Consider the following 60,948-nt stretch of genomic DNA (forward strand, 5'->3'; position numbering starts at 1 on the left):
TACAGTTCAGGAGAAAACCATATTTTTTACACAACACATGGGATAGATCAAACTTTATATCTAAAGACGTTCTGCTTTTCTTAAGCATTGATATTAGGTAAGACAAGATAGGTTCGTATTAAGCATGGAAGTATTTGTTGACGTTCATCAGCTGATGAAGACAATTCTTCGCGCATCATGGAATGTCTCATGTCTCACTGCATGTCTCACTGCATGTCCCACTGCATGTCTCACTGCATGCATGCTTCTCTGCATGTCTCACTGCATGTCTCACTGTATGTCTCACTGCATGTCTCACTGCATGTCTCACTGCATGCATGCTTCTCTGCATGTCTCACTGCATGTCTCACTGCATGTCTCACTGCATGTCCCACTGCATGTCTCACTGCATGCATGCTTCTATGCATGTCTCACTGAATGTCTTACTGCATGTCTCACTGCATGTCTCACTGCATGTCCCACTGCATGTCTCACTGCATGCATGCTTCTCTGCATGTCTCACTGCATGCCTCACTGCATGTCTCACTGCATGTCTCACTGCATGTTCTCGGTCTGCACACGTATCTTACAGACATGTTTGCAAGTAGAATCACACAGATTAGTTTTCACATATATTGAAAGTCAACTTAACTCTCAAGATCATACACAAGGAAACATGTTGCATTTGCATTAGCTCAAGGCGTGTTCAGTGTTCTACATCTCCCGGGTAGGTGAATGAAATGGTCCAAAGGTCCCTGCGTCACATGTTTGTAAGAGAAAGCACAACGTTTTTAACGAAAATTTAACACGCAACTGAAGGTCAAATTAATTCAATCTGCAGTGCATATGAATTTCCTATTAAGCTAGCTCGGAGTGAGGCTTATTGAGGCTAATGGATGCATGTGGTTTTCTATTGTACAGTTGTCTGGCATTTGACAAATGTTTACCACCGGGACGTGATGTCTTTTTACTGCTTGGGATATGTGATTTCCCAAAACTGACGTGTTTATAGCTTTGGAACAAGAAGCATTGTATTTTCTATTTCAAATGTGTTCTGTATTGTACATGTGTTTGTCCTACATTAAGGGGTCGTGTAACAAAACCAGGGGTGCAAATGGTGATGTCAGATAGCTGTCACCGGATTTGGTCAAATGGTTCCTGACACATATATCTGGTGTGAATGTTTTGGGGCCTTCACGAAATGGCAGGGGTGAAGCTACTTCTATGTGTGGATGTGTTACAAAACTCTTTTCTAGTTCAGCATATGCCTACCACAGGCAATGAACCTCGCCGATTTGCTTGAAGCAAGATCCAGGTACAAAAAGATGCCTGCTTAGAGAGGATGTGACAGGGCGTTAACCACTAGGCTAAACTCCAAGGACTTCATGTCTTCACGTTTTAATATCTTTGTATCTTTAATAAATGAGAGGTGTTCCTAGCCCTGAAATCGTATGCGTTTTAACAATTTGATGAACTCACGACTGAATTACATAGGAACCTTACGGACGACGGGTTTACGTTTGCAACCTAAAGTCAATCGGAAGCTTCGTATGTTAACCAAGGATGCGGGGTCTTCGACCCCTGCGAACAGCGAAACCTGGTCATGACCTTAGCAACTTAAACACTTGACCTGCATAAGGAGTATGATGTCATTTAACAGTTTTAATGAACGACAATTACAGTGAGCAGATATATCTAGGAACTGCAGATATTGTTGATACAGACACATAATAGGAAGTATATATTTCTAAAACATTTAGATCATATATGTATAGAATTGTACCTTATAATGCAATTTCATTTAAGCATGTCAAGCACTTTATGGCACCAGAGCTATCGATGATTCAGTTGTACCTCTAGGATAAGCTCCCCTTAAATAAGAATACTTTGACTCATGAACTACATAGATGTACTTGCCTTTCCGAGAACTTATGTACAGAAAACCTTTATTATAAAGAATGTTCCTCGCCAAAATATGTTTATCAGTTACTTTTCTTTTTGTTCTGTTTCTGACCAAGTTCAATTCCATGATATTGTCTTGGTCGCCATAATAAATCATGTCTCCATTTTCACTCAGAGTCATACCATACACTGTATGTGATGATGCTATCCGCTGCTGACCCTGCCCATCGTATGTGAACGAGTAGATAGCTCTCTTGTTGGAGACATACAATAGATCTCGCCTTGTATCAACACAAATAACCCGTGACTTACTTTGACAGGTGATGTTCTTGAAATATTTCCCATCAGGTGTCATGCTAGTTACACAGGCAAATGGCCACCATGTAGCCAGGAACACCAGATGTTGAGTATCATCCACTGCAATTGCCCTAGCAGATATCTTCCTCCTTACGGTGACACCGACATTAGTATGTAATGAGAAGGATAGGATGTTCTTCGGCATGTAGCTAGACATCAAAACGTGTTGGATTGATGCTACATATGCTATGGCATTGACATACCGTGGTTTTATATGACGATACGTCGTAATGGAGCTGTTTAGAAGGTTCAATGCACGTAATAGTACCTGCGCAAAGGCCTCGGCTGCAATCAAGAGACCTGTCTTTTCCTCTGTTCTCACTGGAAGAAGATAATTTTATATTTTATATAGTGACTGACGGGTACAAGAAACATGTATTTGTGGTGATCAGGTAATGAATCGAATACAAGTGTGTAATCTGTTTTTGGTTTGGTTTGGTTTGTTGTTTAACGCCAAAATCAGCAATATTCCAGATATATGACGGCGGTCTGTAAATAATCGAGTCTGGACCAGACAATCCAGTGATTGATATCATGAGCATCGATCCACGCAATTGGGATTGATGACATGCATCAACCAAGTCAGCGAGCCAGACCACCCGATCCTGTTAGTCGGCTTTTACGACAATCATAGACACCTTTTACAGAAAGCATGGGTTCCTGAAGACCTATTCTATCCCGGAATCTTCACGGGTCGTGTGTAATCTAAAAGCGCCTCAGATGTTCGTGGGCAAAATGATTGACTGTTGTCTAATCATTCTGTTTCGTATACATTGAGTGTCATAATAGCAACTAATTTACAGTTGTTTGCTTTACAACGCACGTTGGGGGAAAGTAGTTGATAGCAAGGGACATGCTTAGTTTATTGAATCCTTACAGATACACTACTCAGCATCATTACCATCGTGGATCAACACTGTAACTGCCATGTCGGCTCGGTCACGACACGAGATGAGTTTATCGGGAGAGCATGATTTATAGTTAGAGTGGCAAGGTACATAATATGGTCGACTGAGAGAGGATGATGTTAATAGCTGTGTTGCTATAAATAACTATGCAAATGTAACCTTTGTCCAATAGATATTGCAAGGTGGAAAAAGGATGACTTTAAAGTTTTTGTCCATTATTAAACATGTGAAATCTTGCGTCGAAATAATTAGATTAAGCATAATTATTTATCATCTTGTGGTTAACATGTCTTCAAATAAGTACAAGAGCAAAAAATTGAACACTTACGTTTTATACATCGAAAGTCATTTGATCTGGTAAAAACAATCCTTGATTCTTTCTCTTCACATATATCCTTTCTTTGTGAAATCGAACCATGTCTTTCCTAGGACAGACTCATTGATGTTAGAAATGTAGTCATACAAATTACTTCGAATATACATAAAGGAATCGCACACAATGATTGTATTACAAACAAGAGAAAGCTCATCTCTCTGAAAAATAGATCCTTATCCATTCTAGGACAGAAACATCCATTAGTATTTCTCTGTTTCATTAACCTTAATCTTTAACGAGTCATTCCCGAGAGTCTAAGTAAAACCCGGTACCTTGCTGATGTCTAGAAGGACTGCCCACTCTCCGTTTGTCTGTAGTGGATATTTGGACCATGTAGCTATGCAGGCCAGCCTTTTTGTCAGAAATACGCAAAAAGTGCAATCATTGCATTTGCCACAATGATCTTTGCACATTTCCGGTCCGACTGGCTGCCTCTCTTGGTCATATGTTGCAGTGACCACCACGATAAAAACAGTGCAAACTATTTGAAGTGTACAACCAGATGTTCTGTAAGGAAGCATCTTTCTGAACCTGGATGTTGCTGCAAGCACAAAGTAAAATATGGCTATGGTCAGTGACTGTGGTAGTTGTATGGTGAAACACGTTTGAAATATTACAAAGACTGCGCCAATATTCCACTGTGAATGTCACAGGGTGGTAATGCGTACCATGCTTATTGGCCATGTTTGAGTCCAAAGGGGTGCAAAATTATGACACTACTGTATTCCGTATGTTTAGAGTCAATCTTTACTTCCGTACTGAGAAGGCCACAATCAGTAAATTACAATTAGTACATTCCGAGCAGTAGATACTATAACATAAGATATTTCCCGTGTCTCATTGCATAATGTGTGAGTGGGTGAATTTGGTTGAACGCCGCTTTTAACATTATTCCAGTTATATCACAGTGTGTCAGCTAAATGTGGGAGGAAAGCCCAAAGTGATGCAGGTCTCAGAGGTTTACCACTTCGATGAAACCCACGAGCATGGGTATGTTGCTGACAAACCTAGAAACATAATCAGGGCGAACTGGGATTCGAACCCACAATCATAGGTTTCTGGTGTGTCTAAGGGACGCAATTCTGCACAGCGAATCCCTAGACGACTGGGCCACCCGTGCCCCCGATTGCATAATGAATGTACATAGATAAATTTTGTAGTTCGGCAAGGGTGGTAACTGGACTTTTAAAGTCAGTTAACTCTTTTGCATCGGGAAGATGGTCGTTTACGTCTGTTACCCACATTCGTTTTCCATTTTTATGAAAGATTACCATCATATGATAAAAAATTTTCGGGAACCTATTAGATGGTATATGCAATAATCTTAAGCAATATTTAATACTCTTTAAATTTGAATATATATATTATATATTAGAATATTACATTATATTATATATACTTCATCTTCTTTATATCAGTATATATGATATAATGTAATATATATATATATATATATATATATATATATATATATATATATATATATACAAAAATGAGGTAAATGGTCACTCGGTGTACATGTAATATATAATAAAATAATAAAGTCTACTTTTGTCGATCATCTTCTTTATATCAGTATATATAATATAATGTAATATACTAATATATAAAATATATATTCATTGGAAATTTAACACAGTCACCATAGACCATAACACTTGATGTATTAACATTGACACCAGGGAATTTCTTGAAGTCATAAAAATGTACTTTTTTTCCATTTTATCAAGCTTACTAGGTCCCCAGATCTCTGCTCCATATACCAATATCGGACTTATCTTTAAATCAGATATATTGAAGAATAACTTGAACATAATAATTGCAAGAGTATAGATTTCTTTAAACAAACAAATTCATACCTTTTGAGCTTGCATTAATGCTTGCTTTGCATGCATTGACAAAGTAAGATGATTTGTAAAATATGCACTTCTAGGCCTTCCAAGGCAAGCAAGTTTCACACCATTTTTAAAAACAACGATCTTCGTTATATCTTTGTTTACAGTTAATTTCCATTCATCACAGTATTTTTCTTATTTGTTAATTTGTGTCTGTAAGCCACCAGTACTACTTGAGAATATATTATCATATCATCCCCGCATAATAGTAAAAGATATTGTGTCATGTCAGGGTGTAGTTGAAGTCCATTTGTACACTTATCTTGAATTTGTGTTGCTAATGAATTAATATAAGTAGCATTAAACATCAAACCAAGCAACCAATCATTAATAAAAAATGAGAACAAAAAAGGACTTAGTATGGAGCCTTGTCTCACTTCAAGTTGACTATCAAACGTTTCCGTCGATTCTCGGTTTATATCTGACACACGCTGTAACATTTTCATCAATATTACATAGAAGTGTGCTCATTATACAACTAAGAAGATGTGAATACAGAAGTGACCATAACTTATGTCGTTTGCAAAGTCAACTTTCCCCCTTTTGATACTTTTGTTCGATTGCAGGTAGCATAAACATATTATCAATAGTTCTCTAAATCCAGATTGGGCTTCACTTACTTTATCCATAGTATTACCCCCAGAACATCTATCTCTTAATGATAAATGTAAATATCTTACTGAAAATGCTTAAAAGGCTAATGCCTCTGAATTATTTACGATTCAGTTTTGTCAGCAGGGAATCGATGGACGTTAAAAGAATCAGGAAGGAAATACCGCATGGAGTTATTTTGATTTTCAATGCAGTCAATTATGTCGCCCTCGACAAAATTGGGTCTGTTCAAGCATTAACATCTCAAAAATACAACAACAAACTTAAACATTCAGGAGATTAGATAGTATGTATATAAGTATATCTGGAAATATTGTTTGTTAAAGCAGGTTGACCTTTCTGGATGGACATACACACATGAATATAGTAAATCAGAATCAAGACTAAACAGACTTTTGTCAAATGATATAAAAACAGCGTTTTCTGTTATTTTGTACCATTTTACATATTTGAAGAATTGTCATTTTATCAATATTAATATCCCAAAAGAATGTCTTCCACTGTTTGATATTTTATCACCATCCTCAGTAATAACTTTATATTCAGGGAAAACAAATTGTAAATCCAAATTGTTGGTCCATGTTTCAGTTATTCAAACAACGTCAAAAGACTTTATGTAGTTTAAGGAGTCAGTTTCTGTTAACTTTTGTGAAACCGGAAATGTTCCAATATATAGTGAGTGAGTATGGTTTTTCGCCGCTTTTAGCAATATTCCAGCAATATCACGGCGGGGAACACCAGAAATGGGCTTCACACATTGTACCCATGTAGGGATCCAATATATAAAATTCACAAACATGTCCTCAGATTTATCACAAGTGTCTGTTTCTATGGCATCATAAAGTTTCATATAATCTCGGGTGATGTCTCTATCGTGACCGGGGCCTCATTTTCACAGATTGCCATTTGTTCTCCCAGTTAAACATTTTAGTAGTAATCGGCCTTGTCTTATTGGGACTCTTAGTAGAGATACGATGTGCCCTTTCAATGTCTCTTGCAACTTGTGGTTGTAGACTTTTATGTAGTCCAGCACTGTTCAGGATTTCGAGTACCTTGTCTTTGCTTTCAGCGTAGTTTTCGTCTTGTTTCTCCTGAATACTGTATCAAACAATGTTGTTTCGCCTACTTCTCCTTTCCTGCTCTCCAAATTCAACCCCGAGGTCCCGATAGTAACCTGCTGCTTCCTCTGCCTTTTCACCTTGTGCACCAATGTCAATTCTAAACGCCCTTCGTGGATTGCATGTCCTCTTTAATAGATCTGATATCTTTGGAATGTTAATCCTCCATATTCTTAATCTGGTCGATAATCCCTGTTTTTAATTCGTTTGATTCGTCACTTGTTGACCCAGGGTCTAGTTCTACATCTCCTGATCTTTTGTATCAGTGATGGTACGAGTGTATTGCCAGGCAGAGTATCTACATTGCATATGTATTGTTTTCGGTATGACAACGATGTTAGTGTCGCCAGTGTCAAAAGAATATGGAAACACTAACTCTGTAAACCATGCAAACATTGTGCAGTAGTAGGGATAAGGCGATATGTCTTGTATCCATGTTGTTGTAGCAGATCCTAAACCTACCACACTTAATCATACAGTCCCACACAACAGAAGACTGTAGGGGACATTTTTTTGACATTCACTTTCATTTATTTTTTCTAAAAGAGTTTTTTGTTTGTTTATGTTCAAACCTATCCCTAGTTAAATCATTAGTTTATATTGTGTAATAGTCTTATTCAGTGGCCAAGTCACAAAGGGAGACCATGGATACAGTAGAAGATCATCCCTTCTGACTCTTTATTTGAGGACTAAAAGGTCTCCACAGCCACTCATCACAAGATCCATGTGTTCAACTATTCGTTAACAAAAATATAAAGGTCACACAACCCTTGTCATTACATTGCCTTGACATTGACTTTTATTTATTGCTTCAATGTCTGAGATAAATGGATCATGGGGCATCAGGTGCATAGCTGTTTTACTAGTCTCAATCTTGCCCTCAATGCTGAAATCAAATCATCATACAGGGCCTATTGTCTGATAGCTACCAGAAGTAGATAAGAATGTGTCCTCAGCACCCAATTGCTGGTCGTAAAAGGGGACCGAATTGGGCAACCTGTTTGCCGGTGGAGGACGGGGGTCTGGTGGTTTAGGGCACTGGAGCAAGGAACAGAGTTCCTTTTGCCCAACACACCACTTGACCTAGACGGGTTCTTCTACTTTTGAAGAACTGTCCTGGCCATAAATTGATTTAAGAAATAAACATTTCAAATTGCTTACAAATGTTCAAGAATTTTGCCTTGTGTCTTAATGTCCAGAAGGCGATGGCTCATGGGCCAATCTGGTGGGATATGTCATTTTAAGATGCTTCTGCTTGAGTATACCCTCCCAGTATCCTTGGTGCATCATCCATGAAGACACTCCATGATTAGAGGGGAGCTAGGAGGTGAATCACATTCAATATAACCATAGCACCCCCACCAATGTTCATACGAATCTGATGATTCGTTCTCTTCTGAGGATGAAGATTCTACTAAAACTCACCTCAATCCTGATTACTGGTCTCGATTTGTTGTTATGTCTGCTCCCGACGGTGGTCCTCTTAAAGCTAATCCGTTTGCCATAGCAAAGGGCATTGAAGGTTGGGCTGGCGACGTAAAGGAAGTTAAAAAAATCTGGTCCTCTATTAATTGAATGCAGAAAACCAATGCAATCTCACTTTTTTTTATCAATCACCAGCTCATAATCCTGTTGAGGCTTTTCCTCACAGGACATTGAATAGCAGTAAGGATTCGTCCGTGATATAGGACGTTGAATTTCAGACTGAAACTGTTATTGTAACAGAGTTGCACTCCCATTGAGTTACTGCTGTCAAACGTTTCACAGATAAACATAATAAGGAAGTCACTTATACAAACACATACCTCTTCACAATTTCACCCAGAATCACTTAAAGCTGGCTATTACAGCTTAAGGGTGGATACATTTATTCCAAATTCCTTGAGGTGTTACACCTGCAGTTGCGTCCATTGGGCACGTCACACAGACTACACGTGGGCCACGGCATCTGCTCCTACCTTACGATTGGCAGCAGTCCAGGTGAGGTCCCCACAAGAGACCTCAAGCTCACAAACTATCTCTACATCTCAAAACCTCAATCAATGACAGGCATCTGGTGATACAGATTCGTCTCCATCTGAGAAACAATCACCCAAATTAGCTCAGGCATCAAAATCAGAAACAAATGTGAAACAAATGTGAAACAAACTGCATAATTCAAAATCAAAGCCAGGCCAGAATCATCCAAGTAAATATCAAAGTGGCAGACCCTCAAAAGGGGAGGATGACACCTTAATAAAAATAAATCAGATATAGCAAATTGACTAGGTGAAACTTTAACTAAACATTCTTCCTTGCCCCAAAATTTCAGAAATTTAAAGAACTACCGAGGAAATCAAAAATTAATTTTAATTCTGATAACGGCAAGGACTACGTTAACTAAACATTCTTCCTCGTCAAATTATACCCCAAAATTTCAGAAATTTAAAGAACAGAGCAAAAAGAAAATTAAGTTTAATTCTGATAACGGCAAGGACTATGTTAACTTAACATTCTTCCTCGTCAAATTATACCCCAAAATTTCAGAAATTTAAAGAACAGAGCAAAAAGAAAATTAAGTTTAATTCTGATAACGGCAAGGACTATGTTAACTAAACATTCTTCCTCGTCAAATTATACCCCAAAATTTCAGAAATTTAAAGAACAGAGCAAAAAGAAAATTAAGTTTAATTCTGATAACGGCAAGGACTATGTTAACTAAACATTCTTCCTCGTCAAATTATACCCCAAAATTTCAGAAATTTAAAGAACAGAGCAAAAAGAAAATTAAGTTTAATTCTGATAACGGTGAGGATTATAATGAAATCTTCTCTATTCATGAGCAGTTAACGGCTCTAGGACAAGCTCATGATACTCCTACAGGTGCTGATAATTTTTACTATCAGTAACTCAAACATGTACCGGAGTCATGCTTAGAAACATTATTTAATATATTAGACCATATCTGGACAAAAGGAAATTTCCCTTCATCGTGGCGAAATGCTGTTGTAATATTGATACCAAAATGGTATGGCCGTGGTCATACTGATCCTTCTAACTAGATGTCGACATCACTTACTAGCTGTGCATGCAAGACCATTGAAAGATATACAATGTGGTAAAATAGAAGTACCGTTTACCATTTGGTTAGACTGAAGATACATGTGTAAAGTGCTATCATAATAAACAACATGCGGTATCAATATTTTTCGATTTAGAAAAAGTGTACGATACCACCTGGAAACATGGAGAAATATCTTCATAAAACGGGATTGAGAGGGCGTTTGCCTCATTTTTTATATCAAATTTTAATAGGTAGACATTTCCAGGTTCGTGTGGGATGCACCTTGTTTGATTTTTACGATCAAGATCAAGGTGTCCCACAAGGTAGCATATTATCGGTAACGTTGTTTAGCATACAAAATAATAGTTTAGCTAAGGTTTTGAATGTCTTTGTTGACGGGTCTCTGTTTGTTGATGGTTTTAATGTATCATGTCGAGGTAAAAGTTTGTACACGATTGAGAGACAGTTGCAACTTTGTCTTCACAAAATCAATGTTTGGGCACAGCAGAACAGCTTTAAGTTTTCTAATTTAACGTCATATCGTGAGGAGACAAAATTTTACATTAATAACAAATATTTAAACTGATTAAATGTCTAAAGGCACTAGATGTATTAAAGGTTGTTTCTAACTCCGAGTGGGGAGGAGACCAATTAACCTCTCTTCACTTTTAGAGATCACTCATCCGTTCTAAACTCGATTACGGGTCCATTATCTATGGTGGAGCTTGTAAAAGTATCCTTAAATTACTCGATCCAAAACATCACCACAGTATAAGACTTTGTCTTTGATCTTTAAGGACTTCTCTGATTGACAGTCTGTACCGTGAGGCTGAAGAGCCATCTCTTAAACAATGCCGTAAGCTGTAAACTTTCTTTACAGTATATCATAAAGTTACATTCTAATGAGTCCAATCCTGCATGCAGCTGTGTGTTTCATCCACTTTATGAGGATCTGTATGGTTAAAGTCATCCCTTATTCCGCCTCTTGGAATAAGATTTAAACCTTTTATTTATGCTGCTGATATTAAACTTGAAAATATATCTCCTGCTTATATATCCGTCTGCTTTTTTTCTCCTCCTTGGCAATTGGTAAAGCCACAAGTGGATCTTACCTTATGTAAACTAAATAAGAAATCTAACACTAATCAACTACAATATCAACAAGAATATAATCAGTTAAGAAGCGAATATGACACTTTCAAATCTATTTTTACTGATGGATCCAAGGATGGTCATGCTGTTGCCAGCGCCACTATCATTGGATCCATAACTTTATCACCAAGATTACCAGATAACTCATTCATTTTCACAGCTGAATCCAGGCCATTTTAACTGCTCAAGAATATATAAATAAACAGTCTGAACATAAGGAATTTATTATTTTTTTCAGACTCGCTATCCCGTCTCCAGCCAATTAAAAACCTTCGTGTCAGCATCCAGTTTTATTTGACATGATTGAATTACATAATAATCTAGCTATTGGCCAACATGACATCGTCTTCTGTTGGTTGCTCATCGTTGGCATCGTTGGCTGATGCTGCTGCTTCGGCAGCACTCAACAAATCTGTAACACCACTTCTTATACCCTACAGTGACTATAAACCTGTATTTAGATGTTACATTAGCGACTTCATGCAAAAGAAGTGGAACACCCAAGTGGATATATATAAATGACATGCAATAAACCAAATAATGGTCACACCCACTTGGGTTGTCAGTCCAGATTTGAAGAGGTCATATTAAGACGATGGATGTCATATTGTCCATTCTCGACATACTCATGAATATTTATTAAAAGGTGAGGACCCCTATTTGCATCCCTTGTAATGAGAGAATCACAGTCAAGCATGTCCTGCTTGAATGCATTGATTTTTTCATCACAAGGGATCAACACTTCAAAGTTTTACCCATCAAGGATCTTTGTAATCAGGAAAGTACTCATATAATTCTTGGAAGAAGAAAGAAGAAATAGAATTGTTAAATAAATTTTGAAACATATGTTTTGTAATTAATAAATGATAATTAGACTTGGTAGAAGAAATATTGTTAGTGACTGTACCCTTGATGGGGGATTAAGTAATGTAAAAGGATTGTCTCCCAGAGAGGATATGTAAGACCACGTCATTCGAAGTAGTTTTTCTCCACCAAAATTTTAATCATAGAATATATGTTCATTTAACATTTGCTAAATTTGTCAATAATTAGAAAAAATTAAATGTGTCACTACACATCTGATCATTCAGTTTTTACCACCCGGTGATGTGTATGGCACAGACAATGTCAAGTCCGAGTTGGGTCATCCCAACCGTTTCTGCCAGTTATTAAATATTTAAAGACGAAATACCTGAAGGTCCTAGATTTGCTGAAAGTCGTCTCTAATTTAAAGTGGGGAGGGGATCAGACAACGTCCCTTCACTTATGTAGATCATTCATCCTCTCTAAATTAGATTATAGCTCCATTGTGTATGCTTGAGCTTGCAAGAGCAATTAAAACAAGTATTTGTCACAAAGTGACGAAATGTCCCCCGCCTGTATATACACCATAGTACCAAATATGAAGACAATCCAGCGATGAGTTCTTAAGATATCGCGGCAATACCGTTTTCCAACTCCAAAATCAGATTTGCCTGCTGTGACCTTGAAAATGGGGTCAAGGTCACCAAAACCGACTGGTGTCTGCGGAGTCTGTATATACACCATAGTTCCAAATATGAAGACAATCCAGTGTTTAGTTCTTGGATATCGCGGCAAAAAAAACGGTGGGACGTACGGACGGACGTACGGGACGTACGTACGGACGGTCGTGAAAACAATGTCCCCCGCTCCGCGCTTTCGCGCGGCTGGGGACAAAAACCAGATTCAGTCAACCATCAAAGACTTAGACCATGCCTTGGTGCTTTTAGAATTTCCCCTGTTGACAGCCTCTATGTCGAAGATGATAAACCTTCTTTGAAACAACACCGTATTAAATTATCTCTTCAATATATCACTGAATTACACCCCAATCTTTCTAATCCTGTCTATGACTCCGTTTGTCATCTCCTCTATTAAAACTGTTTCAGAGGAAACCAAAGCTGGTTCCCCCACTTGGAATTCTGATCAAATCACATATTGCTGCTAATCTTGATCCAGATATTATCTCTCCAAATCAGCTCTTGTCTGCTCCTCCCTGGCAATTGATGAGGCCAGACGTTTCCCTAACCCGTTTTATCTGACACAAATCAACTTGTACATCAACAGGAACATCCACTGAAAAATGTCCATTCTAATGATCCAAATATTTTAAATATTTTAGAACTTTACAATGATCTTTCAACTGGCCAAGACGACGTCATCTTTTGTTGGTTGCCCAGTCATGTGGGTATAAATGTCAACACAATAGCTAATGCTGCAGCAACAGCTGTACTCAGCAGATATGTGACACCACTTCTTATCCCATACAGTAATTACAAATCTGTGATTAAATGTTATGTCCAAGGTCTCATGCAAAAGAAGTGGGGCCCTCAAGTAGGTATTAATAAGTTACATGAAATCAAACCGAATATCGGTTTCACCTACTTGGGTTGTCAGTCTAGATTTGCTTTACTGTGTCGATTTTTCTCTCACAAAGGATAAACATTATCATTAATCTTCTTTAAAGAATCCATTGATAATGTCCGTACTCCTTTAATAGTCCTGCTGTGGAATCATACAGGTAGCATAGATACTGTAAGTCCCCATGATCCCCAGTAAGGAACTTTCGTAATTGGTGGTCTATAGCCTTGTGTTAATTGATGCGACTCAATCTATGTATAACTATATGATTTTTTTTTAAAAGATCTAGTTTGTTTTATTAAAAACTGTTTATATACCTAACTTTTTTACTGTCATTTGTCAACAGATATTTTAAATCCAATACCAACTTTCCTTCGCTATGCGGCTGAAATATTGCCGACCCAATGTAAAATTTAACTCACTCACACACTCATTCCTGATTTGAAGAGGTCATAGTAAGACGATGTCTCAATATACACACGAATATTGAATTAACTTTTTGATAAATTTAGATTTTTCCAACACAAGGGATCAATATTTCAAAGTTTCATTGCTAAAAGGTCTGATCTTTTCAAAAATATCAGTTCTCATTTACGAAAGCATTTTAGGGCCATTTGTTTTTTTTGTTTTTTTCAATACTATCTTGAAATTTCAAGATACTAAGTTGAAATTTCAAGAAACTATGTTGAAATTTGAAGATACTATCTTGAAATTTCAAGATACTTTTAAGATACTATCATGAAATGTCAAGATAATAAGTTGAAATTTCAAGATAATAATTTGACATTTCAATACACTATCTTGAAATTTCTATTTATTATTTTGAAATTTCAACTTAATATCTTGAAATTTCAACTTTTGTATCTTGAAAATTCAACTTCTGTGTCTTGAAATTTCAAGATAGTTTCTTAAAATTTCAACTAAGTATAAAAAAAAAAAAATTGACCTAAATGGCTTCCTTACTCATTAATTGTCGTTTTTATTAAATGAAGAGATAGAAGTTATTGATAAATTTTAATGTAAATACGTTTTTCTTTTAAAATTGTAGTGTATAACTTCTAGTAGTATCCAGTGCACTTTTGCCCGTTTTTTAGTTGCAGCCCTCTCATTGGCTGATTTCTGACTGCAGGGTCCATCTCCCCGACCCCCCAAAACCCAGAGTAATCACGTCATATATTTCTGCCCTCTCATTGGCTGATTTCTGCCCACAAAACATATATCCCCACCTCGGAGTAACGATGACGTATATTTTACCCAGCCATTCCCGTGTAGAATAACCCGCACCTCGCCAGCTCGAGAGGAGTCTGCTTAATTTGAATAGGAAATTTGTAGTAGGTATCTGAACGATTTTTTAAATACCTGTAGGAAGGATGATCGGGAATATCCATTATATCTAGATCTGATACCACTGTCCACAAACTCCGACAGCTATCCGCATCCAAACATTTACATCCGTAGTCGACACTAGCGTCGCAATCCGTCCCTAAATCTTGAGAATCCATTTTCATGTCCGATATCTCCAACAGCTCGAGCCGCAAATGATAGAACTCCGGCGATCAAAATCACGTGACCAGCCGGATAACCAATGAACGTCCAACGCCGGACAATCACGTGGCAGTTCCTGGTCAATGACCCGCACCCTAAACCGATATCTTTGATTATATATAACACCGGTATGCGGAATTAAACAGAATACACTAAACCGGCGGTTCTGTTCAGCTGTTCGACATAAGTTCGACTGCCGTTGTCATGTCAGGGCACTTAGAACTGTCGTGGGATACATTCACGTTTAAACACCCTTTCCGCGTATTGATAAGTGGAAGTAGTGGTGCTGGAAAGACCACCTTTGTTTATAAGTTACTACAGAGATTAGATAACTATTTACCTCTGTGTGAAAAACCCGATGCCATCGTGTGGGTATTTAGCGAACAACAGGTTCTTTATGATGAAATATCGTCTTTCTGCGCGAAACACGGTATATCCATATACTTTATACGTAACGTCATCGAAGCAGAAATTTTGAGTTCGAGATAAGAGTTGGATAGTCGTAGACGATTTTCTTGGCGATATTAGGAAGAGACAGAGCTGCTTAGATGGTTCGTAAAAAGGTCGAGGCACAGAAATGTATAATTGATATAAACTGACGTCCAAAAGAAACTTTACCAGCTGAAAATATACATTTCAGACAAAGTATAATTTTTTTTTCGATGAAGTCTATCTAAAACACAAAACCTGAATACAACAATAGTGTATGCAGAAAAAATGTTAATCGTCTGTTACATGTTTGCGGGATAACACGCGAAAAATTGAAAAACACGTTCACCATTGACAACTGCAAATGCACGTGCGAGTAAGGGTATAAAACGATTGCAACGGCAAGTCAGACATCCACAGTGATAAAAAAACACAAAAGAAATGCCACGACTCACAGTCGAACAACGTGAACGAGCCTTGGGTATGGTACAGATGGGAGCCACCCACGCCCATATTGCACGAACCTTCGGTTGCTCCCGTGTTGCCGCTACCAATTTGATGTAACGTTACAAACAGACAGGGCGGACCGCTGACAGGCCAAGAACAGGCAGACCCAGGGTGACCACGCCCCATGATGACCGTTACTTGCGTACCTTGCACCTCCGAAATCGCTTCCTGACAGTGACGTCATCGCAACAAATGCCAGGAGACTCAGGGCTCATGGAATCCGAGCTTTTAGACCATACAGAGGACAGCTATTGACAGCGCAACATCGTCGTCTGCGATTTAGATGGGCCCGGACTGTACAATGTTGGCAACGACATGACTGGCAGAGGGTTGTCTTCACTGACGAAAGTCGATTCTGTATGTTTAGGGCTGATGGAAGACAACGTGTTTACCGCCGAAGGGGTGAAGGAACGGCGGCGTGTTGCGTGCAGGAGGTCGTACCAAATGGTGGAGGGAGTGTCATGGTGTGGGGAGGGATCTGTGGGCAGGAGAGGACACCGCTGGTCATTGTTGACGGAAACTTGACAGCTCAACGTTACATGGATAACATTCTTCGTCCAGTTGTCCTACCATTTCTCCAACAGGAGCCACGTGCTGCCATTTATCAGCATGACAACGCTAGAGCCAATACAGCCAGAATTGTCACTAACTTCCTCGCAGCCAACAACGTCAACGTCCTACCGTGGCCTGCACGCTCACCCGACATGTCCCTAATAGAACACCTCTGGAACTTCATGGATCGTCGTGTTCGACAACGACCACACTCTCCAGCCAACCGGCAAGAACTGATCTTGGCCCTCCAAGAAGAATGGCGTCAAATCCCACGTGACCTCATCAGATGACTGACTTTTTCTGTGCGTTGAAGAGTTTTTACGTGTATTGAGGCATTTGGTGGTCACACACGTCCACCCTGATAAGGCCACCGCCTACTCTACCTGGGCGAGATTTAACTCTGTCGAGTCTTACCGTGTTATAATTAGATAGGGTGAATTTAGATTTGGGGAGAAGTGTGTTTCTTGAACGCTTATGGTATGAGGACATAGGTTTTTCCGAAACATAATTTTTAATTCGTGGCCGTGGGCGGCCAGTCCATTGGCATTCCATTGTAATATGTGTTGTCCTTCCATTACTTACAGGGTTTAGAGTTTAGGGAATAACTTTTGTTTAGGCGCAGGTTGTTGTGGTATTATTTTGAGATTTATTTTAAGGTGTTATTGAAGTATTCAAAGGAGAGACTAGTAAGGTTTATTTTGGAAGCCACTGTGTGAAAGGATTTAATGTTGGTGCTGGAGGTGTTTTGTTTGAATATATATGCTAGTAACATTGTAAGGTTGTTTAGGGTTTTGAATCCTGTCTGGTTTCGTGTTTTATGGTTATGGTTTGGTTTTTTTTTAAAGAAAACATTCGATGTGTCGAGAGGGTCATATTCTGTTGTGAGTGAGTCTTCTACGCTTATGTTTTGGGTTGAGGTGTCCATGTTGGTTGGTTGTGTGTTTATTTGTCGTGTTTTGGGTTGTGTTTGTTTGTTGGTGATTGTGGATTAAGAGGCTGCGATGTTTGGTTGTTGTGCTTGTTTGGGTCTGGTAGTTGTTGCCCCAGTGGCTGTGTTGTTTTGGGTGGCAGTTCTGGGTGTTTTGCTTGCTCTGTGGCGTATTTTGCCTGCGGGTGTATATGTTGTTTCGTTTTGGTGTATGAGGAACTCTGCCGTTAGAGATCTCCTAGATGGGTTGGGATCTCCCTAGGTGGGTTGGGTGCGGTGAAGATATTTTCAGCGTGTATGTCCCAAACAGATTTTATGTTTTCTAGATATTGTGTGTGTTGTTGTGTTGGTTTTGGCAGTGGTGTGATGTTTGTCTGTGGTGTGGGGAGAAGCGGTTTGGATGTGCCTGGTGCCGTTTTTGTTTGTAATTTTTCTGTGTCGATGTATATGTGTTTGTTTGCCTGTTGTGTGAGGGTGTATCTGTTGGGGTAGTGATTTGATAGTGAGGTGTGAGTTATAGTTTTGCAGTGTATGCACCACGAGGCGCACGATCCTGGACAATGTTGGGCGCATTTTTTGCATTTTGTTATTTTAGACGTGCGTTGGGAGGTTGTGTGGTTATACTTTAGGCATTTAGTACATTGTTTGACTGGTTTAATATAAGGTTTAACTTCTAATTTATTTTGGGCGCCGAAAGAGATAGCTTCTGTGGCTTTTGGAATTTTTTCTGATTTTATTAAGTTGATGATAACAGTTGGTGTGGGGTGAGATTTTTCATTCCTAGTTGTGTATATTCTACGGGTACTGACAATTTTAGGTTGTGTGTTGTGACTGGAGTTACCCTCTTGGGTGTATAGTGTTAGGTCCTCATCCGTGTCTCTAGGGCTAACTCTTATCACACCTCGGATAAATGTTTGCCAGTATGGGATTTCGGTTGTGACATTTACTTCAAAGATTTGTCTTACTTGTTGGGTTGTTCTGAAAGCGTGTATGTTTGGAAGTATAATTTGGAAACCATTATTTTGACGTTTTATGTTAGAGGTCGACACAACTCGATGAGTCGCATTTTAAACAGTTTCACCGATGATTGTACTATACACGATGATATCGTACACTCTTGGTATTGGAATAAAAAGCGTTAAAAACGTATATGCTACTATTTTGTTGTTTATTCGGATATTAAAGTCACGTACGGCTATTGTTTAGAAGTGTCAGTTTCAAATTGTTCGCAGTTATCGAAGGTAATGAAAACAGTAACGTATTTCATAATACATAAACGTGTTTAAATACGACCTTCGAAAGCTTAAGGATAAAGACAGTATCTACTCACGACATATTATACGTAGTCTTGCCTATTATGGAAGGTCTACACTTTCCAGTAACGTTAAATAATCCGAGTTCAGTCTTTATCAAAGGTAGCAATTGTGGCATCGTTCTCCATTCTTCCATGATCATTGTTATTCCTTTTATGGTCGCCTTACCGGCCAGAAACATTCTCACGTCCAAAACTGTACTTTTTTTCAACTCGAAATACGTTTAGTCCATTTTTTATGAATTTTTCAAACCCTAACGTCCGTCCGAAAACCTTGTCCGCGCGATTTCTCTTAAACTATTCAGTTGGTTCATGTGAAACTTAGTACATATAATCCGTGTCATATTGAGGGATGCAGTCAAAAGAAAAAAATTGTTTTTATTAATTTTCCGTTTTTTTATGAATTTTTCAAACCCTAACGTCCGTCCGAAAACCTTGTCCGCGCGATTTCTCTTAAACTATTCAGTTGGTTCATGTGAAACTTAGTACATATAATCCGTGTCATATTGAGGGATGCAGTCAAAAGAAAAAAATTGTTTTTATTAATTTTCCGTTTTTTTTATGAATTTTCCAAACCCTAACGTTCGTCCGAAAACTTTGTCCGCGCGATTTCTCTTAAACTATGCAGTTGATTCATGTGAAACTTAGTACATATCATCAATGTCATTTTGAGGGATGCAGTCAAAAGAAAAAAAATGTTTTTATTAATTTTCCGGGTTTTTTTATGAATTTTTCAAACCCTAACGTCCGTCCGAAAACCTTGTCCGCGCGATTTCTCTAATACTATGCAGTTGATTCATGTGAAACTTAGTACATATAATCTGTGTCATATGGAGCGGTACAGTCAAAAGAAAAAAAATGTTTTCATTAATTTTCCATTTTTTTAATGAATTTTTCAAACCCTAACGTCCGTCCGAAAACTTTGTCAGCGCGATTTCTCTTAAACTATACAGTGGATTCATCTCAAATTTAGTACATATAATCTGTGTCATAATGAGGGGTGCAGTCAAAAGAAAGAAAAAAAGTTTTTTATTAACTTTCCATTTTTTATGAATTTTTCAAAACCTAGACTAACCCTATCCTAGCTATTTAATTTGTAACTACTGACACACGAGGCGGGTCGGGGGTATTAGTGAGCCACGCTCACTTTTGCACTTGTTTAAGTGACTTTTGTAGCAGGTGTTTTTGTCTGCAATCAGATTTCTGATAGTTATTTTGCCACTTTTGGAAGATTTTCTCATTTGTGATACTTTTAATTTCGTTTTTTGAAATTGGTAGGTTGATGCTTCCTTCTTCTAATTTAAGAGCTGATTAGGCTACCTTGTCTGCATGTTCGTTGCCAAACACTCCAACATAAGCAGGTATCCAAACTATTTCAATGTCTTTATCTAGTTAACGTAGATTATTGGCGCTTTTAATTATCTGTTGTATTAGTTTGGAGCCCTTTTTTGTGTTTTTGTTTTTTATGACCACTTAATGAGTCTGAAAGGATAAGTTTTTTATGTCTATTTATTTGAGCGCGGTGCAGGGTTTTTACAAGCCCCATTAATTCGACAGTGAAAATGGATTGATTATTTGAGAGCCTATAGGATTTTGTTTCTTTTTGGAGTTTGTTGATATGGATGCCGAATCATGTGCATTTGAGCCCGGGTCAAAGGATCCGTCTGTGTAAATGTGGCGCCACATTGGCCATTTTCATGAATGTTCGTAGTGTGGTGGATTTAGCGGTATTTGGATCAGTTTCTCTATTTAGTCTGGTGGAAAGAGATACGTCTGTTTTGGGGTTTGGAGTTTGGGTGTGAAGGTGTTTTTTGGTGTTTAATTGTAAATTATTTAGGTTGTGTATATTAATGTAATTTATTATGCGCTGAGAGATTGGAATTAATCGAGGGTTTTTGCGAGCTTGAGCTTGGAGTCTGGGGCTTATGTTAGTTTTAAGGATTTGTTGGATTTGTTGGTTTTGTTGAGTGGAGGTACAGTAATTTGTTGTTAGATGTTCTCGGCATAAATGCAGTTGTATTTCGCCCGTAAGTGCCTGTGGCAATATGCGCGGTGTGTCATGCTGAGTGCGTGTGATTATCTTTAGTGCTTGGTATTGAATTGAGTTTAGTAGGAGTTAAAGGTGTTGTATATTTGGCATCCATAGTCTGATCTAGTTAGTGATTTGTAAAGTGATAGTACTTTACCCAGTTGGGACCTGTCAGGCAGCGTTGTGTGTTTAGGTCTTTGGTGCATCTATTTGTTAGGTTTTTAATGTGAGCTCCCCAGGTGAGGTGTTCATCAAAAATTAGTCCAAGAAATTTGGTTTCTTTTTGGAATTGTATTGTTTTTTTGTTTAGTTGTAGTTTGGGGTATTTGCACGCATATTTCTGTGTTTGAATACTATCCCTGTGGTTTTTTCGGCTTTTAGTGTGAAACCCCATTTATTTGCCCATATTTGAATTTTATTTAATGCATTCTGCAGTAATTTTGAAGCCATATTTATACTTCTGGTGCGGATCGAGAGGGCTACATCATCCGTGTATCTGGAAATTTGAATTTTATTGGGTATTTCCTATTCAAATTGAGCAGACTCCTCTCGCGCTGGCCAGGTGCGGGTTATTTTACACGGGAATGAACGATTGCCATATGTGCGGTATTAAACTGTACAAATGGAAATATGAAGACAAAATCTTACCAGAACATAGAAGACATTCCCCCCACTGCGTCTGCCTGAAGACCGTATTTGGCTCACCATCCACGACGATCTAAGACGTCGTCAACATCCACGTGTACAGCATACGCACCGGTTCCTTATGGAACCACCAAATCTCACAAAAGAAAACTTTAAACATTTTGCTGAGACGCTTTCAATAAAGATATCCTTTCTCTGTTTCCTTTTCAGGTGGAGAATTTCACTTTGTAATCTAGAACTTCTTTTTATTATTAGTGTATACACTAAGTCTAGAATAGCATTCACTAGGTTTAATTGTTTTGCGGGCAGAAATCAGCCAATGAGAGGACAGAAATACATGACGTCATTACTCTGGGTTTGGGGGTGGGGGAGGGGGACCCTGCAGGCAGAAATCAGCTAATGAGAGGGCTGCAATTAAAAAACGGGCAAAAATGCACTATATACCACTACTATTAACTGAGATTTTTAGGGATGTGCCCTTAACGGGGGTTGAAGTACTGTAAAATGATTGTCCCCTGATTGCTCATGATATCGATCACTGGATAGTCTGGTCCAGTCTCGATAATTTACAGACCGCCGTCATATAGCTGGAATATTGCTGAGTGTGGCGTTAAACAACAAACCTAAACTAACCTATGTTGTGTTGTTTAATGATAATTTATTCTTTTACATTTTCTCAAACTAGTTTTTCCTCAAATCTGTGATAGTCTAGTTATTCTAATGTCCTTCGGAGACAGGTTTTATGCAATCGAAAATATATTTGTTGTCAATGTCTAACTTTACCTGGTCACGATATGGCTGAAATATTGCCAATGTGACGTTAAATCTTCACTCACTCACTCACTCACTCACTCACTCACTCACTCACTGATGAGAATGAGTTCAAAGTGTATGCAGGACTGACGGTCAAAAAAACGTTGGCTCAAAATCTGAACATCAAATGAAATTGGCTATACTACTTAGAACCCCAGTATCCCTTCCCACAGAATGCTGATGGAATTTCCCAGAGATTTGCCCAACAATAAATCGTCCTTAAAAGTCTTGCAATCCTTTTACATAGCCAGATAAATTACAGATAAATAATACATGACTGACGCATTGCATTTATAATTATATAGTCATATGCAGCATATATACTAGAAGGGATATACAATTTGAAAAAGGAAATACTCACGTTTGTCGATTTGACGTGATTTCTTCCCAGTTTGATCCCACGAATGAATCTCAGTGTGGTGAAGAGGCAATTTATCCCCCACTCTGGTCGTCGCTTCATTGCACTAAAAGGTTTGTAGTTATTATTATTCTGAATGTTTCACTTTAAAACATGAAGCTGAAAGGTTTTGGTTTCAGATGAAAGACATAGATAAAGATATTAAATAGGACTATTGGTTTTTATTGAAAGTATCCTTGGATTTATCCATTGTTTTCTCGTGACCTTTTAGAGCATAGTTTTGACCAGAATACTGTGTACGTAAGTACATGTACCCTGATGCAAAGAAACAAACAATGGATTCAATGGATTTCTTGTGAAGTTTCAGTGACTGTTCGCGTTTTGAAAGTTGAAATTCAACTGAGATTATGAGCAGAGCCAATCCAGGTAGTTATTAGGGGAATCGTGTCCATCGTTTACATATCTTTTATTTTGGACCCGTGAAGATGCGAGGCAGAATAGGTCTTCAAAAGCTCATGCTTGCCCTAAAAAGCGACTATGCTGGTCGTAAGAGGCGACTAACGGGATCGGGCGGTCAGGCTCGCTGACTTGGTTGATGCATGTCATCGTATCCCGATTGCGTGGATTATTGCTCATGATATCAATGACTGGATTGTCTGGTCCAGACTTGATTATTTACAGACCGCCGTCATATAGCTGGAATATTGCCGAGTGCGGTGTTAAACAACAAACACGCAAACAAACAAACATAATCAGATAACTGTTCTTGTCACTGTATACACTGAAATACGTCCGTCGTTAGGTGAACGTTAACTAATTCACTTTTTTCTGTTTGCTTAAAGTTGGTTACAGTACAACCTCATTAAAATCAGATCTTAGTTCTCGCTACTGCTAAACAAAGATCTGAAGACATCCCATTAGGGCTCACGTCAGAACGACCTTTCATCCAACCAATCAGAGCGTCGCTTACAAGACCTTGAAAACTTTAATATTGGTGTTCCGAACAATAGTTACGGGCTTAACGACTGAATCCATACAATCTAGACCATATATTAGCCATTTCAGAATGTTCTTTTGTTCAGGTTACAATTTTTTTTATCAAAATATATTCCGAAGCATCAGTCTGATGTGACCTGGAATGGGATGTCTTCGGATCTTTTTTTAGCGGTAGCGATAACTAAGATCTGATTTTAATGAGATTGGTAAGTGATTGAGTGAGTGAGTGAGGTTAAGTTTAACGTCACATCGGCAATTTTTCAGCCATATCGTGACGAAACAAAATTTGACATTAACAATATATATTAAGCTGTATAAAATTCTGCCGACAAAGAGCAGTATAAAAAACTAGCATATCACAGATTTTCGTAAAACTAGTTTGAGAATATGTTAAAATAGATAACTAACGTAATCATTCGACAACACATTGTTAAAACGGGCTATAGATCGCCACCAACTGATCACCGCGCTTGGGACCATGGGGACTTACAGTACTTTTGCTACCTGCATGAACCCCAGTCGGATTTACATCATCCCTCCAATTGTTAGCGACGACTGACATAATTTAGCCAAACATTAAAATAACATATATGCTACGATTAAAAACGTGGAAGAAATAGATATACTTTGAAAGACGTGGTCTTACATACCCTCTCAGGGGGACAATAATTTTACACTACTTTAACCCCCTTCGAGGATATAGCCACTAACAATCTCAGTTATTGATTTATTCAACCAATTATAAAAGTTATTTATTTCTTTACAAAACATAACAATCAAAATTTATGAATTAAGTCAATTTCTTTAAAAAAAAGCAAGAATTAAACGAGAACTTACCTGATAAAAAAGATCCTTGAGCAATGAAACTTTGAAGCAGGACATGCTTGACTGTGATTCTTTCATCACAAGGGATACAAAATGGAGGATCCTCACCTTTTAACAAATGTTCATGAGTATAACGTGAGTGACCAATACGACATCGTCTTATTACAACCTCTTCAAATCTTGACTGACAACACAAGTAGGTATAACGGATATTTGCTTTTATTTACAGTGTTACATTTTATTTATATGAAAGTGTACATCATGTTTCAAATTCGCTTAAATCTAGTCAGTCATGCCCTTGTCTCGAAACAAACCTGCATGACAAGCATGGTTCCTATAGGACAGGGGCTAGACTTCATACCCAACATCAAATTGCTTGTCGACATACTTGGGGCTGGTGGTCAGACCAAGCTGATGTCATGTCATCGTACTACATCAGCTTGGTATGTTTTCATTCTTTAAGTCACTGTATGTTTGGCAAAGACTCAGCTATTTACCATGTGCCACGATGTGACTAACATATAGGCTATCATACGAGTAAACGTTTGATAATGGCGTTAAAAGCACTTACACATAAGTAGCTGTGTTTATGGGGGCATTGACGGTAGCGTAAGTCCGATTCGTGTGATCAACCGTGCATGTTGTTAGTATTCTAGTTTTGGTTAAAATAAAACAGCCTGGAATATATACCATGGAGAAGGGTGGTATTAGGAACTGTAGTATTTGAGCATGTTTGTTTTGTTTGCGCCGCACGCAACAATATTCCAGTCATATGACGGCGGTCTATAAATATTAGAGTCTGGACCAGCCAATCCAGTGATTGACATTATGATTATCGATTATTTGTTGCGCTGTTGCTTGTTTGGTGGGTTTCCTTAACTGTGTACAACATGTCGATGTCAGTAAGATGCCCACAATCCAAGGGGTGTATTGTGACACGATTAGTCGACAAATTTAATAACAATAACTTAGCAGCCAGCATTAGAGCTGAGGAAATGTTCACTTGCCCCCCTTGCTGTATATGGGGCTTCAAACACACCAAGATAAACATGTGTGTGTTCCTCGGTTGTACATAATGTTCAATGCTATTAGGAGAAGGCTGTTTTCGGAGTACGATGACAGAACATCGGTCAAGTAACAGGAAATATCTAACCTCGATACACAATCTCAGTGGGAGTGAGTGGGTGAATGAAATATCTAACCTCGATACACAATCTCAGTGGGAGTGAGTGTGTAAATGAAATATCTAACCTCGATACACAATCTCAGTGGGAGTGAGTGTGTGAATAAAATATCTAACCTCAATACACAATCTCAGTGGGAGTGAGTGTGTGAGTGAAATATCTAACCTCGATACACAATCTCAGTGGGAGTGAGTGTGTGAATAAAATATCTAACCTCGATACACAATCTCAGTGGGAGTGAGTGTTTGAATGAAATATCTAACCTCAATACACAATCTCAGTGGGAGTGAGTGGGTGAATGAAATATCTAACCTCGATACACAATCTCAGTGGGAGTGAGTGTGTGAATAAAATATCTAACCTCAATACACAATCTCAGTGGGAGTGAGTGTTTGAATGAAATATCTAACCTCGATACACAATCTCAGTGGGAGTGAGTGTGTAAATGAAATATCTAACCTCGATACACAATCTCAGTGGGAGTGAGTGTGTGAATGAAATATCTAACCTCGATACACAATCTCAGTGGGAGTGAGTGTTTGAATGAAATATCTAACCTCAATACACAATCTCAGTGGGAGTGAGTGAGTGAATGAAATATCTAACCTCGATACACAATCTCAGTGGGAGTGAGTGTTTGAATGAAATATCTAACCTCGATACACAATCTCAGTGGGAGTGAGTGTGTAAATGAAATATCTAACCTCAATACACAATCTCAGTGGGAGTGAGTGGGTGAATGAAATATCTAACCTCGATACACAATCTCAGTGGGAGTGAGTGTGTAAATGAAATATCTAACCTCAATACACAATCTCAGTGGGAGTGAGTGTGTGAATGAAATATCTAACTTCAATACACAATCTCAGTGGGAGTGAGTGTTTGAATGAAATATCTAACCTCGATACACAATCTCAGTGGGAGTGAGTGTGTGAATGAAATATCCACATTGTTGTCACACAATGTTCAATGGCACACGGGGAAACTGTCGTCTGCTCGTGCGTCATCACGTGACCGGACCTAACAAACAGATTCTGAAGATGACCATGTGAGGCCGTACACATTTTCATGGGTCGAAACAGTGTCATACAATAATATCAATCTTTCAAAGGTATACAATTTATTTTCGAGTGATGTTTTGCACAATGCTATAGAACCTACATTTGCATGGGTCAAACAGTGTTATACAAGAATATCGATCTTTCAAAAGTATACACTTATTTTCGGATGATGATTTGCACAATGATATAGAACCTACATTTTCAGGGGTCAAAACATTGTTATACAATAATATCGATCTTTCAAAAGTATACAGTTTATTTTCGGATGACGTTTTGCACAATGCTATAGATTCTTCTTTTTCGTGGGTTAAAACATTGTTATGCAATAATATCGATCTTTCAAAAGTATACATTTTACTTTCGGATGTTCCTTCGCGCAATGCTGTACAACCCATTTCACCCGTGAAGATTCCGGGGTAGAATAGATCTTCAGCAACCCATACTTCTCGTAAAAGGCGACTATGCTTGTCGTAAAAGGCGACCAACTGGATCGGGTGGTCAGGCTCGCTGACTTGGTTGATGCATGTCATCGATCCCAATTGCGTGGATCGATGCTCATGACAATCACTGGATTGGCAGGTCAAGACTCGATTATTTTTCAGACCGCCGCCATATAGCTGGAATATTGCCGATTGCGGCGTTAAACAACAAACAAACAAAACAAAAACAGTTATATCACGGCCTGTCAGCTTGAAGCTTGATGTGGGAGGAAAGCCCGAAGTAATGCCACTCTGATGAAACCAACGAGCATGGGTATGGTGCAAACAAACCTAGAAACATTATCGGGATGAACAGGGATTCGAACCCACAATCGTAGGCTTCTGGCGTGCCCAAGTGATGCGACTCTGCACATCTTGACTTGGTGTACGTGGGGCGTCCGGGCTAGAATTGGTTTCTTGAAGTGAGTGAGTTGGGTTTAACGCCGCTTTTAACAGTATTCCAGTTATATCACGGCGTGTCAGCTTAATGTGGGAGGAAAGACCGAAGTGATGCAGGTCTCAGACGTTTACCACTTCGGTGAAACCCACGAGCACGGGTATGGTGCTGACAAACCTAGAAACATAATTGTGGCGAAACCGGGATTCGAACCCGAGATCATAGGTCTCTGGCGTGCCCAAGGGACGCAACTCTGCACAGCAGAGACGACTGGGCCACCCGTGCCCCCGGTTTCTTGAAGCCTATGCTGGTCGCAAGAGGTGACCAAGTGTATCGGATGGTCAAGTCCGATGACTTTGTTGTTGGCCGGTCAACGTTCCTAGGCGGCGTGGATCGCTGCTCTTATTATCAATCACAGGATCAAGACTCGATATTTAACAGAGCGCTGTAATCGGAATCGGGTGGTCATGCTCGCTGACGTGGTTGGTGCATGTCATCGTATGCCAATTGTGTGGATCGATGTTCATGATGGCAATCACTGGATTGTCTGGTCCAGACACGATTGCGGCTGTAAACTACTAATGAACTAACGACTGACTGACTGACTGAGTATGGTTTTACGCCGCTTTTAGCAATATTCCAGCAATATCACGGCGGGGGACACCAGAAATGGGTTTCACACATTGTACCCATGTCGGGAATCGAACCCGGGTCTTCGGCGTGACGAGCGAACGCTTTAACCACTAGGCTACCCGACCGCCCCATGAACTAACGAACACACATCTTGACTTGGCTGAGGGATGCAACCATTGAATCACCGGCAACTGGCCACCCCGCACTATCTTCACAAGGCCTGATGTCAACACATTCATGGCATAGCACCGAAATGTAATTGATTCTTTTTGACAACATTAAAGTGGGTCAATGACACTATAGTAATGTGTGGCAGATTTATTGTGTCTCTAGTTGTAATTAATGTCGGGGAGTTCCTCTCAAGGAAGTCTCTACACCATCCATAAATCTGCCACGATAGATCACCGAGGCCTTAGTAAAATGTGTGAGAGATTTGATAGGACATTATTTGTGAAATGTAAACTTTTCAGTTCCACCGTTTGTAAATGCTGGCTGGATGATCTCATTGTGTGCCCCGAGCAAGTGATTGTTGTTATAAGTTATTCACAGCCTTACTTCTATCACAGACTATCGTGGAGATCTGGGTTAGAATAGATCTGGGTTTAGTAAACATGCTTGACGTAAATGGAGGCTATGCTTGTCGTAAAAGGCGACTAACGTGATCGGGCGGTCAGGCTCGCTGACCTGGTTGATGCATGTCATCGATCCCTATTGCGTGGATCGATGCTCATGACATCAATCACGGGTTTATGTGGCCGAGACTCGATTATTTACAGACCGCCGGCACATAGCTGGAATATTCCGGAGTGCGGCGTTAAACAACAATCCAACCAACCAACCCAATTGCGTGGATCGATGCTCATGTTATCAATCACTGGATTGTCTGGTCCAGTCTCGATTTCTTTTTACAGATCGCCGTCATATAGCTGGAATATTGCAGTGTACAGCGTTAAACAACAAACAAACAAAACATTTTTTTTGTAAGAAGCCGAACAAAGCTATTCAAGTACCGCGTGTGTCAATAAACAATTCTATCGAATAATCCATAATAAACAAACAAACAATAATAACCGAAACTATACATCATACATGGATCATGGGACCCGTGAAGATCCGAGGTAGAATTGGTCTTCAGCAACCCATGCTTGCCGTAAAAGGTGACTATGCTTGTCGTAAAAGGCGACTAACGGGATCGGGTGGTCAGGCTCGCTGACTTGGTTGATGCATGTCATCGTATCCCAATTGCGTTGATCGATGCTCATGATATTAATCACTGGATTGTCTGGTCCAGACTCGATTATTTACAGGCCGCCGTCATATAGCTGGAATATTGATGAGTGGATGATGGAGGTGAGGTGAGGGTTTAGCGTCGCGTTCAAGATTATTGCATTTATATAGCGACGTGCATTCACGTGTGTGTGTGTGTGTGTGGCTGCTTGTACTAGTCCGGACTGATGCCGATTTATAGTGCTAGCTCACTGAGATACCATGCCGCAGTTTAACATATATACCCCACTCAGACACAGTATACTGAGTCCGAGCCGACCAGTCCTTGTTTCAGCCCCTTAATGCAGAGCGCCAGTCAGGGTAACAACAAGTACCATCTTTTAACGTCTGTTGGTATAACGCGGCCGGGGATCGAACCGTGGACCTTTCGCTCTCCGGGCGGACACTCTACCACTAGACCACGGAGGCGTCTTGGGCCTTGGAGGGGCCATGACGTTGCACTTTCTTGAAACAGCACATCAAGATAAGGCTCAAGCTATTGCTCTTTATTCAAGGTATTGTATACAGTTATGCCCCTCTGACAATGTCCTTGATTATGGACAATGATCTTGATTGTGGACAATACTGTGAAAAGGGGTTTATATCAATGAGTTATAAAATCCTTTGCACACGGCACCTTCTGCTCGGGCATGTTATAAAGACAAAGGTTCTCCTCGCCGTGATATCTGACTTCAACATGTGGACGCTAATGTTGCTGACTGTCTGCCTCGCCCCTACGTATGGGGCGGCGGTTAGGGCAAAACCGGATAACCCGGAGAAAGAATCATATGTTGGGTGCGTATTTTTCTTTACTTGTTTTCTGAAACACATGGCACATTCGAATGATGACAGCATTTTTTCAGTTTATGTCAATAATTAATTCTCAAATGTGCATATTCACAATATGCAATTTTCACAAATACTATCTACCAGTTGAAAAGATCAACTGTTTTCATCTACACTACTGCTCAAAACCACTTACCTCTTTATCGCGATACAGTTACGGAAACGCGCCGCGGCGTGTTTGAGGAATTATCTTATTGAATCGCTGTGGTAGCGCAAAAGTGTCGCGAAAAGTTCGGCAAAAAGAGGTATGTTCTTGTGAACAGTAGTGTATGTAAAGATCTCATATGGAAGCTCGCAATGACCATTTGACCAATGATCTTCGAAAATTGTTAAAACTGTGATTTAATTATTTTAAAAGATGATGAACAGATCATTTATACAATATGGTATTAATTTATAAACTGACAGTCACAAGTAAGTATACACTAGAAAATTGATTTGATCAAAATTATATATATCAGAACGTACTAGGTTTAAAATAGTTGTCGACCAACTGCAGACTTAAGGTGAGGTGAGGTGAAATGGGGTTTTACGTCGCGTCCAAGATTATTGCACTTATATAGCGACATGCATGCACGTGTATGTGTGTGTGTGGCTGCTTGTGCTAGTCCGGACTGATGCCGATTCATAGTGCTAGCTCACTGAGATACCAAGCCGCAGTTTAACATGAATACCCCACTCAGACACAGTATACTGACTCCGAGCCGACCAGTCCTTGTTTCAGCCCCTTAATGCAGAGCGCCAGTCAGGGTAACAACAAGTACCATCTTTTAACGTCTGTTTGTATAACGCGGCCGGGGATCGAACCGTGGACCTTTCGCTCTCCGGGCGGACACTCTACCACTAGACCACGGAGGCGTCTTGGGCCTTGGAGGGGCCATGACGTTGCACTTTCTTGAAACAGCACATCAAGATAAGGCTCAAGCTATTGCTCTTTATTCAAGGTATTGTATACAGTTATGCCCCTCTGACAATGTCCTTGATTATGGACAATGATCTTGATTGTGGACAATACTGTGTAAAGGGGTTTATATCAATGAGTTATAAAATCCTTTGCACACGGCACCTTCTGCTCGGGCATGTTATAAAGACAAAGGTTCTCCTCGCCGTGATATCTGACTTCAACATGTGGACGCTAATGTTGCTGACTGTCTGCCTCGCCCCTACGTATGGGGCGGCGGTTAGGGCAAAACCGGATAACCCGGAGAAAGAATCATATGTTGGGTGCGTATTTTTCTTTACTTGTTTTCTGAAACACATGGCACATTCGAATGATGACAGCATTTTTTCAGTTTATGTCAATAATTAATTCTCAAATGTGCATATTCACAATATGCAATTTTCACAAATACTATCTACCAGTTGAAAAGATCAACTGTTTTCGTCTACACTACTGCTCAAAACCACTTACCTCTTTATCGCGATACAGTTACGGAAACGCGCCGCGGCGTGTTTGAGGAATTATCTTATTGAATCGCTGTGGTAGCGCAAAAGTGTCGCGAAAAGTTCGGCAAAAAGAGGTATGTTCTTGTGAACAGTAGTGTATGTAAAGATCTCATATGGAAGCTCGCAATGTCCATTTGACCAATGATCTTCGAAAATTGTTAAAACTGTGATTTAATTATTTTAAAAGATAATGAACAGATCATTTATACAATATGGTATTAATCTATAAACTGACAGTCACAAGTAATTATACACTAGAAAATTGATTTGATCAAAATTATATATATCAGAACGTACTAGGTTTAAAAAAGTTGTCGACCAACTGCAAACTTAAGGTGAGGTGAGGTGAAATGGGCTTTTACGTCGCGTCCAAGATTATTGCACTTATATAGCGACATGCATGCACGTGTATGTGTGTGTGTGGCTTCTTGTGCTAGTCCGTACTGATGCCGATTTATAGTGCTAGTTCACTGAGATACCATGCCGCAGTTTAACATGAATACCCCACTCAGACACAGTATACTGACTCCGAGCTGACCAGTCCTTGTTTTAGCCCCTTAATACCGAGCGCCAGATAGGGTAAAAACAAGTACCATCTTTTAACGTCTTTTGGTATGACGCGGCCGGGGATCGAACCCCGGACCTTCCACTCTCCGGGCGGACGCTCTACGCAAACTTAAGGTCTTAAACACAACTTTGATAACTGTATCAAATACATCAGCATCGGACAACCATTCTTCTTTGTTTCATTTTTTGCCTTCATCAAATATAGGTGTATACTTTCTTTCGCGTCCTGTGAAGATCTGGGTTAGAATTGGTCTTCAGCAACCCATGCTTGGGATCGGGTGGTCAGGGTCGCTGACTTGGTTGATGCATATCATCGTATCCCAGTTGCGTTGATCGATGCTCACATCAATCACTAGATTGTCTGGTCCAGGCTCGATTATTAGCTCACCTGGTCGGAAGGACCCAGGTGAGCTTATGCCATACCGTGGCGTCCGTCGTCCGTCCGTCTTCCGTACGCCAACAATTTAATCATACGACTTCTCTTTCTGAACCACTGATTGGAAATAAACGAAATTTGACTGGAAGCATCCCTAGCTGGTGGGGATTCACAATGGTGGGGCTGACCCCCAAAGGGGCTGAGGAGCTGGGCAAAATAGGGGTAATTTGGCTATATTGCTTTAAACGAATTCTTCTCTGGAACTAAGAGATAGTTATCAACCATATTTGGTTGGAAGCATTCTCCAATGGTGGGGATTCAAATTGGAGAAATGGAGGCGCTGAACAACCCTACTCCCACCCCCGAGGACTAAGGGGCGGGGCTAAAAAGAGTTTATAACTTTGACACAGTTAAGATCCCGACCGTATAACCATATGTAGTACAATTGAGAGTATAATGAGAGGAATGCACATATGCTACCGAAGTGGTAAACGTCTAAGACCTGCATCACTTTCCTCCCACATTAAGCTGACACGCCGTGATATAACTGGAATAATGTTAAAAGCGGCGTTAAACCCAACTCAGTCAGTCAGTCATTCTTGTTTACAAACTGCCGTCATATGGCTGTAATATTGCTGAGTGCGGCGTTGAACAACAAACACAAATTGGTATTTTTCTGTTTTTGGCCCGGCAGATTATTTAATTCGTGATTTGCTTCAGCCATCGCCTGGTCGGCGTGACGCCCACAAACAAAGAACAGGTTGAGTTCCTGCACGAGCTGGGTGAGACCGGCCACCTTGGGGTAAGAGTGAGTGAGTGAGTGAGTGAGTGAGTGAGTATGGTTTTACGCCTCTTTAAGCAATATTACAGCAACATCACGGCGGGGGACACCAGAAATGGGCTTCACACATTGTGCCCATGTCGGGAATCGAACCCGGGTCCTCAGCGTGACGAGCGAACGCTTTAACCACTAGGCTACCCGACCTCCTTTGGGTAAGAAGTCTTCACAACAGGCAACAGGTTATGCCTCAAGAATCGAGGGGGTCACAGGTGGCCCAGTGGTCGCATCGCCAGATATTGTAAGATCGCGCAAACTACCGCGCTTTAAGCACGCGTTTGTGCATGAGGTAAGCGCTTTACACGAATTCTAATTTTTGCATTATACAAACGTATTTTCTTACTAAATGTATTACAAAATAAGGTTGTCATGATGAATGTGGACAGTCATTTTTCGAGTCATATTTTGAGGGATAAAGGTGTGGGATTCTCCACGTGGTACAGTGTTTGGTGGCTTTGACTTTCAGTTGGACTTTTGGCTGGACCCAGTGCTGGACCACGAGACACGGGTTCGTGTGCCTCCTAACGTGTACGCCAGGTTTGTGGACCTGCTGACCCAGGCTGGACTGACCCACGTCGTAGTCGTAGAAGACGTACAAGGGTAAGTATGTTGTATATGTGTAGTGGTGGACAATGAACAAGAGTAAGTGTGTTGTATATATGTAGTGGTAAAAAGTAGTGAGTGAGTGAGTTGGGTTTAACGCCCCTTTTAACATTATTCCATATATATAAAGGCGTGTCAGCTTCAAGTGGGAGGAAAGCCCGAAGTGACGCAGGTCTCAGTCGTTTACCACTTCGGTGAAACCCACGAGCACGGGTATGGTGCTGACATACCTGGCAGCATAATCGGGGCGAACTGGGATTCGAACCCACAATCATAGGTTTCTGGCGTGCCCATATAGTATATATGTAGTGGTAGGAGATTACACGAATAAGTGTGTTGTATATATGTAGTGATAGAAGTTGTACACAAGTAAATATGTTGTATATATGTAGCGGTAGAAGATGTACACGAGTAAGTATGTTGTATATATGTAGTGGTAGGAGATGTATAAGACTAAGTATATTGTATATATGTAGAGACAAAAACCCAACACCTGATCTTGATACAACTGAAAATGCGAGTTGGCAACAAAAGTTGCGTTATGGATGTGCATATTGTTTTCAGAATGATCGACAACCCACCGGAGCTGGGACAGTATGACATGAGCACATACAACTTTGTCTCGGGGATAGCAGATCACACCAAATACCACCAGCTCTCCCAGGTTCGACATGTTTCCTTCTCATGCCACGTGTCTGAGCTACTGCACAAGCCCATGTGTTCAATCCATGTTTCCTTCTCATGCCACGCGTCTGAGCTACTGCACAAGCCCATGTGTTCAATCCATGTTTCCTTCTCATGCCACGCGTCTAAGCTACTGAACAAGCCCATGTGTTCAATCCATGTTTCCTTCTCATGCCACGCGTCTAAGCTACTGAACAATCCTATGTGTGTAATCCATGTTTCCTTCTCATGCCACGTGTTTAAGCTACTGAACAAGCCTATGTGTGTAATCCATGTTTCCTTCTCATGCCACGTGTCTAAGCTTCTGCACAAGCCCATGTGTGTAATCCATGTTTCCTTCTCATGCCACGTGTCTAAGCTACTGAACAAGCCCATGTGTATAATCCATGTTTCCTTCTCATGCCACATGTCTAAGCTACTGCACAAGCTTATCTGTCTAATCCATGTTTCCTTCTCATGTCACGTGTCTAAGTTACTGAACAAGCCCATGTGTGTAATCCATGTTTCCTTCTCATGCCACGTGTCTGAGCTTCTGCACAAGCCCATGTGTGTAATCCATGTTTCCTTCTCATGCCACGTCTCTAAGCTACTGAACAAGCCCATGTGTGCAATCCATGTTTCCTTCTCATGTCACGTGTCTAAGTTACTGAACAAGCCTTTGTGTGTAATCCATGTTCCCTTCTCATGCCACGTGTCTAAGCTACTGAACAAGCCTTTGTGTGTAATCCATGTTTCCTTCTCATGTCACGTGTCTAAGCTACTGAACAAGCCCATGTGTGTAATCCATGTTTCCTTCTCATGCCACGTGTCTAAGCTACTGAACAAGCCCATGTGTGTAATCCATGTTTCCTTCTCATGCCACGTGTCTAAGCTACTGAACAAGCCCATGTGTGTAATCCATGTTTCCTTCTCATGCCACGTGTCTATGCTACTGAACAAGCCCATGTGTGTAATCCATGTTTCCTTCTCATGCCACGTGTCTAAGCTACTGAACAAGCCTATGTGTGTAATCCATGTTTCCTTCTCATGCCACATGTCTAAGCTACTGCACAAGCCCATGTGTATAATCCATGTTTCCTTCTCATGCCACGTGTCTAAGCTACTGAACAAGCCCATGTGTGTAATCCATGTTTCCTTCTCATGCCACGTGTCTAAGCTACTGAACAAGCCCATGTGTGTAATCCATGTTTCCTTCTCATGCCACGTGTCTTAGCTACTGAACAAGCCTATGTGTGTAATCCATGTTTCCTTCTCATGCCACGTGTCTAAGCTACTGAACAAGCCAATGTGTATAATCCATGTTTCCTTCTCATGCCACGTGTCTAAGCTACTGAACAAGCCCATGTGTATAATCCATGTTTCCTTCTCATGCCACGTGTCTAAGCTACTAAACAAGCCTATGTGTGTAATCCATGTTTCCTTCTCATGCCACGTGTCTAAGCTACTGAACAAGCCTATGTGTGTAATCCATGTTTCCTTCTCATGCCACGTGTCTAAGCTACTGAACAAGCCCATGTGTATAATCCATGTTTCCTTCTCATGCCACGTGTCTAAGCTACTGAACAAGCCCATCTGTGTAATCCATGTTTCCTTCTCATGCCACGTGTCTAAGCTACTGAACAAGCCTATGTGTGTAATCCATGTTTCCTTCTCATGCCACGTGTCTAAGCTACTGAACAAGCCCATGTGTATAATCCATGTTTCCTTCTCATGCCACGTGTCTAAGCTACTGAACAAGCCCATGTGTGTAATCCATGTTTCCTTCTCATGCCACGTGTCTAAGCTACTGAACAAGCCAATGTGTATAATCCATGTTTCCTTCTCATGCCACGTGTCTAAGCTACTGAACAAACCTTTGTGTGTAATCCATGTTTCCTTCTCATGCCACGTGTCTAAGCTACTGAACAATCCTATGTGTGTAATCCATGTTTCCTTCTCATGCCACGTGTCTAAGCTACTGAACAAGCCCATGTGTGTAATCCATGTTTCCTTCTCATGCCACGTGTCTAAGCTACTGAACAAGCCCATGTGTATAATCCATGTTTCCTTCTCATGCCACGTGTCTAAGCTACTGAACAAACCTTTGTGTGTAATCCATGTTTCCTTCTCATTCCACGTGTCTAAGCTACTGAACAATCCCATGTGTGTAATCTATGTTTCCTTCTCATGCCACGTGTCTAAGCTACTGAACAAGCCTATGTGTGTAATCCATGTTTCCTTCTCATGCCACGTGTCTAAGCTACTGAACAAGCCTATGTGTGTAATCCATGTTTCCTTCTCATGCCACGTGTCTAGGCTACTGAACAAGCCCATGTGTGTAATCATCTCTAAATTGTGGGTCTAAAAGCTGTGGAGATTCACAACGTCAACATCTAAGGATTTTCAAAACAGAAAGCAGCTCTACATTATTTTATGCATCTTGTAGGTGAGGGAAAATGGGGTTTAACGTCGCGGTCAAAATTATTTCACTTACATGGCGACATGCATGTCCAGTTTCATAGTGCTAGCCACTAAGATGCCAGAGGTGGATAATCCCATTGTCGAGGAATCACTCGGGAAAAGAACCTATAGTTTTAATATAAAACACATTTCCGTCGAATATGGTGTGCTGCTCCTTATTGTAGGACATTTATGTAGTTCTCTGTCCTGTCACCGCTATGTTTGTAATGGAAGCTCAGTTAAACGGTGCGTGTGTCTGCTGATGGTCCTAAGGAATATTGCCGGTTTTATAATGCTCTCCCCAGTTGAACATAGATACCCCACTCAGACCCAGTTTACTGGCTCCAAGCTTACCAGTCGTTCTTTTACCCCCTTAACGCTGAGCGCTAGGCAGGGTATCAACAAGTACCATCTTGTAACGTCTGTTGGTATGACACGATCGGGAATCGAACAACTGACAGTGGGCTCTCCAGGCAGACGCTCTGTTCACTACGCCACGATAGCGGTGCATGGGATAGAAACAGCCTTGGCAGTTCTCTGTACATCAAATATAGTCAATCACTGCAGTATTTTATGCATCTCGCAGAATCAGGTATAGTGGCCATTTTCGATGCATGCAGTTCTCTGTACAGAGAGTAGAACTGACTTTGGCACTATTTTATGGAACAACGGCAGCAGTGATGCTATATACAGATGCACCTACACGTTGCCTTGTTTTCAGATCAATACCTACATAACAGGATTTGCCAACAGCTTCAGTGGAGTGACTGCATCCTCCTTAGCTCACAACACATACGAAGGCAGGAGCACCAGGTATCTCGAGGTAGGCGGTTCAAGTCCTCCTTACCTCACAATACATATGAAGGCTGGAGCACCAGGTATCTCCAGGTAGGCGGTTCGCGTCCTCCTTACCTCACAACACATACGAAGGCAGGAGCACCAGGTATCTCCAGGTAGGTGGTTCGCGTCCTCCTTACCTCACAACATATACGAAGGCAGAAGCACCAGGTATCTCCAGGTAGGTGGTTCGGGTCCGCATCCTCCTTACCTCACAACACATAGGTAGGCAGGAGCACCAGGTATCTCGAGGTAGGTGGTTCGCGTCCTTCCTCCTTACCTCACAACACATACGAAGGCAGGAGCACCAGGTATCTCGAGGTAGGCGGTTCGCGTCCACATCATCTTAACCTCACAACACATACGAAGGCAGGAGCACAAGGTATCTCGAGGTAGGTGGTCCGCATCCTCCTTACCTCACAACACATACGAAGGCAGGAGCACCAGGTATCTCGAGGTAGGTGGTTCGCATCCTCCTTACCTCACAATACATAGGAAGGCAGGAGCACCAGGTTTCTCGAGCTAGGCGGTTCGCGTCCACATCCTCTTAACCTCACAATACATACGAAGGCAGGAGCACCAGGTATCTCGAGGTAGGCGGTTCGCGTCCTCCTTACCTCACAATACATACGAAGGCAGGAGCACCAGGTATCTCAAGGTAGGTGGTTCGCGTCCTCCTTACCTCACAATACATATGAAGGCAGGAGCACCAGGTATCTCCAGGTAGGTGGTCCGCATCCTCCTTACCTCACAACACATACGAAGACAGGAGCACCAGGTTTCTCGAGGTAGGTGGTCCGCGTCCTCCTTACCTCACAACATATACGAAGGCAGGAGCACCAGGTATCTCGAGGTAGGTGGTCTCCATCCTCCTTACCTCACAACACATACGAAGGCAGGAGCACCAGGTATCTCCAGGTAGGTGGTTCGCGTCCTCCTTACCTCACAACACATAGGAAGGCAGGAGCACCAGGTATCTCGAGGTAGGTGGTCTGCATCCTCCTTACCTCACAACACATATGAAGGCAGGAGCACCAGGTATCTCGAGGTAGGTGGTTCGCGTCCTCCTTACCTCACAACACATAGGAAGGCAGGAGCACCAGGTATCTCTAGGTAGGTGGTCCGCATCCTCCTTACCTCACAACACATACGAAGACAGGAGCACCAGGTTTCTCGAGGTAGGTGGTCCGCGTCCTCCTTACCTCACAACACATACGAAGGCAGGAGCACCAGGTATCTCGAGGTAGGTGGTTCGCATCCTCCTTACCTCAAAAAACATACGAAGGCAGGAGCACCAGGTATCTCGAGGTATGTGGTTCGCGTCCCCATCCTCCTTACCTCACAACATATACGAAGATAGGAGCACCAGGTATCTCCAGGTATGGGGTTCGCGTCCTCCTTACCTCACAACACATACGAAGGCAGGAGCACCAGGTATCTCCAGGTAGGTAGTTCGCGTCCTCCTTACCTCATAATACATACGAAAGCAGGAGCACCAGGTATCTCGAGGTATGTGGTTCGCGTCCCCATCCTCCTTACCTCACAACACATACGAAGGCAGGAGCACCAGGTATCTCGAGGTAGGTGGTTCGCGTCCTCCTTACCTCACAATACATAGGAAGGCAGGAGCACCAGGTATCTCCAGGTAGGTGGTTCGCGTCCCCATCCTCCTTACCTCACAACACATACGAAGGTAGGAGCACCAGGTATCTCGAGGTAGGTAGTTCGCGTCCTCCTTACCTCACAATATATACGAAGGCAGGAGCACCAGGTATCTCTAGGTAGGTGGTTCGCGTCCTTCCTCCTTACCTCACAACACATACGAAGGCAGGAGCACCAGGTATCTCGAGGTAGGTGGTCTGCATCCTCCTTACCTCACAACACATACGAAGGCAGGATCACCAGGTATCTCCAGGTAGGTGGTTCGTATCCTCCTTACCTCACAATACATAGGAAGGCAGGAGCACCAGGTATCTCGAGCTAGGCGGTTCGCGTCCACATCCTCTTAACCTCACAACACATACGAAGGCAGGAGCACCAGGTATCTCCAGGTAGGTGGTTCGCATCCTCCTTACCTCACAATACATACGAAGGCAGGAGCACCGGGTATCTCGAGGTAGGTGGTTCGTGTCCTCCTTACCTCACAATACATAGGAAGGCAGGAGCACCAGGTATCTCGAGGTAGGTGGTCCGCATCCTCCTTACCTCACAACACATACGAAGACAGGAGCACCAGGTATCTCGAGGTAGGTGGTCCGCGTCCTCCTTACCTCACAACACATACGAAGGCAGGAGCACCAGGTATCTCGAGGTAGGTGGTCCGCATCCTCCTTACCTCACAACACATACGAAGGTAGGAGCACCAGGTATCTCGAGGTAGGTGGTTCGCGTTCTCCTTACCTCACAACACATACGAAGGTAGGAGCACCAGGTATCTCGAGGTAGGTGGTCTGCATCCTCCTTACCTCACAATACATACGAAGGTAGGAGCACCAGGTATCTCGAGGTAGGTGGTTCGCGTCCTCCTTACCTCACAATACATACAAAGGCAGGAGCACCAGGTATCTCGAGGTAGGTGGTCCGCATCCTCCTTACCTCACAACACATACGAAGGCAGGAGCACCAGGTATCTCGAGGTAGGTGGTCCGCATCCTCCTTACCCCACAACACATACGAAGGCAGGAGCACCAGGTATCTCGAGGTAGGTGGTCCGCATCCTCCTTACCCCACAACACATAGGAAGGCAGGAGCACCAGGTATCTCGAGGTAGGTGGTCCGCATCCTCCTTACCTCACAACAGATACGAAGGCAGGAGCACCAGGTATCTCGAGGTAGGTGGTTCGCGTCCTCCTTACCTCACAACACATACGAAGGCAGGAGCACCAGGTATCTCCAGGTAGGTGGTTCGCATCCTCCTTACCTCACAACACATACGAAGGCAGGAGCACCAGGTATCTCCAGGTAGGTGGTTCGCGAATTCATCCTCCTTACCTCACAATACATATGAAGGCAGGAACACCGGGTATCTCGGGGTAGGTGGTCCGCATCCTCCTTACCTCACAATACATACGAAGGCAGGAGCACCAGGTATCTCCAGGTAGGTGGTTCGCATCCTCCTTACCTCACAATACATAGGAAGGCAGGAGCACCAGGTATCTCGAGGTAGGCTGGTCACATCCTTCAATAAACTGCAGTCCTTATTGGACACCTGTGAAGAAGCCTGTATGTTATGGATTCCAAATACACGATCCGGTATTTCTTTTTAACTTAAAAGTGCAAGAATGTTAATTGACTTAATTGAAAACAAAACATGTAAGGCTTAAAGTTATTCGTTTTATTCTACGAAACACCAACTGCTGATATAAATAATTGTAATTATCAATGCATAAAAGTTTGATAATTTTGATTTAATAGGAATGAAAAGAATACGTATGAATGTACCTCATATGAAGTTGACCGACTCTCCATCATTCTCGGGGCCTCTTGTTTGGTATCTCCAGGGCTCACTGGCACAAAGGGATCTTAGCACTACAACTATTGTAAGCCTATGTTAAAGTATGGGAGTTACGATCATCTTAGCGCTATTATTGCTGATCACATGGCACGGATTAGAAGAGTGTCAGTATTTGCTACATGCAGACATTATGGGTGTACAGAAGGGGGAGGCTTTATATCCTTTAGGAGGTTCTTGGTGAGTTCCATTGGCGAGGGTCACAGGGATGAGTGTAGAGAAAGCTCAAGGCAAACTCGTAGCTGAGCTGTGGTGAACCTTTTCAGGCCTGACTATGCCATGACCACCCAACCCCTCTCCAACATTTTAATATGTATGATATTAACAGTAACAATAATGATAATAATGCCGACGACTATGATGACAACATAATTGTTACATCTTCTTGCAGATAACTGGTGGCAGCAGTTCGAACAAGAAGCGGATTGTCATCGAGGCTGGCATACATGCCAGAGAATGGATCACGCCGGCCTCCATGCTGTATTTTGTTGATAGGGTAACACACAACTATTGTAAACCATTTCCTGAGACTCATTATGGTGATCCTACATCAAGACTCATATCAAAGCCAGAGTAAATTTAAAAATGTCCTTCATGCTGAGTTATATCAAAGCTCTAACCAAATCTTTACAATGAAAATGTCCTACATGCTGAATTATATCAAAGCCCTAAACAAATCTTTAAAATAAAAAAAATGTCCTTCACGCTGAGTTATATCAAAGCCCTTAACATATCTTCAAAATGAAAGTGTCCTTCATGCTGAGTTTTATATCAAAGCCCTAAACCAATTTTTACAATGAAAATGTCCTTCATGCTGAGTTATATCAAAGCTCTAAACAAATCTTTACAATGAAAATGTCCTTCATGCTGAGTTATATCAAAGCCCTAAACAAATCTTTACAATGAAAATGTCCTTCATGCTGAGTGTTATCAAAGCCCTAAACAAATCTTTACAATGAAAATGTCCTTCATGCTGAGTTATATCAAAGCCCTAAACAAATCTTTACAATGAAAATGTCCTTCATGCTGAGTGTTATCAAAGCCCTAACAAATCTTTACAATGAAAATGTCCTTCATACTGAGTTATATCAAAGCCCTAAACAAATCTTAACAATGAAAATGTCCTTCATACTGAGTTATATCAAAGCCCTAAACAAATCTTTACAATGAAAATGTCCTTCATGCTGAGTGTTATCAGAGCCCTAACAAATCTTTACAATGAAAATGTCCTTCATGCTGAGTTATATCAAAGCCCTAAACAAATCTTTACAATGAAAATGTCCTTCATGCTGAGTTATATCAAAGCCCTAAACAAATCTTCAAAATGAAAATGTCCTATATGTTGAGGTTTATCAAAGCCCTAAACAAATCTTTACAATTTGAAATGTCCTATATGTTGAGGTTTATCAAAGCCCTTAACAAATCTTCAAATGAAAATGTCCTTCATGCTGAGTTCTATCAAAGCCCTAAACGAATCTTCAAAATGAAAATGTCCTTCATGCTGAGTTCTATCAAAGCCCTAAACGAATCTTCAAAATGAAAATGTCCTTCATGCTGAGTTCTATCAAAGCCCTAAACGAATCCTCAAAATGAAAATGTCCTTCATGCTGAGTTCTATCAAAGCCCTAAACAAATCTTTGCAATGAAAATGTCCTTCATGCTGAGTTCTATCAAAGCCCTAAACAAATCTTTACGATGAAAATGTCCTTCATGCTGAGTTCTATCAAAGCCCTAAACGAATCTTCAAAATGAAAATGTCCTTCATGCTGAGTTCTATCAAAGCCCTAAACAATCTTTAAAATGAAAATGTCCTTCATGCTGAGTTCTATCAAAGCCCTAAACGAATCTTTACAATGAAAATGTCCTTCATGCTGAGTTCTATCAAAGCCTTAAACAAATCTTTACAATGAAAATGTCCTTCATGCTAAGTTATATCAAAGCCCTAAACAAATCTTCAAAATGAAAATGTCCTTCATGCTGAGTTCTATCAAAGCCCTAAACAAATCTTTACAATGAAAATGTCCTTCATGCTGAGTTATATCAAAGCCCTAAACAAATCTTTACAATGAAAATGTCCTTCATGCTGAGTTATATCAAAGCCTAAACAAATCTTTACAATGAAAATGTCCTTCATGCTGAGTTATATCAAAGCCCTAAACAAATCTTTACAATGAAAATGTCCTTCATGCTGAGTTATATCAAAGCCCTGAACAAATCTTTAAAATAAATCTGCCCTTCATACTGAGTTACATCAAAGCCCTAAACGAATCTGTAAAATGAACATGTTCTTCATACTGACTTATATCAAAGCCCCAAACGAATTTTAAAAAATGAAAATGTCCTTTATACTGAGTTACATCAAAGCCCTTAACAAATCTTTACAGTGGAAATGTCCTATATGTTGAGGTTTATCAAAGCCCTTAACAAATCTTCAAATGAAAATGTCGTTCATGCTGAGTTATATCAAATCCCTAAACAAATCTTTAAAATGAAAAAGGCCTTAATCAAGAATTATATCAAAGCAATTCAAAAACAAATCTTCAATGTTGCTCAAAGATTCCATCTTTTTAGGAAAGATTCAGAAGCTGACATTGTTCGAAAATACGAAACAGTACACAAGGAACGTCATCACATTTCTACCCAATGTGTTACCTTGGGGACAAATGATTAGACATAGTGTGCCGCATTTGGTCGATCTAATGTGTTCCCCGTCGATAAGTAGATATATATAAACAGTGCAGAACTGACCAGGTCTGTGAAAGGCATTTAGAAGTGAAACATATTAGGAGAATGTATGGATGTCAACTTCTTTATAATGAGGAACACAACGTTTCGAAGTATATGAATGATTATTCACCTGATGAAGGAGTAAGCATATACAGTAAACTACGGTTATGACGAACTCAAAGGGACCACTTATTTTAGTTCGTTATAACCGTAGTTCGTTATAAGCATATATATAGCATATAAACATCAAATGGCCGGGACTAAAAAATAAGTTCGTTATATCGGTCAGTTCGTTATAAGCGTGTTCGTTATAACCGTAGTTTACTGTACTCCGAAACGTTGTGTTCCTCATAATATAGAATATGCTTACTCCAACATCGGGTGAATAATCATTCATATACTCCAAAACGTTGTGTTCCTCCTAATCAAGAAGTTGACATCTATAAATTCTCTTCCTTATGCAGAACTGATGTTTTGACATTCCATTACAGATGCTTCACGAACGCTCTAACCCCGGAAGCCAGGCAGAATACCTTTACAACAACTTCGAATGGTATATTGTTCCTGTCACCAACCCTGACGGATATTCCTACACACACACCAATGTAAGTACATCGTGTCTACCCCCTGTCTCCACCCTGAAGGGACCGCCTCCGTGGTCTACTGGTAGAGCGTCCGCCCGGAGAGCGGAAGGTCCGGAGTTCGATCCCCGGCCGCGTCATACCGACAGACGTTAAAAATGGTACTTGTTGCTACCCTGTCTGGCGCTCGGCATTAATGGGCTAAAACAAGGACTGGTCGGCTCGGAGTCACTATACTGTGTCTGAGTGGGGTATTCATGTTAAACTGCGGCATGGTATCTCAGTGAGCTAGCACTATCAGACCGCCCTGACGGATATTCCTAAACACACACCATGAAGGTACATTGTCACTGCCCGCTGTCTCCACCCTGATGGGGTTACAATGTGAGTGAGTGAGTTGGGTTTAACGCCGCTTTTAACAGTATTCCAGTTATATCACGGCGTGTCAGCTTAATGTGGGAGGAAAGCCCGAAGTGATGCAGGTCTCAGACGTTTACCTCTTCGGTGAAACCCACGAGCACGGGCATGGTGCTGACAAACCTAGAATCGATGCGAACTGGGATTCGAACCCACAATCATAGGTTTCTGGCGTTCCCAAGGGACGCATCTCTGCACAGCGAGTGCCCCCGTGCCCCCAATGGGGTAACAAATGTATGTGACAAAATCCTTTCCATGTTCAGAAGAAATCAGCGCCAAAAGTAGAGTCGATTGCCCGATTCCAACTGCATTGTCAGCATGTGTTTAGGAATATCTGTGTTAAACCCCATTTCACCTCACCTGCAACGAAATGTGTTAATACAAGAATGATTTACAAGAATGTAACAGTAATGTATCAGTATGTATTTTCTGTTAAGAGCATCATTTACTTTTATGCCGGTCCATTTTTACAGAGTCGACTTTGGAGGAAGAACCGAAACATCTGCTCTGGTACCAACAGTCGGGGAATTGACCTGAACCGCAATTTTGACGCCAACTTCGGAGGTAGATGGAAAAAACAATATCGCAAATGATGCCATTTCCAAGGGTCTATGATTGTGTTCCCATTCATTGCGGTTCATCTGCCTGCCTTTGACGAGACACGGTGTTTTGTCTGAGTTCTGGTAGCCTTTGACGAGACACAGCGTCTTGTCTGAGTTCTGGTAGCCTTTGACGAGACACAGCGTCTTGTCTGAGTTCTGGTAGCCTTTGACGAGACACAGCGTCTTGTCTAAATTCGGGTAGCCTTTGACGAGACGCACATTTTGTCTGAGTTCTAATAGCGTTTGACGAGACAAAGCGTCTTGTCTGAGTTCTAATAGCCTTTGACGGGACACAGCGTCGTGTCTGAGGTCGGGTAGCCTTTGACGAGACATAGGGTCTTGTCTGAGTTCTGGTAGCCTTTGACGAGACACAGGGTCTTGTCTGAGTTCTGATAGCCTTTGACGAGACACAGGGTCTTGTCTGAATTTGGGTAGCCTTTGACGAGACATAGGGTCTTGTCTGAGTTCTGGTAGCCTTTGACGAGACACAGGGTCTTGTCTGAGTTCTGATAGCCTTTGACGAGACGCAGCGTCTTGTCTGAGGTCGGGTAGCCTTTGAGGAGACACAGCGTCTTGTCAGTTCTGGAAGCCTTTCACGAGACGCAGCGTCTTGTCTGAGTTCTGGTAGCCTTTGACGAGACGCAGCATCTTGTCTGAGGTCTAATAGCCTTTGAAGAGAGACAGGGTCTTGTCTGAGTTCTGATAGCCTTTGACGAGACAGAGCGTCTTGTCTGAGTACTGATTGCCTTTGACGAGACGCAGCGTCTTGTTTGAGTTCTGATAGTCTTTGACGAGAAACAGCGTCTTGTCTAAATTCGGGTAGCCTTTGACGAGACGCAGCATCTTGTCTGAGTTCTGATAACCTTTGACGAGAAACAGCGTCTTGTCTGAGTTCTGATAGCCTTTGACAAGACGCAGCGTCTTGTTTGAATTCTGATAGCCTTTGACGAGAAACAGCGTCTTGTCTGAGGTCGGGTAGCCTTTGACGAGACACAGCGACTTGTCTGAGTTCTGATAGCCTTTGACGAGAAACAGCATCTTGTTTGAGTTCTGATAGCCTTTGACGAGACACAGCGTCTTGCTTGAGTTCTGGTTGCGTTTTGCGAGACACAGCCTATTGTCTCAGTTCTGATAGCCTTTGACGAGACACAGTGCCTTGTTTGAGTTCTGATAGCCTTTGACGAGACGCAGCGTCTTGTCTGAGGTCTGATAGCCTTTGACGAGACACAGCGTCTTGTCTGAGTTCTGATAGCCTTTGACGAGACGCAGCGTCTTGTTTGAGTTCTGATAGCCTTTGACGAGACACAGCGTCTTGTCTGAGGTCGGGTAGCCTTTGACGAGACACAGCGTCTTGTCTGAGGTCTGATAGCCTTTGACGAGAAACAGCGTCTTGTCTGAGTTCTGGTAGCGTTTTGACGAGACACAGCGTCTTGTCTAAATTCGGGTAGCCTTTGACGAGACGCACATTTTGTCTGAGTTCTAATAGCGTTTGACGAGACAGAGCGTCTTGTCTGAGTTCTAATAGCCTTTGACGAGACACAGCGTCGTGTCTGAGGTCGGGTAGCCTTTGACGAGACATAGGGTCTTGTCTGAGTTCTGGTAGCCTTTGACGAGACACAGGGTCTTGTCTGAGTTCTGATAGCCTTTGACGAGACACAGGGTCTTGTCTGAATTCGGGTAGCCTTTGACGAGACATAGGGTCTTGTCTGAGTTCTGGTAGCCTTTGACGAGACACAGGGTCTTGTCTGAGTTCTGATAGCCTTTGACGAGACACAGGGTCTTGTCTGAATTCGGGTAGCCTTTGACGAGACACAGGGTCTTGTCTGAATTCCGGTAGCCTTTGACGAGACACAGCGTCTTGTCTGAATTCCGGTAGTCTTTGACGAGACACAGCGTCTTGTCTAAATTCGGGTAGCCTTTGACGAGACGCACATTTTGTCTGAGTTCTGATAGTCTTTGACGAGACACAGCGTCTTGTCTGAGGTCGGGTAGCCTTTGACGAGACACAGCGTCTTTTCTGAGTTCTGATAGCCTTTGACGAGAAACAGCGTCTTGTCTGAGGTCGGGTAGCCTTTGACGAGACACGGCATCTTCTCTGAGTTCTGATAGCCTTTGACGAGACACAGGGTCTTGTCTGAGGTCTAATAGCCTTTGACGAGACACGGCGTCTTGTCTGAGTTCTGGTAGCCTTTGACGAGACACAGCGTCTTGTTTAAATTCGGGTAGCCTTTGACGAGACGCACATTTTGTCTGAGTTCTAATAGCCTTTGACGAGACACAGCGTCGTGTCTGAGGTCGGGTAGCCTTTGACGAGACATAGGGTCTTGTCTGAGTTCTGGTAGCCTTTGACGAGACACAGGGTCTTGTCTGAGTTCTGATAGCCTTTGACGAGACACAGGGTCTTGTCTGAATTCGGGTAGCCTTTGACGAGACATAGGGTCTTGTCTGAGTTCTGATAGCCTTTGACGAGACACAGGGTCTTGTCTGAGTTCTGATAGCCTTTGACGAGACACAGGGTCTTGTCTGAATTCGGGTAGCCTTTGACGAGACACAGGGTCTTGTCTGAATTCCGGTAGCCTTTGACGAGACACAGCGTCTTGTCTGAATTCCGGTAGTCTTTGACGAGACACAGCGTCTTTTCTAAATTCGGGTAGCCTTTGACGAGACGCACATTTTGTGTGAGTTCTGATAGTCTTTGACGAGACACAGCGTCTTGTCTGAGGTCGGGTAGCCTTTGACGAGACACAACGTCTTGTCTGAGGTCTAATAGCCTTTGACGAGTCACAGCATCTTCTCTGAGTTCTGATAGCCTTTGACGAGACACAGGGTCTTGTCTGAGGTCTAATAGCCTTTGACGAGACACGGCGTCTTGTCTGAGTTCTGGTAGCCTTTGACGAGACATAGCGTCTTGTCTAAATTCGGGTAGCCTTTGACGAGAAGCAGCATCTTGTCTGAGTTCTAATAGCCTTTGACGAGACACAGCGTCTTGTCTGAGTTCTAATAGCCTTTGACGAGACACAGCGTCGTGTCTGAGGTCGGGTAGCATTTGACGAGACATAGGGTCTTGTCTGAGTTCTGATAGCCTTTGACGAGACACATGGTCTTGTCTGAATTCCGGTAGCCTTTTACGAGACACAGCGTCTTGTCTGAATTCCGGTAGCCTTTGACGAGACACAGGGTCTTGTCTGAATTCGGGTAGCCTTTGACGAGACACAGGGTCTTGTCTGAATTCCGGTAGCCTTTGACGAGACACAGCGTCTTGTCTGAGTTCTGATAGCCTTTCACGAGACGCAGCGTCTTGTCTGAGTTCTGATAGCCTTTGACGAGACGCAGCGTCTTGTCTGAGTTCTGATAGCCTTTGACGAGACGCAGCGTCTTGTCTGAGGTCGGGTAGCCTTTGAGGAGACACAGCGTCTTGTCAGTTCTGGAAGCCTTTCACGAGACGCAGCGTCTTGTCTGAGTTCTGGTAGCCTTTGACGAGACGCAGCATCTTGTCTGAGGTCTAATAGCCTTTGAAGAGAGACAGGGTCTTGTCTGAGTTCTGATAGCCTTTGACGAGACACAGCGTCTTGTCTGAGTACTGATTGCCTTTGACGAGACGCAGCGTCTTGTTTGAGTTCTGATAGTCTTTGACGAGAGACAGCGTCTTGTCTAAATTCGGGTAGCCTTTGACGAGACACAGCGACTTGTCTGAGTTCTGATAGCCTTTGACGAGAAACAGCATCTTGTTTGAGTTCTGATAGCCTTTGACGAGACCCAGTGCCTTGTTTGAGTTCTGATAGCCTTTGACGAGACGCAGCGTCTTGTCTGAGTTCTGATAGCCTTTGACGAGACGCAGCGTCTTGTTTGAGTTCTGATAGCCTTTGACGAGACACAGCGTCTTGTCTGAGGTCGGGTAGCCTTTGACGAGACACAGCGTCTTGTCTGAGGTCTGATAGCCTTTGACGAGAAACAGCGTCTTGTCTGAGTTCTGGTAGCCTTTGACGAGACACAGCGTCTTGTCTAAATTCGGGTAGCCTTTGACGAGGCGCACATTTTGTCTGAGTTCTAATAGCGTTTGACGAGACAGAGCGTCTTGTCTGAGTTCTAATAGCCTTTGACGAGACACAGCGTCGTGTCTGAGGTCGGGTAGCCTTTGACGAGACATAGGGTCTTGTCTGAGTTCTGGTAGCCTTTGACGAGACACAGGGTCTTGTCTGAGTTCTGATAGCCTTTGACGAGACACAGCGTCTTGTCTGAATTCGGGTAGTCTTTGACGAGACATAGGGTCTTGTCTGAGTTCTGGTAGCCTTTGACGAGACACAGGGTCTTGTCTGAGTTCTGATAGCCTTTGACGAGACACAGGGTCTTGTCTGAATTCGGGTAGCCTTTGACGAGACACAGGGTCTTGTCTGAATTCCGGTAGCCTTTGACGAGACACAGCGTCTTGTCTGAATTCCGGTAGCCTTTGACGAGACACAGCGTCTTGTCTGAATTCCGGTAGTCTTTGACGAGACACAGCGTCTTGTCTAAATTCGGGTAGCCTTTGACGAGACGCACATTTTGTCTGAGTTCTGATAGTCTTTGACGAGACACAGCGTCTTGTCTGAGGTCGGGTAGCCTTTGACGAGACACAGCGTCTTGTCTGAGGTCTAATAGCCTTTGACGAGTCACAGCATCTTCTCTGAGTTCTGATAGCCTTTGACGAGACACAGGGTCTTGTCTGAGGTCTAATAGCCTTTGACGAGACACGGCGTCTTGTCTGAGTTCTGGTAGCCTTTGACGAGACATAGCGTCTTGTCTAAATTCGGGTAGCCTTTGACGAGAAGCAGCATCTTGTCTGAGTTCTAATAGCCTTTGACGAGACACAGCGTCTTGTCTGAGTTCTAATAGCCTTTGACGAGACACAGCGTCGTGTCTGAGGTCGGGTAACATTTGACGAGACATAGGGTCTTGTCTGAGTTCTGATAGCCTTTGACGAGACACAGGGTCTTGTCTGAATTCCGGTAGCCTTTGACGAGACACAGCGTCTTGTCTGAGTTCTAATAGCCTTTGACGAGACACAGCGTCTTGTCTGAATTCGGGTAGCCTTTGTTGAAACACAGCCTCTTGTCTGAGTTCTGATAGCCTTTGACGAGACGCAGCGTCTTGTCTGAGTTCTGATAGCCTTTGACGAGACACTGCATCTTGTCTGAGGTCTGGTAGCCTTTGACGAGACACAGCGTCTTTTCTGAGTTCTGATAGCCTTTGACGAGAAACAGCGTCTTGTCTGAGGTCGGGTAGCCTTTGAGGAGACACAGCGTCTTTTCTGAGTTCTGATAGCCTTTGACGAGAAACAGCGTCTTGTCTGAGGTCGGGTAGCCTTTGACGAGACACAGCGTCTTGTCTGAGTTCTGATAGCCTTTGACGAGAAACAGCGTCTTGTCTGAATTCCGGTAGTCTTTGATGAGACACAGCGTCTTGTCTGAGTTCAGATAGCCTTTGACGAGACACAGGGTCTTGACTGAGTTCTGATAGCCTTTGACGAGACGCAGCGTCTTGTCTGAGTTCTGATAGCCTTTGAGGAGAAACAGCGTCTTGTCTGAGGTCGGGTAGCCTTTGACGAGACACAGCGTCTTTTCTGAGTTCTGATAGCCTTTGACGAGAAACAGCGTCTTGTCTGAGGTCGGGTAGCCTTTGACGAGACACAGCGTCTTGTCTGAGTTCTGATAGCCTTTGAGGAGAAACAGCGTCTTGTCTGAGGCCGGGTAGCCTTTGACGAGACGCAGGATCTTGTCTGAGGTCTAATAGCCTTTGACGGGACACAGGGTCTTGACTGAGTTCTGATAGCCTTTGACGAGACACAGGGTCTTGTCTGAGTTCTGATAGCCTTTGACGAGACACAGCGTCTTGTCTGAATTCGGGTAGCCTTTGTTGAAACACAGCCTCTTGTCTGAGTTCTGATAGTCTTTGACGAGACGCAGCCTCTTGTCTGAGTTCTGATAGCCTTTGACGAGACGCAGCGTCTTGTCTGAGTTCTGATAGCCTTTGACGAGAAACAGCGTCTTGTCTGAGGTCGGGTAGCCTTTGATGAGACACGGCGTCTTGTCTGAGTTCTGGAAGCCTTTGACGAGACGAAGCGTCTTGTTTGAGGTCGGGTAGCCTTTGACGAGAAACAGCATCTTGTCTGAGGTCTAATAGCCTTTGACGAGACACAGGGTCTTGACTGAGTTCTGATAGCCTTTGACGAGACACAGGGTCTTGTCTGAGTTCTCATAGCCTTTGACGAGACACAGGGTCTTGTCTGAATTCGGGTAGCCTTTGTTGAAACACAGCCTCTTGTCTGAGTTCTGATAGCCTTTGACGAGACACAGCGTCTTTCTGAGGTCTGATAGCCTTTGACGAGACAGAGCGTCTTGTCTGAGTTCTGATAGCCTTTGACGAGACACAGCGTCTTGTCTGAGTTCTGATAGCCTTTGACGAGACGCAGCGTCTTGTCTGAGGTCGGGTAGCCTTTGATGAGACACAGCGTCTTGTCAGTTCTGGAAGCCTTTGACGAGACGCAGCGTCTTATCTGAGTTCTGGTAACCTTTGGCGAGACGCAGCGTCTTGTCTGAGTTCTGATAACCTTTGACGAGACATAGGGTCTTGCCTGAGTTCTGATAGCCTTTGACGAGACCTGGGGTCTTGTCTGAGTTCCGGTCTTGTCTGAGGTCTGGAGTATAGAAGACTTTAAAATGGACCGTTCATGAGTCCGTTCGTCAGGCAGCTGTTGATAGAACAGTTCCTGAATCTCAGCTTCTTCTCTGTGGCGTAAAGACGTGACAAGCACCTGACCTGACCTGACCCGACCCGACCCGACCCGACCCGACCAGACCAGACCCGACCCGACCCGACCCGACCCGACCCGACCCGACCCGACCTGACCCGACCTGACCTGTGTTTTTCAGGGGGTGGTTCTTCTAGCAGCTGTGCATCAGACACATATCGAGGCCCCAGCGCCTTCTCTGAGGCGGAGAGTCGCAACATGCGTGATCTGGTCAGCTCCATCAAGGCGACAAAGGGCGCCATCTCCGCCTACATCTCCGTCCACTGCTATTCCCAGTATCTGCTCACGCCCTACGGATACGCCTACAACACTGTACCAGCTAATGATGCTGAAATTGTGAGAAGTCAAGTAGCTATAGTTTCCTTATGAGTCCTTAGATGTATTCTCGACTCTTGAAGATCCGGTTTAAAAAAGGTCTTCAGCACCCTTGATAGCCGTGAGAAGCAAAACTGCTCGCTTACATGGTTAATGCATGTCATCGTATCCCAGTTTCGTGGGTCGATGGCCACAATACCATTATGGTCAAATATGTACATAATCAACAAGACCCGTGACGATCCGGGGTCTTCAGCAACCCATGCTTGCCATAAAAGGCTTGTCGTAAGAGGCGACTATCGGGATCGAGTGGTCATGCTCGCTGACTTGGTTGATGCCTGTCATCGTATCCCAATTGCCGGGGTCGATGCTCATGATGTCAATCACTGGATTGTCTTGTCCAGACCCGATTATGTACAGACCGCCGTCATATAGCTGGAATATTGCAGAGTGCGGTGTTAAACAACAAACAAACAATCAAAACAGCTAGTGGGACTTCTCCCAAGATGCGCTTCCTTGCCATACCCACCCAGAACTTTTCGGAAAATGTGAAGACTCCCAAACACTGCAGCCTTCTGCTTTACCCAGATTATCAGAAGGGCTGTCGCCACCATATAGCTTGAGTGAGTGGGTCTGGTTTTACGCCGCTTTTAGCAATATTCCAGCAATAACACGGCGGGGGACACCAGAAATAGGCTTCATACTTTGTTCCCATGTTGGGAATCGAACCCGGGTCTTCGGCGTGACGAGCGAACGTTTCAACCACTAGGCTACCCGACCGTCCCCATGTAGCTGGAATATTGCCGAGTTCGGCAAAAATCAAACAAACAAACAAATTAGCAGCACAGCGGTGTTTACTTTTATAACTCCACAAACGCAAAAACATGTTGAAGCTAATTCTTTGACATAAATACAACAATAATAATTTCACTGACTTCATATTTAATCGGCGGCACGGGTGGACCAGTCGTCTAAGGCGCTGCGATTCGCTGTGCAGAGTTGCGTCCCTTAGGCACGCCAGAAACCTATGATTGTGGGTTCGAATCCCGGTTCGCCCCGATTATGTTTCTAGGTTTGTCAGCACCATACCCGTGCTCGTGGGTTTCACCGAAGTGGTAAACGTCTGAGACCTGCATCACTTCGGGCTTTCCTCCCACATTAAGCTGTCACGCCGCGATATAACTGGAATACTGTTAAAAGCGGCGTAAAACCCAACTCACTCACTCACTCACAATGAAGACACCGATAGGAAATCAATGACAATGTTAAAAAATTTGAATTTCAAAATTAAATCCTCTTATATATAAAGCAGTTAAAGAAACGATTGCGATGTTTCTTTCGTTTTGAGGGGCGTTAAGCAAGAAACCCACAAACAGTAGATCTCTATACATGTTCCTCCATCATCTAAAGGGGCGGTCGGGTAGCCTGGTGGTTAAAGCGTTCGCTCGTCACGCCGAAGACCCGGGTTCGATTCCCGACATGGGTACAATGTGTGAAGCCCAATTCTAGTGTCCCCCGCCGTGATATTGCTGGAATATTGCTAAAAGCGGCGTAAAACCATACTCACTCACTCTTTCGTTTTGAATTAAGATGTTGCCAAGCTCACCTGGTCTTAGTTTTTGTGTGTTCTCAAAAAGCGTTTGAATCTTGGAGTGAGTGAGTGAGTATGGTTTTACGCCGTTTTTAGCAATATTCCAGCAAAAACACGGCGGGGGACACCAGAAATAGTCTTCACATATTGTACCCATGTCGGGAATCGAACCCGGGTCTTCGGCGTGACGAGCGAACGTTTCAACCACTAGACTACCCGACCGCCCCTTGAATCTTAGAAGCCACGTCACTATCATCATGACTAATTATCAATATTAATAACATTGTCTACAGGTAAACCTAGTCTACAGGTGACCTAATGTATGATGATTGTGTTTTTCTATCATTATTTAAATGACTTCGCAGAGACGGATCACAAACTTGGCCCGAACAGCCATCTTGAATCGACCCGACGGGAAAAGTTATGTAGTCGGCACTCCAGCTGAGATTTTGTGTAAGTAATGTGTCGTTTTTCAACATCTTGAAATGTGTCGTAATGGTCCTCGTCATCACATCACTCTCTTTTTTGACAGCAAAGTAGCAGTTTCGTGTGTTTGGGGAGAGTTAAATACTGTTATAGACGTTTGTAAAACTCTCCAAAGTACGTGCGACATTGATGCGTTTGCTGCAAAAGCCTAATGGGGTCAAAATTGTAATATGGAAAAGACACGAAAAGAAATTCGTCACAACGGAAAAAAAGATTCTTTACTAGGGAAATAATTTCGTTTTACGGATTCGTTAATATGAAAATAAATTCGTTATTTCGAAAAAAGATTCGTTATAACGAAATAAAATTCGTTATTTCAAAAATAAATTCGTTATAACGGAAAAGAATCGTTATTGCGAAAATAATTTCGTTATCACGGAAATAATTTTGTATAACGGAAAAAAAATTTCGTTATTACGGAAATCATTTCGTTATTACGGAAAACGGAAAAAGATTCCTTATAACGAATCTTTTTTCCGTTATAACGAATTTATTTTCGTAATAACGAATCTTTTTTCGTAATATCGAATATTTTTTTCCGTTTTAGCGTGATTTTTGCCGTAATAACGAATCTTTTTTTCCGTTATTTCTTTTCGTGTCCTTTCCATCTTTCAATTTTGACCTCAATAGGCTTTCGTAGTTTGCTCCCAACGCTGTAGGGCATTAATACACAGAACACATCCAGTACTGTCGGTGTGTAGTCTCGTCCCTTTGCCGTGCTATGATCCTTATTCTCACCATATGGTCTTGTTGCTTTTGGGTTTTACCCAGGCGTCTAAGGGGCTGCAACTCACTGTGCAGTGTTGCCTTCCAGCGTCCCAGTACTCCTTGATCGCGGGTTCGAATCCCGGTTCGCCCAGATTATATTTCTAGGTTTCTCAGCACCTTACCCGTTTTCGTTGGTGTCACCGTGTTAGACGTCTAAGCCAGCATCACTTCGGGCTTTCCTCCCACATTAAGCTGGCACGCCGTAATGTAACTGGAATACTGTTCAAACAGGCGTTAAACCAAATGACTCACGCTGTCTTCAATGTGGCCATGACCTTGGATTTTAAGTATTTAACCTGTGACATTTGTCTTTATTCAGCATACGAAACAGCCATTGACACTAGAACCGTTGGGTTCTTATTAAAATGTAACTGTATTGTAAAATCTATCTATGACAATTAGTCTATTTGCTTTGAAAATTTGATGAAATTTGTTATACGGTAAACTACGGTTATAACGAACTCAAGGGGACCACAAATTCTAGTTCGTAATAACCGTAGTTCGTTATAAGCATATATACAGCATATTAACATCAATTGGCCGGGGCCCCTGAGAGGGTATGTAAGACCACGTCTTTCAAAGTATGTTTATTTCTGCCACTTTTTTAATCGTAGTATATATGTTCGTTTAATCTGGCTAAATTTGTCATTAATCGCCAACAGCGGAAGAGATGATGTAAATCCGGCTGGGGTCCATGCAGGTAGCAAAAGTACTGTAAGTCCCCATGGACCCTAGCATGGTGATCTGCCTTCAACTGCTGGCGATCTGCAGCCCCTTTTTATATTGTACTGTTCATTTAGTGATATCGTTTTATGGTTTTATGCTAGTTTTAAACATTAATCTGTGATATTTTAGTAATTCTACTGTCCATCGATGACAGGTTTTATTTAGTTTAAATGTATGTATTAAAAAGGTATAACTTCTCATCACGATGTGGCTGAAATATTGCCGATGTGACGTAAAACAAACTCACTCCCTCACCCAAATGAGTGGGACAAGAAAATAAGTTCGTTATATCCGTCGGTTCGTTATAAGCGTGTTCGTTATAAACGTAGTTTGCTGTATGTTTAGTTCTAGGATTCAACACGTAGACTCAGTTTGGTTCTCTTTGAAATACAGAAAAATGTGAACATGTCGCTACCGAGCTAATGATCTTGAATGGCACACTTGCCATAATTCCAAGACGTTGCTAAACTGATGCAGCTGAACTATGTCGTGTACGTGTCTCCTTATGATGAAATTACTTTTTTATAAATCATCAGATTTAGTGTTTTTAGTCCTCAATATTTGGCTACAAATATTCGAATGTCAATTTTATAGATACTTTAAACTGTGGACTATATATCCAGGTGAGCTACAGTGCCATGGCACTATTTGTATGTATGATTTGCTCTCTTCTATCTGTGACTGAGCCTTTTCAGATACCTGTTAACTCGCCAACTGAGCCGTGAAGATACGGTGTAGAACAGGTCTTCACCAACCCATGCTTGTCGTAAGAGGCGACTAACGGGATCGGGTGGTCAGGCTCGCTGACTTGGTTGATGCATGTCATCGTATCCCAATTGCGTGGATCGATGTTCATGATGTCAATCACTGGATTGTCTGGTTCAGCCTCGATTATTTAAAGACCGCCGTCATATAGCTGGAATATTGCCAAGAGCGGCGTTAAACAACAAACCAACAAACAAACAAACAAACAACAACTCGCCCACTAACGTTTGTATTTCGTGTCATTCAGACGTTGCATCGGGAATCTCCGCCGATTGGGCCAGGCTCCGAGAAGAGATTCCATACACTATGACCTATGAACTCCGACCTTCTGCAGGGACCAGCAACGGGTTCGTCCTTCCGACAAGCGAGATAATCCCGACTGGAGACGAAGTGTGGGCCTCGCTGTTTGCCATTGCGTCGGAACTCTAGATGAATTCTGACAGCCCATTTCTGTCCAACTATTTACCAAAGTTGGCGGTAATTGGATAATTACGGTGGCCCAAAAGCGACATGGAGTCTGTTTTTCCATATTTTGATATTTCACTTACTTTTATCGTAACCTTTTGCAAATTAACACAATTGGTCATACAAATATGTAATAAATCATATATAAAAACAACCGTAAACATAGAAAATGTACTTACAAGTAGCTATTGAGTCGCTGAAATGTGAAGCGAAAATGTCAAAAACTAAAATGGAAATGTCAAAAACCAAAACGAAAATGTCAAAAACTAAAATGAAAATTTCAAAAACAAAAACGAAAAGGTCAAAAACTAAAATGAAAATGTCAAAAACAAAAACGAAAAGGCCAAAAACTAAAGTGAAATAACAGAAAACTATTTCCACCGCGGTGGGAATATTATCACCGTGGTGGGAATATTATCACCGCGGTGGAAATAGTTTTCTGTATTTTCATTTCAGATTTTGACATTTTCGTTTTCGTTTTTGATATTTTCATTTTAGTTTTTGACATTTTCGTTTCACTTTTCAGCGATTCAATATCTTCTTACACATGTGTTATCACATATTTGTAAGACAAATCGTGTTATGGGCCACCGTAGTTAATGCATAGAGTCGCGTATGAACCCGACACGAACCCTTCTTGTTGTTTAATTCCAGTGTACAAACATAAATATGAAAATTTAGTTAATTATTATTAGTAGTTTCTTATTAACTTCATTCATGAAGTCTGTAGTTCAATTACGTCATGCGTATGACACGGATGAGGTCCTTGTGTCCTTTGTAAATAAAACGTTTTAAATACTAGTTTTTCCACTTTTTTATGTTATTAATCCGACTTTAGTTTGGTCATCGAAGACACTCGGGTTTTAATTTGAAGGACAATTATAAAAAAACAACTCAATGCATATCAATGTTATCATTCCGTTGAATATGTGTTTGCTGTTTAACGCTGCGCTCGAGCAATGACGTGAGTGAGTGAGTGAGTTGGGTTTAACGCCGCTTTTAACAGTATTCCAGTTATATCACGGCATGCCAGCTTAATGTGGGAGGAAAGCCCGAAGTGATGCAGGTCACGGACGTTTACCACTTCGGTGAAACCCACGAGCACGGGTACGGTGCTGACAAACCTAGAAACATAATCGGGGCGAACCGGGATTCGAACCCACAATCATAGGTTTCTGGCGTGCCCAAGGGACGCAACTCTGCACAGCGAATTGCGGCGCCTTAGGCGACTGGGCCACCCGTGCCCCCGTTTGCTTTAGGGGTGCCACCTCATGTCAGATTCCAAAGTTGCCGAGCTACGTCGATCTTTTCAGTGCCTGTCATAAGTTCGCGTGATGTATTTCAGTGTAATTGAGTGAGTATGGTTTTACGCCGCTTTTAGCAATATTCCAGCAATATCACGGCGGGGGACACCAGAAATGGGCTTCACACATTGTACCCATGTCGGAAATCGAACTCGGGTCTTCGGCGTGACGAGCGAACGCTTTAACCTCTAGGCTACCCGACCGCCCCAATTTCAGTTTAAACCTACTGCTTGAGCATATCGAGTAATAATAAATTCTGATCGACAACCCTACGCCCATGCCGCTTCACTCAATGTATTTGCCGACACCAAAGAGTTCACTTAGTTATGGTTGAATGGAGAAACATACTGTGTTTTCAATGTAGAGCAAGGCTACCTGTAGAATTAACCGCGCTAAATTAAACATTTGAAACCTCATGTTGTGCGTTCGGTTTCAAATTCAATTGAGCACGGTTAAATCTACAGATATCCCAGCTGTACATTAAAAACACAGTATGTTTATCTCCTGAACAAATAAACAAATAAACAAACAATCTGATGCATATTGAGTATGAACAGGCCGCCACGAAAAGGCTGGCTATGTACTGAGGCGTAAACAAAAAAATCACAACAATTCTTTTTATTTCACGAGTTGGAATATAATGTATAACAGTAAAAGGACACTTTCAATGCGTGGAAGAACAGTATCAATACCTACATCGGTTGAATATTCTTCATTCAGAAGAATCACGTAACCTCAAAGAATTTGCCAGCAATAGGCATATGCAAAACAACAGGATTCGTTAAAGAAATAAAGGGAAGACATATAAGCCCGTCTCTAGCTCAGTTAGGGGGCACGATTGGCCCAGTCGTCTGAGGCGCAGCGATTCACTGTGCAGAGTTGCGTCCCCTGGAAACGCCAGAAACCTATGATTGTGGGTTCGAATCCCGGTTCACCCCGATTATGTTTCTAGGTTTGTCAGCACCATACCCGTGCTCGTGGGTTTCACCGAAGTAATAAACGTCTGAGACCTGCATCACTTCGGGCTTTCCTCCCACATCAAGCTGACACGCCGTGATATAACTGGAATACTGTTAAAAGCGGCGTTAAACCCAGTTCACTCGCTCACTTTCTCAATCATCACGGAACATGCATATACTAGTATATACTGTATTATACCACATTCATAGCTTGCCTCGTCGTCAATGGCAACGCAATTCTCTATACAGAGTTGCTTCCCTTAGGCGTTCCCGAACAATGATTGAATGTTCGAATCCCGATTTTTCCAAAATTATGTTTTTGTATGGACTCGCGCTGGTGGTTTCAATAAAGTCGAAAACGTCTCAGACCAACATCACTTCGGGTTCCCCTCCCACATGAAGCAGACACGCCGTTACATGACAAATACTGTTGAAATCGGCGTTAAATAAAACTCACTCTGTAATACCAGATTGAGAAACAGCAACTCAATTTTACACAGACTTGGCCTTACACGTCGCACCAAGTGGACATTCGAGCTCAGATCATCGGTGTGACCACCGTCCAACCCGCTCCATTGTGTGAGCGAGTGAGTGAGGTTTAACGCCGCTTTTTGCAATATTCCAG

General features: G+C 42.0%; 1 protein-coding gene across 2 annotated transcripts; it reads left to right on the forward strand.

Annotated features, from left to right (window-relative positions):
* Nucleotides 1–30,358: 30,358 nt before the first annotated feature.
* LOC124145410 (zinc carboxypeptidase-like) lies at nt 30,359–58,198 on the forward strand. Of its 2 annotated transcripts, none has more exons than XM_048395734.1 (11): nt 30,359–30,478; nt 33,639–33,720; nt 34,223–34,356; nt 34,924–35,023; nt 38,204–38,305; nt 42,222–42,326; nt 45,049–45,162; nt 46,029–46,119; nt 53,066–53,280; nt 55,216–55,303; nt 57,843–58,198. In XM_048395734.1, the coding sequence occupies exons 1-11, from the start codon at nt 30,381–30,383 to the stop codon at nt 58,022–58,024; spliced, it is 1,311 nt and encodes a 436-aa protein (XP_048251691.1). In that variant the 5' UTR covers nt 30,359–30,380; the 3' UTR covers nt 58,025–58,198. The 2 variants fall into 2 exon arrangements, with proteins under 2 accessions (XP_048251691.1, XP_046371116.2); XM_046515160.2 differs by lacking the exon at nt 30,359–30,478 and adding an exon at nt 31,625–31,753.
* The last annotated feature ends 2,750 nt before the right edge of the window (nt 58,199–60,948 follow it).

This window comes from Haliotis rufescens, unplaced genomic scaffold, assembly GCF_023055435.1.
Source record: "Haliotis rufescens isolate VD_foot unplaced genomic scaffold, xgHalRufe1.0.p SCAF_14, whole genome shotgun sequence".
In the NCBI taxonomy this organism is placed as follows: Eukaryota; Metazoa; Mollusca; class Gastropoda; order Lepetellida; family Haliotidae; genus Haliotis; species Haliotis rufescens.

Excerpts from the sequence above, each read along its gene's own strand:
- LOC124145410 (XM_048395734.1), top strand. The coding sequence starts at position 30,381 with ATGTGGACGCTAATGTTGCTGACTGTCTGCCTCGCCCCTACGTATGGG. Across the intron at positions 35,024-38,203 it reads AATACCACCAGCTCTCCCAG|ATCAATACCTACATAACAGG; the intron begins GTTCGACATGTT and ends CCTTGTTTTCAG. Across the intron at positions 53,281-55,215 it reads CAGCTAATGATGCTGAAATT|AGACGGATCACAAACTTGGC; the intron begins GTGAGAAGTCAA and ends ATGACTTCGCAG.